At 37.7% G+C, this 62814-nt stretch overlaps 1 protein-coding gene across 1 annotated transcript; it reads right to left on the bottom strand.

The window, feature by feature from the left end:
- Positions 1-8936: 8936 nt before the first annotated feature.
- Positions 8937-59632, bottom strand: Tmem55a (transmembrane protein 55A). Its single transcript, XM_013012426.1, has 7 exons — positions 59430-59632; positions 36413-36561; positions 30007-30113; positions 26339-26462; positions 21136-21188; positions 11122-11212; positions 8937-9727 (listed from the first exon to the last, which is right to left on the bottom strand). The coding sequence occupies exons 1-7, from the start codon at positions 59533-59535 to the stop codon at positions 9584-9586; spliced, it is 774 nt and encodes a 257-aa protein (XP_012867880.1). The 5' UTR covers positions 59536-59632; the 3' UTR covers positions 8937-9583.
- Positions 59633-62814: the final 3182 nt, after the last annotated feature.

Genomic DNA, 62814 nt, shown 5'->3' with positions numbered 1-62814 from the left:
CCTCCTGCGCAGCTGCGCGCGGCGGGAGCTGGAGCGGCGGTGAGTAGCACCTAGGGCTCCAGGCAGCCTCTGTGAGGGAGGCCGGCCGCCTCTGTGAGGGAGGCCGGCGCCTGGCGCTGACGAGGGAAACCGTCCCACCCCGTCAGAGCGGCTAGCGCACCCCGCCGGGCCCCCGCTGTGCGTCCGGCCTTGGGGTTCACCCCGGTCCAAAGTAACTCATCTCCCGCCAAGTGCCGTTCCCCGGCGGCTCCACCGGACTCGGCGGCCTCCGCTCTCCACCTGCGTTTTCTTCTCTTGCTCCCCGGGGTCCCCTCCGAGGAGGGAGGCGGGCCGGCTAGGCCCCGCGTAGATCGGGGCACGGGAGGAGGCCTGGGAGGTCGAGTGCAGGCTGCGGTGCATGCATAGCTGGGAGAGGAAGAGGAGGAAAAGCCCGGAGAAGAGGAGCCCCCGAAGGAAAAGGTATCTGTGTAAGGTGGGGTAAATGGGACTGGAGTAAAAGGGTAGTGAGGAAAATGAAACGGGGGAACTGGAATCAGACTTGGGGCCGTGACCCAAGTGACACTGTCGAAGAATTTTACACAACTAGTGTGCAAACTTATCATCCCCAAAATCCAATGCTGGCAAGATCATTCTGACAGCTCTGCGGAGAGTGGGTGGTTCGAGAGAGCAGAAATGTAGCAAAACTCATGGAGAGGGCTTTCCTGTGGATCGTGCTAGGATGATGGAAGACAGTGGCTTGTATCTGAGCTCAGTGGGCAAGAAGGGATAAGGGATAGTAGATCTGGCAGATGTTAGTGACAAGTATTTAAATTCCATGACAGACAGGAGAATGTGCAGATAAGGCGACTCTTGAGTTTCTAACCAGAGCACATAACAGTGGAGACATATGTCAGTGGGGACATAAAATAGGGAATACAGGTGGCAGAACAGTTTTGGAGAAGGAACTCTTGAGTTATGAGTGGGACTTCCATATATGAGGTTATGAGATGTTTGGATTATCAAAAAAAGCCATTTTGTATATATACATATAAAACAGACCACATGTGTAACTTAGACTTGCTATATATATATATAATATATATATATATGTATACATACACACACATATATAGGTATATTATAGACAAATTGGAACATTAGGAAAAGGATGCTGATTAAGTAAAACACATCCCAGAAATGATTTAGGAAGAATACTAAAGGCAAATTTTCCCCAAATGAGACTGGAAACCAGGGTCAAGGCAAAGAAAAATTGACTGGAATGGGGTGTCTCAAGAAGGATCTCTGAAAAGGGATCATCTAGGCTAGAATACAAGTATAGAATAAGAAACTGTTTAGCTAGAGCGAATGGCAGGTATTGATAGCCTCAATAGGGAAAAATATTCTATGTTGTAGAAATTGATGACAGACAAGTATGGCTAGACTTTAAAGTGAAAAGATTCTGAAGATGAATTTGGAGAAATAAGAGAAGCAGGGTGTGTTGTAAATTCAAGAAGATGTGAATTTTATTTTTTATGGGTTGGGAAGCATCAAAAGGTCTTCAGAGGAGGGTAATAATATGGTAGGATTTACTATTTTTTATTTTAATTGTTAGCTGGATCTGAGGTTTGAACTCAGGACTATGTAATCACCATTTGAGAAATGCCTCCAGTCCATTTTGTTGTTAAATTGGAGTTTTTCAGACTTTTCATCCCAGGTTGACTTCGAATTAAAGGTCTCAGACTCCTGAGTCGAGTCACTAGTAGGTAAGTAACAGGCATGAGCCACTGATACTCAACCAGATTTACTACCTTCAAAAATGTGAGGTTTCACAAGCACTTCCATGTAGAATCAAATTCTTGCTATTTTGGTGTAGATATGGCTTCCATGAACACCAATACCAGCCACTGAGATGACACACTTGTAATCAGAGATGAAAGTGCAGGGTCAAAAAGATGTGTCATAATAAGAAGGTAGCATGTGCTATAAGACACCATAAGTCTGTGGGCAGTGTAGTCCAGGTGTCCCTTCAACTCTCAGATGTAGAAAATTGTAGGTCCAGTATACAATTCTCATCAATCTAATCACAATAGAAGCTCTCTTCAGGAATATATTTACTAAGACTCACATATAATTTCATATGCATCTTAAATTATTTTGTAACTGCTCTATTAAATCAAGATTATTTTAATAGAAATCTTACCTGTAACGTTTTCAGGGAGGGATGAGTGAAAATATTGTAAGGGGTGACACTGATCAAATGCATTGTGTTTATAAACTGCTTTATTTAGTGGCAACTCCTTTGTACAGCTACTTAAAGGTAATAAAAATATTAACATTTTCAGGTAAAATTAAAACCAGTAACTTGAGGAAAGAGACTATTTTTATATAGAATATACTCCTGAAGATTTTGACCACTGATGAAGAAAGAAGGAACCACAGAAACATTAAAACTTAAAAATCTAGAATTTGTAATGAAATTTTACAAGAACTTTGACAATCAATGATTTTCAGCAATTAAAAGAGTACTTAGGGTTACTGTCTAAGAAATCTTAAAGTGCTCCCAAATCAGAAACTCTTAACAGATTTCCTCAAATTACTAAACATTGACATACCTATTACATGTACGGAACTATAAAACTAATTTTCTAAACTTTTAATAATGAATAGCATCGTTGAAAGAAAAATGTATTACAAAATTGTTGCCAAGGAACACAATGAAAAACTATTCAGGTTTGGTAGCTCTTACCTACAATCCTAGTCAGAAGGTGGAGATCCAGGATGGTCAGGTTTGAGGCACCCTGTGCAAAACATTCCCCAAACTCCATCCTAACCAATAAAAACCTAAACACAGAAGTGTGCAATTATCATACCAACTATGAATAGGAGGCTAATGGTGCAAAGCCAGTCTGGGTAAAAACATTTTAAAATGAGTGGAAAGGGCTGGGTATACATGTGGCTCAAGTAGTAAAGTGCCTGCCTGGCAAGCACTAAGGCCCTGAGTTCAGACCCCTAAAGCTAAATAATAATAATAATAATAATGTGGGCACCAGTGACTCAGTCCTATAGGCGACTGTAATCCTACCTATTTGGGAGGCTTCGATCTGAAGACAGTGGTTCAAAGCCAATCCAGGCAGGAAAGCCCATTAAACTCGTATCTCCAATTAACCATCAAAAGATAATTGGAGCTGGGCACCAGTGGCTTACACCTGGAGTCTTGAGAAAAGAACAGCTCAGGGACAGTACCCAGACCCTGAGTTCAAGCCCCATGACTGACAAAAAAAAAAAGGTAACTGGAGCTGTGGCTCGAATGGTAAAGCACTAGCCATGGCAAAAATGCCCAGACACAATGCCTAGGCTGTGAGTTCAATGAGCTCAAGACCCAGCCAGTACTGGTGGAAAAGGGGGAACAAGAAGAAAAGGGAAAAAAAAGTATAAACTGGAAGCTGAAAACATTTCCCAAGGTTGTCATCCCACATCCTCTATGGCTTTGGAATATGGGGGATCTGCACTCCCAAAGGCTTGGAGAATGCATTAAGTAAAACAAAGAAATAGGAATCTCAGATAATTCACAACTAACATGTATATATTTTTCTCTTATTTACCTCTGCCCTCATAGTATTGAGTGCTAGGAACACACACACACACACACACACACACACACTCTCTCTCTCTCTCTCTCTCTCTCTCTCTTTAGTAGCTGGCTGGAAATATAACCTTGGTGCTACTGAAAGATGAGTAAGCAAGCAAAAGTAAAGCAACAGCGTTCTTTCAGAGTTTCCAAATGATCTCCTCACCACTCTCCTTCATTACTCTGCCTCTCATTTAATCAACAAACATTTACAAAACATTTTATCATTTTTTTGGTCGGTTGTAAGACTTGAACTCTGGGCATGGGCACCGTCCCTGAGCTCTTCAGCTCAAATCAAGTGCTCTACCACTTGAGCCACAGCGTAGTGGTTAAATTGGAGATAAGAGTCTCCAATTTAATTTCTGTCTGGGCTGGCTTTGAACCGCTATCCTCAGATCTCAGTCTCCTGAGTTGCTAAGATTACAGGTATGAGCCACAGGCACAGGGCTACAAAACATTTTATAAAGGATACATATACTCATATTTGCTCATAGTAGTAACTGTCCCCATCCCATTCTGAATTCAATAAAAGGGAAATTCCAGAAATAAGTAATTCATTAGATTGAAGTATGTATTTTAGAGTAGACTGATGAGTTCTCAAGACATGAATCATCCATTTGTCTAGCATATACATATTGTATATGCTACATATCTACTGATCACCTAGTAGCTGTCTCAGCTGTCAGACTGACTGTTATTTTGCTATGAGGTTGTGTTCCTGAAGCCCTTTATTTACTTAGCAGTGGCCCTAAAGCACAAGAACTATGATTCTGGCAATTTTATCATAGGATATTCTTATATGTTTCTATTTTATTATTAGTTGTTAGCAATATCTTAAGTGTGCCTAGTATATAAGTTAAGCTTTATCTGTATGGGAAATGACATATTTTTAATGCTATCTGCAATTTCAGGAATGCATTTGGGAGTCTTGGAACATACCTCATAGATAAGGAGATGCTATTGTATAACAATTTGTTAAAAGCTATGGTAAGCTAAGCACAGCAGCTGTTATCCTAGCTACTTTGGAAGCTGAGGTTAAGAGGATTGCAGTTCAAGTCCAGCTTGGTCAAAAAGTTCATGAGACTACATCTCAACTAACAAAAAGTTTGGCATGGTGATGCATGCCTGTCACCACAGCTATGGGAAACATAAATAGGAGGATCTGGCCCAGGCAAAAAGTGAGACCCAGAACTGGAGATGTGTTTCAAGTCATAGCCTTGAGAAAAAAAAGGGGGGAGGGGAATTACAAGCCAAGAGTTCAAGCCCCAGTTTCAGCAAATAGGACTGTAGGTGAAGTGTTAAATAAGTAAGTTAAAAAGAAAAGGTAAAAGTAAAAAAGTTAAGAATGAATAAATGAACAAATCAATCGAAGTGGTAGAAAGAAGCTATAATAAATATTAGACTTTGCTCAGAAAAGCAAGAGTTGAAAAGGTTTATCCTTGTTATGGTCTAGGAATCCAAACTCAAACATATTTTGACCAATACTCAGTTAACAAGAGGAGAACAAAAGTAAGCCTATGAATAAGCAAAACAGTGCAGTAGCTGTAGTGGAAATGTTTGCCTCCAATCAGTGTTTTAACAATTCTGTTCATGGGTCAGAGGAAAAGAGAAATCATGGGTTCAGACCTCAGAATTATCAAGCATAAAAAGTTTACTCACTTAGAAAAGAACATTTTTTTGCATATAGAAGGACAAAGCCAGAGACATGAATAGACCAGTTAATATAAGGCAGGTACTGGTGGTTCACTCCTGCATTCCTAACTACTCAAGAGGCTGAAATCTGAGAATCACAGTTTGAAGCCAGCCTGGGCAGGAAAGTCTGTGAGACTCTTGTCTCCAATTAGCTCTAAAAAAAGAGCCAGATGTAGAGCTGTGGCTCAAATGGTACGTGCTACCCTTGAGGAAAAGAAGCTTGGGGACAGTGCCCAGGCCCTGAATTTAAGCCCCAGGAATGGTACAAAATAAACAAAAACAGTTAATATCAATAGCACCGATAATTTAATCATGAGGAACACAAAATATAAGACCTTTATTAATAGTGGGTTAATTTTACGCTAAATAAGGATAAGGGATCTTTTATCTCATAAGGATATGGAAAGGACTTTAGGCTAGGTATGATAATAAATGGCCATCTGGGAAATAAATATGTGGAAAATAGATTAGGAAGCGATATGAAATAAGCAAGGGATGAAGCAAGGCAGGTTTTTACAGAAACATATACTCATAGATAAGTAGATGTTATTGTACAACAATTGTTAAAAAGCTATGGCAATGAGTATGAGAGTCATAAATAAGGAAGTGTGTATACAGAAAGAAGAACGTCCATATAGACTGTGAGGATAAGAAAGTAAAAATTATAATACCAGTTACTGACTCAGATGAATATAGAGATCAAAAGATACTGTGATTTCTCTGATGAAGCAAGGAACGGGTGTAGGAGGAAAGGGCCAACTCTAAAAGGCAGTTTGTGGGGGGAGAAGGGGGTTAAGCTGGTATGAACCCAGGGTACTTACTCTACCACTACCATTTGAGCTACACACCCAACTCTAGAAGTCAGTTTGAAATTTTTACAGAAGCAAAGAATGGTGAGTCTAGACCATAATATTAGATGGACCACTCATACTGACATTTAAGTCAGTGACACATGTTAAGGATAGTGAAGGTTGTTGATTTTTGAGGGTGTAAAAGGAAACTTACTAGTGGCAGATCATAGAGTGGTTAACTATCAGAAAGGAATACAACAGGTATGAAGGAAGAGACTAAGTAAAGCAGCATTATGTAAGCTAAGGGATTGTTCACAAGTCTCCTAAACTTTCCTAAAGACTTAATAATCACTAAAAAAAAAAGTAATGAATTTCTCCCAAGATAATGTAAATATCCAGTATCTTAAAGATATTCCTGATGTGGAAAATACCATACATGGTGAGGCTTTTGGGAAATTATACTGTAATACCAGGAATGTTTCATAGTCCTGCATCCAACCCTTAATATTTACAATTTGATCAAAGCACAGCATGTGATTTTTTTTCTGGTCACTAAGTTAGCTTAAATGACTGCTAAAAAACTGAAAGACCATGGAATCACCTTGAGGACAAGTTTTTCAAGTTATCTCTAATACACTCAAAATCCCAAAACAATATGAGCTCCTTTTCATATTTTGTAAGTTGTGTGACTTGAACTCAGGGCCTGGATGCTGTCCCTGAGCTTTTTTGCTCAAGGCTAACACTCTACCACTTGACCCATAGTAACACTTCTGGTTTTCTGGTGGTTAGTTGGAGACAAGAGTCTCATGTACTTTCCTGCTTGGCTAGCTTTGAACAACAATCCTCAGATCTTAGCCTCCTGAGTAGGATTATAAATAGGAGCCACCGGTGCCAGGCCTATTTTTCTTCTTTTACATAGCATTCCCCCTCAAGCAAAATGCATGTGAAGGAATATATAATATTTATTTCAATTGCAAGTGATCTTGTAAATGAATTTAAAAATTAAAAGCTTTTACAAATCATTTTATTAGCATTCTGTGCTATTTTACCATAATTTGAATTTAAAGCTCATTGTGTGTTGATTTTCTCATGTTTAACAGACAATACTCCTGTTCAGTCTTCCTAGATTTTGTTACCTAAACAGAAAATTTTAAATGCTCTAAAAATCAGTTCAGTTGGATACAACATGAAATTCATAAAATATTTTGGAACTAAAATATTCTGTTATTTTGAAATTAGGTAAGCTACAGACAATGAACAGTAGGGGGCACAAAAATCAAAAATTACTACAAACTGCTACAATTAAGGATCATATACTAGAAGATGATTATGATTATGCCTCTGTGTACATGTGTGTGTGTGTGTGCGCACACACTTGCTCCAGTACTGGGGCTTGAAATTATGTCTGGGTTCTGGACCTTAGCTTTTCCCATCCAAGACTAGTGTTATACCACTTTAACTAGAGTTACAACTTCTGGCTTTTGTTAAGTCTAACATACTTTTCTTATTGGGCTGGCTTTGAACAGGACTGCCAAGGTTATAGTCCAGAAGCAACAGGATGATACAGCATATAACAATGTAAAATTTCAATTCAAAAAGGAAAAATATGGATTGATAAATTCATTATATATTTTTTCAAGTTGTAAGTCATTAAGAAATAAATTAGCTTATTTTATATTGAACATTAAATGTGTTACAGATGGATGTAATCTGAATTTTAAGATATTCATGAAAATAGTAGAAAAATCAAATGAATATTATAGAAAAAAATGATGTGCTTTTTTTTTTTTGATGTCAGTTGTGGGGCTTAAACTCGGGGCCTGGGCTCTGTCCCTGAGCTCTTTTGCTCAAAGCTAATGCTCAATCACTTGAGCCACAGCACCACTTCCAGCTTTTTCTGAGTAGTTTATTGGAGATAATCTCACAGACTTATCTGCAAGGGATGACTTTGAACCACAACCCTCAGATCTCAGCCTCCTGAGTAGTAAGGAGAATTACAGGCATGAGCTAATGATGTACTCTTTTAAACATGAAAATGATAGCAATATCTCAAGACAATTTTGGAAATGAAACTTAGTTTCTTTTTAATAGATTAAGACAAAGTGACTTTTGGACAATAACCTTTATTAGTGTGTTTTCCAATTACATATAATCCTGAGCTACTGTATTTATACATTTACCATTTGGTCTGTGACATTTACATGGATTTTGCTCTAAACTCTCTGGTGAGTACATTTTCATATTAGTCAGGAACACAAATAATTTTAAATATTAGTTTTATCCCTGGAAACGACAGTTATTTTACTTAGACACTGCATGATGTAATTCTATATGAAAGACTTTAGAGCATTACTTTTTAAACAACGTTTTCAAAACTGCAAAAACGGGCAGTGCAAGAGCTGATTCCATAATCTTAGAGAATTCTTAGAAAACTATGCTGCTATTTGTCTTTGATCTATTTCCTTGACTAAATTTAGTAATCATCTGAACAGTCATACTTGAGAAAAATTGTTAAGAGTAATTCTAACCTTTAACATTTCAGCTAGTGCAAAATATCTAGGCTCCCATCACATCTAAGTGGTGCACAGTTATCCCAACAAGAAAAATACTCTAATTACAAAGGAGTAAACCCAAAGTAAATATATCTTTAATTAAGTGGTTAAGTATTATAAAACATGTTACGTGAAATACTTCCACCAGTCTATAAAGGAATACATATGACCTGTTAACATTAACTCAATAAATCCAGAGCAGATGTTTAACTGGTAAATAAAAAGACAAAAATAATGAAAGGCAAAAAAATCCTGTGAGCTTTGAAAAAAAATTTTATCCAACATCTCTGTGGGCAAATAAATATTTTTCATTCTTGTATTTTACATTACTACCAAAATATTTTATCTTTCTACAAACAAGACAAAATGAGCATACAGTATCTAGAAATGTTTCTCTGACAAGAATACCAAGTTTTTGAAAGTACACTCAATTTTTTTTTCCTGAATAAGGTCATTATAATCTTAGGTTTAAATTGCTGTAAGCAGTTCAGGCAAAAATAATGCATATTGCTTTGTTTTAAAAGCAAGCAATGTTAATACTGCTTAACTAAAACATAATTATAAATGCAAAACTATTGTAGAAACATTTATAAATACCTCTTGGGAATAGTCACAGATTGGCAAGTCATGGAATAATGATCGAGACCCATAGCAAAGGGGTAATATATGGTGTTTAGTGACAAATCTGAAAGTATCTTTAATAGATTAAAATAACATAAAAACACAGCTTTATTTTTGTGAATTTGAAAACCTAGCAGCAAAACAATTTGCATATAACATAGTGCAATGAGCATTTGTCCAGAAAAGACTCCCAAAGTCTTGAAACTAGTATACATAAACCAGGATGGAATCCATTAGGATAAATGATTTAAACATGTCCAGAGTAGCTTATCAAAGACTGTGAGACACTCTCACCTGCCATCACCGAATCAGAGGCCAGCCTATGCAAAACTGTGTTCTGGATAACTGACTCTTATGGCTCCCCAGTAACAAGCTCGGATAAGGCAGATCAAACCTAAGAGATATGCAATTGCCCAAGAAACATAGGTTGCATGGAATCGCCTTGCAAAGTCTTGTGTGCCAACCTAAAACAACAACAACAAAATATATATATAAATATAAGATTAGAAACTTAAAGAAAATATAGCTTAGAGAACCTTGTGTTGACTTGTATGTGTGTGATTTGTGTGAAGCATAACCTCAGACGGAACTTTCAACATTCCTATAACCTGATTTTATTCCTGCAGACATTACTGCTACTTATATTAACTATTGCTTTTTGTGCTACTGGGGTTTGAATTCAGGTCTCCAGCTTACTAGTCAAGTGTAACCTCTCCAGCTTATTATGTTTTTGTTCTGAGCTGGCCTAAATTGTATCTCTCTTACTTAAACTTCACTTATATCAGGCACCACCACCACCCAACTTTTTGTTGAGATGATGTCTGGTTCACTTTTTGCCTAACCACCATTTTCTCTATTTCTGCCTTCAAGTAGCAGGAATTACAGGCATAAGCTACCCTGACTGAACTTAAAATATAAATTTTATGAAATAAATATAACAAAATACACACACACACACACACACACACACACACACACACACACACACACACACACACACACACACACACACACACACACACAGAGCCAACCATGGTAGTGTACTCCTGCAATCCCAAACTTGGAAAATTGAGGCAGAAGGAACATGAGTTACAGGTCAATGCAGGATACACAAAATTTTGTCTCAAAAAATTAAAATCTTCTTAAGAAAGCCAGGCACCAAGGGCTCATGCCTATAATCAAAACTACTAGGAAGGCTGAGCGCACACACACAATCTAAAATAAGTTACCTTTGAATGGCGTTTAATTTATGTAACTCAATATCATGTGACCTAGTGAGACACTGTTAATAATATGGAATCAGATATACTGACTGGGGAACACAGTAAGAAGAGCAAAGTGGCAGCAAAAAGGTCAGTCCCTTCTTTGTCTGGCATAACCCCCAATGCCAAGTGGTTAGCTTCTGTCTTCCCTAAAAATAACCCATCCTCCTACTGGTAATGATTCTCTGTTTGATTTGGGATGTGGATAAAGAAAATGATTTTTCAGGCTTTGTCATTTTGTTGGTTCTGCTCTACAAATGGGCTTTTGTTAAATGAATGGCACATTCCCAAGTTTTTAATAACTTTGACAAAGGTCCAAGGTACATTTTTATCTAGGAGGGCAAATTCCATTTAAAACAGGTCAGCATACAATAAAGCCCATTATTTTGTCTAATAATAGTCTAATAAGGTATTTTTAAACCATTAATGAACAAAAAAAATCAGGTTTCTAACTGCCTGTAGTTTTTGTTTGTTTGTGTGTTTGTTTTTAAGGTGGTAGACCCCCATGCCAGGAAGGCAAAAATGACTCAGTCCTCAGGCTGACCGCAGTAGGTAATGTTGAGAGGGAAGAATTCTAATAGTAAAGTAGTACTCACAGTTAATCCGATACCAATGAAAATACAGATCATTCCGATGGTGATATAAGCACAGCAGCGTCTTCGAGGAAGTGCACTACCTACAGAAGAGCTGCAAATCATGCAAAAGAAAGACATCACTAAGAACGTGTGGCCAGTGTCAAGATCATTCTTAACTTGGTAAAATATCTCAAGGAACTTTTGTCAAATAAAATTACAAGACTGGATCACATACTAGGAAAAATTGATAAATGTGCTTCCTTGGAGATGTTCTAATTTTGCATAAGCACTAGCTTTAATCACTCAAATTTTGTTAAATCATTAAATCTACTGCAAATATACATCATAAATTTTCCTCAGTACTTGAATGACGTCAACATCTAGATGACCCAGAGGCCACTATTAATCACCATCTTACATGTTGCTATCTGAAGTTGTTAGGACATGTAGAATTCATTACCTTTATGTCATGCTTGGCTTAGACTACTTTTTAAAATTTTTCAATATATATTTTTTATTGTAAAGATACTGTACAGAGGGGTTATAGTTACATGAGTAAGGTAATGAGTCCATTTCCTATCGAGCATTGTTACCCCCTCCTTTGTTTTTCCCCTACCATCCCTTTCCTCCCCAGTACCTCCCGCCCCTTTCCACTCCTCCCTCTTCCTCCCCCTGCAAAGTTTAAAGTTCGTTTTCAACATAGTGTCTTGTACATCTTGTTGTTACAGTGGGTCATCCTGTATCCTTATTTCAGCATTTTGCTATTTCCCTTCCCCTCTCCAAATTAGAAAAATGTATATACAAGATGTAGGACACCAGAATCAAATACAGTGACAACAGGGGTTATACCATGAGGGAAGAACATACAAAGAAACAAAAAAAAATCACATAGTACATTATAAGTTCATTAACAAGAACAGCAAGAAAGATAAAATCTCTTGTGTCCCTATACATCCAGTTAGTGGTTTCATTCTTGACTCATGGCTAATTGTTTTTCATTACTATCTAGATATCTGTCTCTTGTAGCCTACCATATCCTAAACCAACCAAGTTTTTTAGAACCACATATTGAAGAAGTCTCAGGTTCTAAGTGAAGATTAGAGTACCTTTTCTGTGATCCAAGAGAATAATTTGAGTGCATTAATCTTAGTATGTGAATTTTGCTTAGCAAATGCATGTCCTTTTTTACACTTAATCACTACTTCTGAGAAATCTCTCAAGAGGAAAAAAGGAAGTACTGTTACTCCATGACCCAAGTGCCATCCCAACAAAAGGGTAAAACAACAACCTACAAGTGTCTTATTGCACAGATACCAAACTCTCATATTTAACTTACATATGATTCTATAAGCAAGATACAGGATTATTTTGCCTATGGTAAAACTTAATGTGACTGGTGGCTCATTCCTGCACTCAGAAGGTTGAGATCCAGAAGATGACAGGTCAAGGCAAATCCAGGCAGAAAAGTCCATCTCCAATATAATCAGCAATATCAGGGCTCGACAAATGGCTCAAATGTTAAGAATCCCAATCAAGCAAGCAAATTAAGCAAGCATGAGATCCCGAGTTTAAATCCCAGTACCATAAGAAAAAAGAAAGTAAGAAATGATTAATAGATGTGGTTTGGACTGTATGTTGCCATGGCTTGTTCCTTTTTATTTTTTCAATACCCTAGATGAGAATGTATATATTAGTATGTGAATATCTAGTTATCCATTTTCATAATTGCATTTCATTTATGAGTATAATTGTTTACTTATCTGTTAATAAGCCTTCAGATTTTTCTTAATATTTTATTGTAACAGTGTTGCTTTTAATAACACTTGCTAATATATGAAAGAATTTATCAAACATACATTTAGGAATAGAATTACTGGGTTGTACATATATGTATATATACACATATATACATATATATGTACATTTTAATAAAGATCACATCCATTTATGCATATGTACATATACATTCTCAATTCTGACACTTCCTTTCTCATTTTTAACTATTTTATGGATGAGAATAGTATTTCATAAGTTTTAATGTGTAGCCATGGTTTCTAGCAAGGGTGAACATACATCTTTTTAAATGCTAGCTAGCTATTTTTTCTTTTTCTATCAAATGCTCATTTACATCTATTGTCCTTGCCTTAGGCTATCTTTTGTTTAATCATACACTTGATTAATGTGGCTGGGTACTGGTGGCTCATTCCTATAATCCCATATATTTAGAAGGCTGAGGTCCAGAAGATGGAAGTTCAAGGCAAACCCAGGCAGAAAAGTCCATCTCCAATATAATCAGCAATATCAGGGCTGAAGACATGGCTCAAGTGATAGAATAATCAAGTGGTGATATTTATATAATCTAGATACTATTCCTCACAGCTCTGCACTCTGCATATATCTTATTAGAGTCTGTGGTTTAAAAATCATTTTAATATCTTTTTGTGAAGAGTTTTTATTAACAAAATCACCATAGAGAAAGGAAATTCTAATCTAGACATAATTACCTATTGCTTCCCTTAGGATTTTCAATTTTGACCTTATATGGAAAATTCATTCCTATCTCTGTTATAAAAATATATTTCTATTTTTAAAGTATCAACATTTGTCTTTTATATTTATGTCTTGCTCCATAAGAACATCGACCTTATAATTATCATTCTTATTTTATGTTTGGTGCACAAAAGCACAGAATTTATGTTTCTGATGAAGTGATAACAGTAATAGTTCCTTTTATACAGAGGGAAAAGTAGAGTGCTTGCTACAATAGAGAAGTCTGAACTATAATTTGTTTCCCTAGCATATAAAATACAAACATAAATTTTGCAGCCTAGAGTTGATAAACATCACAGTTCTGTGATATACCAGCATTGTCTGACTCAACACAGAAACAAGGTTCTGCCATACTTGCCTACTCCAGGAAATTAGAAGAGGAAAGAGAAAACAAAATCAAGCAATTCTCCATTAGAGACTGGAAAGAAGTTATACTTAATATTTTTTGTTCACATTCAATTGTCTATAACCTAAACACATGGCCACACCCCCTGCAAGGAATGCTAGGAAATGTCTATAGCTGGCTAGCTATATACTGCAAAATCTATTACAGCAACAAAGAAGAGCATCCTCAGAGCCAGGAACTGGTAGCTCACATCTGTAATTCTAGCTACTCCAGAGGCTGAGATCATAGGATCAAGTTTAAAGCCAAAAAAGTTTTCAAGACTCCATTTCCTATTAACCAACCAAATGTCAGACTGGAGGCTTGGCTCAAGTAGTAGAACATCAACTATGACCCAAATTAAAAATCAAACAAAAGATCACTAGATGTCAGCTTGACCTTGGATTTCCACTCTTAGCTCCTTTCCTCCCCATCCCTCTCTTTGTCCTTCTCCCTCTTCAATACTGGAGATGGAAGACACACCTCCTTGTTTGATAGACAAGTGCCCTACCACTTGAGCTATCACTAGAAATGATCTTAGATTCCTGATCTTAGATTCCTCTCTCCCTTCAATACTGGAGATAGAACCCAGAGCTACTTGTTTGATATGCCCTACAGTCTTTGTACTTTTGCCCTTTCTACTTGCCATTATCCTGCCTCCACCTCCTGCATAGGCATGCTACTCCTGCAAACTGCAAGCACACAATATTTGACTACATTAAAAGCAAATGGATGAATACAGTGGGATTTTAGGGAAAGGTTAAGACGTGAATAGGAGGAGGAGTGAATAATCTTAGCTGATAATAGTCATATTGTTGAGATATGAAAAGAATTTTATTCAAGAAGCAATCCTGTCAGGAAAGGTTTCTTCAGATAAACAGTAAAAGCAAGAGATATTTCAGCTAACTGGTGAAGTTAAATAATGTTTTACACTTAGGCAAGAATGAGGAAGAGACTAACCAGGAGCTGCAGGTCTTGCAGGATAATACTACTCTCCTAATAGAGATCTCTGAAGGCAAAAAAAAAAAAAGACTGAGTGACAGAAACAAGATACCATATAATACTCTATGGAGGTAGAAGACTGTTGAGTCTGTGACACAGGAGGTTATGTTGTTTAAATATGGAAGAAAAACATCTCTAGAAAAGCCCAGTAAAGACATAAGCCTGGCAGATTTTACCTACATTGCTAAGAAGTCTGAAGTTTAATTCTGGACTTTAGGCATTGGGTGTATAGTAGAACATACAGTACGTTTCTGCCCAAAGGGAAAAAGAAGTTTTTTCCTCAAAACAATATGCCAACAAGTAAAGGAAAAGCTGAATTGATAAGATGTTAGCATCTAGATATGGGGAAGAAAGAAATTATTTCTGTTATCACCTGAGTAAACAGATAACTTTGGCTGGTATATTCACTAACACATAGGAAACTTAGTTTGCAGAATAGGGTAGGAAATTATTCATGGTGTGTTTGGGATGCCAATGAGATGCTAGGTTAAAATGGTGATATGTGAGGTAACCAACAGAGACTGTATATAGACATTTTAAGTTCCAAAGAGAGATTGGAGGTGGTTTTGATAGATAGATGATAGTGGCATATGAGAAATTCAGACATTAGGTGGTTAACTCTCAAACTATGGACAGTAGAGGAACTGAGACCAACAAAGGCAATAACACACAGGATTATTCTGAGATGTGGGAAAAGCTCAGGAGAAAGCAGTACCTAAAAAGCAAGGAAAAAACAAATTTTAAGGAAAAACAAACAGGATGATCAACATAACCAATTGCTTAGAGGGAAAAAAAAGCAGGATAAAGACTAATCTTTGAATTTGCAATTGGGATGTAAACTTCTTCAGAGAAAATTCAGTGGCCTAGTGGGGGCTGATAGTTAATTGTGCTTTGTTCCAGAGAGAGTACAGAATCATGATCAAATGAAGGCATACAACTTGAAGACATCTGCTTCCTTATGAGAAGCAAAAGGGAAGTAGGCACAGAGACAGGAAGTGTGAACCTACAGGAATTCATAGCCCAATCATCGTTAGGGGATTGGGAATAAACACTCACTGAGCCTGGGAGAGTTAGGGGATTTGGGAGGCAGGTGTTTTAACAGAAATAAGTATCTAGAGATTGTTGTTTTGGAGAGTGATAAAAGGAGTTAAGTGAGCAGTTTTAGAAGGTATTTAGAGCAAAGCTGTAGCAAAAGTGTAAAGGTGTACCTTTTTAAATACCTAAACAATATCAAAATTTTCAGGTTTTGATTATTCTGGTAAAGGAAAAGAGAAGACCATGCCTACATTGATCCAAGATTGGTGATTTGAAAAGCAGACTGATAAGATGAAGACTCAATTAAGCTAACAAACCTAGAGTTCTCTTTATCTCAACCATGTGCAAGATGAATATTATCCTCTGCCAGATACATCTTTCTTTCGTTCTTTCTCTCTCTCGATTTCTCTCTTCCTTCTTTCTTTCTCTTTCTCTCATTCTTTCGTTCTTTCTTTTTTGCTAGACCTGGGCACTAACCTAGAATCTCTTGTGCCCAAGGCTAGTGCTCTACCACTTGAGCCACAGCGCCACTTCCAGCTTGTTTTCCCAGATGAAAGTCTCACAGGAATTTTTCTGCCCAAGCTGGCTTCAAACTCTGATCCTCCGATCTCTGCCTCCTGAGTACCTAGGATTATAGGCATGAGGCACCAGACACATTTCTTCTAGATCCTCCACAGACTCTTGGAAATAAGGTAATCAGAGATACCTCTCCCCCGCCCCTGCCCAATCACTGACCCTCTCCCTTCAATGCAATTTATTTTACAATGTCTAAACACATCTGTACCCCAAGTTGTCTACCGAGGCATAGGTAACTCCTTTTGCAGTGAACCTAATTCCTCCTCATCTTTCATAAGTTAGTTCAATATCACTCTCCTTAAAGCTTTTCTCATGCTGCTCACAGCACAGCATGCTACATATATCTCCTTGAAAGCATTCAAAATTTTGTGATAATCTATTGTCTCTCATTTACAAAAGTGGCAAGATTTTGCCTTTATTTCAAACACCAGTTTACTAAATAATTAGAGCACCAAGTGGCAAGATAATAGGATAATGTCTGACAGTAGAAATCTGCCATTGTTTAAAATGGTAGGAGATGATTATAAGGGGACACGTCAGTAGTGAAAAAGTTGTATCTGATGACAATTTGGATAAAATCTATTAGTCTTAGCTCCATTATAGTATTTGCATAGAAATACAATTCCAGCTCTATTTAAAAGTAGGACAGTGATCAGAAGTTGCCCAGTTTAAAAAAAAAACAACAACAACAAAATACCACCTTCTACTACAGTAGCTCCAGCTACTGTATAAGTAGAGAAATGACATTGGGAGGAAATGATTCTTTGCTTCTGCCAGGGAAGCTTTCCTGACACATTTGTGAGATCAATATATAACACAGTAGCTTCCTAACAATGACTTAGTAACACCTAAACTCAAAAGGAATTCTAGGATTCTTATGGTTTAAAGAAAGAAAATTCTGTCTTGGACTGTGACTCTAACAGATCATGTGGGATCTTACTTGAAAAGCAATCAAAAAGGAAATAAATCTGGATATCCACTACAGGTTTCATGTGATAACAGTTTCAGCCCTCAGACTAGTGATTCTCGGTCCTCCCATGGTTAGCATGTGACTCCAATCTACAAACATTTCTGTTAGAATGATGCTTACAATAATATCTAGTTCATGTGAATTTCTATGTAAATACCCTAAGTTATCACTACAAATTCTCCTCTATATTAATACACTGTCTTGTGATCAGGGAATGTCTAGACATTCAATACTTCTTTATTCTGGCCAAAAATATTGTCATTGTTCTAAAATAACTAGAAGTTTCTTGAGCAAAATTCTTAACCGCTGAACAGTTCCCCATCTGTAAAATGAGGATAATAATCCCTGCACTGCAAGATTCCTACGAAGTTTGTTTCTAGTGTATACGTGTGTATAAAGGAGCTATGCCTGGCATCCTATCTGCTAATCACAAGTCTCTCTTTTTTGTTTGCTATAATATTTATCCAAGTTGATGCCTTTAGTGAAGCTACTCTTTTTCTAAAAATAATATACAGAAATACATGTCATTTACATATGCATTCTTCAAACACATATTTTTCTGTGTACTTATTTGGGATCATCCACTTTGCTTCTCCATATGCAAATATCTACTGGATTCAGTAAAGAACTTGGAAGATTGATTTCACAAATTTAAAAAACCTTTTTTAAAGCTAAAATATGCTAACAAAAACGTTACTCTAACTGGACTATATTTAGTGAGACTCTGGTTTAGCAGAGATAAGTGGAGATATGCACACAACACATTCTCACTTTTTAGACACTTTAATTTCTTCTAGAAATCATTTTTGGGATTTTTCTGCTTTGGGATTTTTCAAAATAGATAAAAAATAATTATTTCATACTAAAGGTTACACAAACTAAAATATGATCCTTTATTTTCAATTCTAAAAAAAATTGTCAAAATATTCCAGTTGAGTTGACTTTGCTGATACTGTAATTCACACATGTTGGTGGAGAATAATTTTTAATTAAAGTTCGTTATGAAAATAGATGCTATGGGAAGAAGCAATCTTCACAGGCTTGAGTGTGCCATTTTTAGAAAGCCAGGTTGAGAAGCTGTCCCAAAGTTGGAATTTAATTATTTTATTGTAAAAGTGATATACACAGGGGTTAGAGTTGCATGATTGAGGTAATGTGTACATTTCCTTTTGAACAGTGTCATCCTCTCCCTCATTCTCTCCCAGTGTTTTTTCTTCCTGATTTCCCTCACTTCAAAGTTGTATAGTTCATTTCCAACATAGTGTCTAATGGGCATCACTGCTTAAGGGTTCACCCTTTGTTCCACCATTTCTGTGCTTATCCTTCCCCTCCCCAAATCAGATAAACTTATATGCAATTAACCACCTGGACATGATTAAACCACAATCTAAACATTCATGCAGTAAGAACAATGGAGGATATTCTTAGGAGAGGATTGCAAGGGCTCAATAGCTATGTGCATAAAATGAAATAAAATGATGCCTATCAAAATGAACTCCAAGAAATGGAAGTAAGTGTATTTTTTTAAATTATACTGTCCTTGGTTCTTTTTATTTTTTTTCTTCTTTCCTTTTTCCTTTGGTTAATTCTGCTGCTTTTGATTTCTGTACCCTTTGTCTTATATATAAGAAACTTAGATTTTAAGAGACTTAGCACACTCATTCCCTAATGGACCAACGCATGGATTACTCTGTATAAGTAAGGTTAACATCCAAAAGGCCCTGGATTCAACCCCAGCACTCTCCAAAAAGAAACCTGACTTTCTAATCTTCAATCTTGGTCTTCTTTTTTACCTTTCTAGAAAAGACAGAGAGGGTATATTTCTTTTATAATTTTAGGGGATTATCTGTAAGTATTTTGGTAGTTTTATTATCCAAACAATTTATATCAAAATTATCTAGGTAACCATTTTTTTCTTAGAAGATTTACACTCTTTTCAGAAAATTTACAATCTCATACAGTGAGGTTTCAAAAACCTACTGTATTTTCAAATGTGTTCTACACAATAAACAATATGGCTTGCACGTTCATTCCCTCTGAATATTCAAACTTTGGGTTGTGCGAGGCACAAACAGCCCCAGTGAGAGCTTTGGGCATCAAATGCCTAACAAGAGATTCCCTTGTAGACAAGATATTGCATAATAAGATAACAGTTCATCGCTGAAGGAGTCCAGTGGGAAAGGACCTTTGGCAGCTTATATCTATGTGGTCTCCACCAGTTTTTGCTCCATTTGCTTTTTCTCTCTTCTGATTTTGCTTTGTACTCTGTCTTAAAATTTAAAAAAAAAAATCCTGTCTCTGGGTACCACAATATAGGGATTACAATATGCCTCCTAGAAAAGGAATCTTAGCATGATCTTGAGAAAATCCAGTACAGACACAATAAAAAAAAAATGTTGTTATTTCCCATTTTCATATAGCTGTTATTTTTCTTAGACAAAAAATGGAGATAAATAGAAATAGAGATAAGTTGACTCATAGATATAAGATGGCTTACCTTACTAAATCATCTTGTATGGTTAAGACAAGACAAATAATTATATAAACTCCCATGGTAATAATCACACAGATAAAAAAACTAATAATAACTGTGGATGCTAAGAAATTTTAAGTTTTCTCCTGAATTGCAACCCATTTTACAAATACCAAGTTTTGACTATTTGAAAAAGATCATACCCCTCAAGACATTTAAAAATCCTCAACAAGTAATTGATGTTTATTTTTTTAGTGCCAGTACTTGGGCTTAAACTCTGGGTCTTAGGCTTTTACTCAATACTAGCACTCTACCACTTGAACCACATCTCCACTCATAGTTTTTCACTGATTAATTGAAGATAAGAGTCTTACAGCTTTGCTTGTCTGGGCTAGCTTCAAAATAATTGTAATACTAGCTACTCAGGAAGCTGAGATCTGAAGATTGAGCACAAACTTAGCCTAGATACAAAAAATATGCAAGACTCATCTCCAATTATCCAGCAAAAAAAAGTTGAACTGAAGGTGTGACTTAAGTGGTAGAGTACCAGCCATAAGTGAAAAAAATTGAGAGGTGAAGGCCCTGAGTTAAAGCCCTAATACTGGTTCAAAATAAAATAAAATTGACTTTCCTTTTGAGAATGATGAAATCAAGCCTAAATATTTTACTTTCAAAATGAAATATACTAGTTAGTTCAATTATATTTTAACCTCAAATAAACATACAAATGGTTCATTCATTTTTACAACTTTTCTTAAAGTGAAAATCTACTTAAGTAGGAATTCTTTTGTGTGTGTGTGTGTTTGTCCAGTCATGGGGCCTGAACTCTGGGCCTGGGCGCTGTCCCTCAGCTCTTCAGCTCAAGGCTAGCGCTCTACCACTTGAGCCACAGCACCACTTCTGGCTTTTTTTCTTTTTGCTTATGTGGTGCTGAGGAATCGAACCCAGGGCCTCAGGCATGCAAGGCAAGCGCTCTACCACTGAGCCACCTTCCCAGCCCCTTAAGTAGGAATTCTGAAGAACTTCTCAATCATATTGTCAACTTACATTTTTTTGCAGTGTGGGCATTTTGCCAGAGTGTTGAACCTCAGTTCCATCCACTGAAAAATAAATGAAGAGAGGGATTGAAAACTAAAGCAAAAAAAAAAAAACTCTCCAATCTGATAAAAATATTTCTTTAGTTTAAATGACATGGGAGTTGACAGTAGAAGCAATTGCTTCCTCAGGATTACAGGAGTTTTTCACTCCACCTTTCTCACCTTCCCTTGAAATACAGTTTGGGATCTCCCTCTGAAATAGTTCCCACGACTTTTCCAAGGCTCTGATGCAATCTAGATTTGCTTTGCCACAAAAATGGAATGCAATATCGTAATATTTACGTTCATCTTTTTCCTCTGCACGTTTTAGTTCACATCTAGGATATTTCATTTCCCTTCAAAGTTGTCTTCCCTTGAAATGAGGACCAGTCTTTTGAATACTTGAACATTCTGATTTACCTACCATAAAGCTATTGTCCTATTCTACTTGTGTGAGGAGCCACAAAGTACATAAACTAAACAAATTAGATAGAGGCAGAACTAAAATCAAGAAACCACTTCTTGTATGAACATGTTTACATTACCTACCATAAAGCTATTGTCCTATTCTACTTGTGTGAGGAGCCACAAAGTACATAAACTAAACAAATTAGATAGAGGCAGAACTAAAATCAAGAAACCACTTCTTGTATGAACATGTTTACAGGATCTTACCAAAACAGATGACTCTTATGGGACAATGTTCTCTTTAAAGGTTTCTTCCATGTAAATGTAGACAAATACAATGTGCTGCCTTCCTCACATGAATGTTATTAAAATATTTGACATGGCTTACAGATAGTAGCCTAAAATATATTAAAATATATTTTAAAAACATATTGCTGTTTAAAAATATATTGCTGTTTCTATTTCAATGCTTGATATGGGTCTGTTAAGTTGGTTAAACTCATCTTGGTTTAGTTTTGGCATGTCGATATTTGCTAGGAAATTGTCCATTTCTTCCAGATTCTCAAACTTATTAGCATAAAGATTTGTAATGTTCTGAATCTTGATTGTTTCTGTAGTGATGTTTCCATTCTCATCTCTAAGTTTGTTTATTTGGGGGTGTGGTGTACATATATATATATATATATATATATACACAATTGAATTCTACGACTCCATCAGAAAGAATGACATCGCCACAATTGTTAGGAAATGGAAAGACTTGAGAAAAAATTATATTAAGTGAAGTAAGCCAGGCCCAAAGAGACATAGGTCCCGTGGTTTCCCTTATTTGCAATAACTAGTATATTTCTGAGACAAGCAGAAAAGGTCAGATAAGATGATAAGTGAAATGAACCCCAAGATAAGGACACAAGTGGTTTTTTTCTTTCTTGCTCTTGTTTCTAACGTATTTATAAGGTACCATGTGATTTTTTTGTTGCTTTGTATGTTCCTCCCTCCACAGTATAACCCCTGTTTTCACTGTATTTAATGTTGGTATAATTTGGGGAGGGTAAGGGAAAAAACAAAATGTTTAAATAGAGATACAGGTTGACTCATTGTAACAAGGAGAGGTACAAGACACTATATTGGAAAAGGAACTTTACAATTTAGGCGTGGGGGTGGGGAAGGGATGGTAGGGGGAAAACAAAGGAAGAGGCAATAATGCTTGATAAGAAATGTACTCATTACCTTGCTCATGTAACGGTAACCCCTGTGTACAGTATTTTCACAATAAAAAAAACTTATTTAAAAAATGGGTTTATAAGTTAGGGCTGTGGCACCTAATTAACGTATTCCACACACTAGGTTCAATCTCCATTGTACTTTGTGCATGCTAGGCCAAGTGCTCTGCCTTTAGCTCCCAGAAGTGGAAGGTAACAGAAAAAAGTCATTACTGAGCTCACATACCACTGAGCTTCTCTCATTAATCTGAGATTCTCAACAATACCCACCAGGTATTTACTATGCTCTCTGAATCAACAAAAAGTGCTTTTCAGAAACATTTATATCACCTTTGAACTCTATACTTGAAAATATTCTTTCTGCCTAGAGAATTAAAGTTTTGAACCATAATTACTGTCAACAGAATACAGAGATGGTAATATCAGTCCATTTTTGCCCTGCATATTAAGAAAGGTCTAGTTTCAAAAGTTAGTTTCTAGTGTTCATATTTCCAATTTTCTTCAGTGCAGGGGCATGGAGAGGGATTTTCTAAATACATGAATTATATATTTTTAATTACAAACACCATGTCCCTCCCCACACAACCACACATTTGAACTCTGTTTGAATTAGTCTCTTGAATTCACTGTCAGATCATTTAAAAACTTAAATATAAATCTCTGTAACAGTTGTCTTTGATTTTCCTTTACTTCTCTCTTTTCTATGAATTCACAGTACACTCAGTTTTCTGTCTCTCAAGTTCTTTATACTAAATATCTGGGCTTGTGCCTCTTGAGATTTGCCCCTAAGCAGTCCATTCTGTACATATGACTTTAGTTTATATTCAACTACGAAGAAGCTCTCCTACAGCTTTCTTTACTCCTAAGAGAACAACACTTCCTTTATATAGGTATTTGTGTGTGTGTGTGTGTGTGTGCATGCGCAAACAACACTTCCTTTATATAGGTATTTGTGTGTGCGCACACACGCATGTGCATGCATCTATAGTTTTATCTATTTTTATATTGAAGTCGTTGTACAAAGGAGTTACCATTTAACAAGGCATATGATATATCTTGATCATCACATTCTTACATATCTTGATCATCACATTCTCCCTTATCTAGTCCTTCCCTCTCCTCTTAATTTTGTAGGCTACACATTGGATTCTTGTCTGTAATTTCCCCTTTGTCTTCTCTTCATTATCTACCATGCCCTATACCTTCCAATAACCCACTTCCTGGTATTTCATTTTGCTGAACTTTGATTTTGGCTTTCCAAGGAATTACACTATTTGAGATCTTGCATACTGCCTAATATATTTATGAGTTTGTAACCTATATCTAGCTAGCTTTCATATATACATATATACATATATATATATATATATATGGAATATGGATCGTTTGTCTCTGTGGGCTTGGCTTACTTCACTTAATTTAATGTTTTCCAAGTCTTTTTTCCATTTCATTACAAATGGTACAATATCATCCTTTCTAATGGATAAGTATCCAGAATATAGAGAGAACTTAAAAAATTAAATCCTCTAAAAACCACAACCATGTTTATTACAGCACTATTCACCATAGCCAATAGATGGAACTGGCCCGATGCCACTCAATGGATGAGTAAATCAGGAAAATGTGGTATATATACACAATGAAATTTTACTCATCCCTGTCTATGTGAAAAACATAGCAGATAATTTCTGTTTTGTCTTTCGCTACTATTAGATTAGAAAACTCTATAAAAATAGAGACTCTGCTTCTTGTTTACCACAGATTCCTTGTCACCTAGGAATAGCCCAGAACCTGATACCAATTCAATGTATCTTGTTAAACAAATCAGCCCACATAGTGTGGCTACAAAGATAATCCATGGTAAAGATTTGTTATACAACTGTAATAAGTCAGAATGCAAAGTCATTGTGGAAGGAGATCTGAGTAAGGAGAGGGAAAAAAAACCCTATTTTGAAGATTTTTCAATGGCATCTCTTTCTAAATACAATTTGTTTAAAAATTCTTTAATATATACTTATCTTAGATCAATATATTTTATTAGAGGATACTATATTTAGTTCTCATGTATACAAATACACTGTCAGAAACTTGACAGTTCTATAAGAGTATGGGAAAAACTGATGACCTATATTTTTAAATCCAAGAAAATGTCAAAAGCCATACAGAAATGTAGTACATCTATTGGCTCAGTTGTGAATGTAATTCACCTCATCATTAAAGAAGGAAAACAAAAACATGTAAACACTAATATTATAACCCTACTGAGAATATGGAATCAGGATTAGGAAAAGGAATGTAAGTGGGTTGTTCATTTGAATGATAAATCCTCAGCTTGTAACATAATTTAGTAGTTAATGTTCAAAACTACTTCATCAAAAAGAAGTGAGGTAAGTGAACTTGAACTTGTAAGTGAACTTGTAAGTAAGGAGAGCACCTAGAAGAATTCAGAGTATTTGGGGGATGATATTTGGGGATCAGGTAGATGAAGATACTGTAGTTTTTTTGACAGTAACAATTGTCCATATAAATTACTTTAATAAAAGTAAAACAAAAAGGCTGGGAATGTGACTTAGTGGTAGAGTGCTTGCCTTCCATGCATGAAGCCCTGGGTTCAATTCTTTAGTACCACATCAATAGAAAAAGCCAGAAGTGCCGCTGTTTCTCAAGTGGTAGAGTGCTAACCTTGAGCAAAAGAAGCTCAGGGACAGTGCTCAGGCCCTGAGTTCAAAACCCAGGACTGGCAAAAAAGAAAAAAGAGATGGACAAGAAGCAAATACCACGTACTTTCTTAAGCTCATTCAGTCCTTCATGACAGCAATCACATCAAATTGCTTTTATTCATACCAAATCCCTTAGACTTTCTCATTAGTTGATGGTTTGTATATCATGTGAAAGAGTTAATTTCCATTTCTCTAAGTATAAAGCAGAAAAATTTTGATAAATTAATTGTAAGAAATGTTCTGGAATTCCAAAACCATGAAACAGGCCTTAGCATGTGTATTTTGTTACTAAGAAGGTGAGAAGAGTAACATTTATTTAGGGGCTGAGAAGGTGGCTCAGTGGTAGAGTGCTTGCCTAGCGTGCATGAGCCTCTGGGTTCGATTCCTCAGCACCACATAAGCAAAAAGAAAAAGCCGGAAGTGGCACTGTGGCTCAAGTGGTAGTATGCTAGCCTTGAGGTGAAGAGCTGAGGGACAGTGCCCAGGCCCAGAGTTCAGGCCCCAAGACCGGACCAAAACAAAAAAGATTTATTTAGTCACCAATCAAGATATCATAGCTAAACTCTTATCTTACCTAGGTGGTTCCTTTTCTCAATTGGACCAATTAGAGGCTTTATGACTTGTCAAATTCACAGAAGATACTGTATGCCCTAGCTTTAGGTCATAACTGTATCTTTGGTTAATTGCCTTCCTAAGTAGACAAGGGTCTATTTTAACTTGTGATTTGATGTACATTTGACAAAATATTAAGACAATTAGCAACTATCAAATCTCTAGATTTGATAGTTATAAGTTGTTCTATGACAAATATCCAGTTACTTACCAGGAACGTGTTTCCACAATGCCCACATACAACTCTTGTACCTTCTGGTTGGATTGGCAATGCAGGTTGAGCTGGTTGTTCTTCAGAAATAAGCATTACTGGGCCAAGGTTAATTATGCGTCTACTGTGAAAAGAAAAAGAAAATGGACTGAGGGCAAAACCTGCAATACATGACCAAAAACATGAAGTGTGTCTATGAAACTGTTAACGCTTGATTTTTAAATTAAATTATTCTCAAGCCTTGGATCCCAAATCACAGAAAATATCAATTGTCTGACTCTCAAAAACGAAAAATAAACCAGGCAGGGATCATCAAAGAGAAAGAACTATAGACCCATTTCTTTGATAACTATCAACGCAAAACTTCTCAACAAAATCTTAGCCAGTCGACTTCAACAACTCATCAAAAGAATCATACATCACGATCAAACAGGATTCATTTCAGGGATGCAAAGCTGGTTCAATATATGCAAAACAATATATTTCATCACATCAACAAGAACAAGGATAAGAACTACATGGATATCTCAATAGATGCAGAAAAAGCATTTGACAAGATATAACACCCCTTTATGATGAAGGCTCTGGAAAAACTAGGAATCCATGGAACATTCCTCAGTATAATAAAGGCTAAATATGACAAACCTACAGCCAGCATTATACTTAATGGCAAAAAGTTAAAGCCATTTCCTCTAAATTCAGGAACGAGAAGTGTGTCCACCCTCCCCACTCTTCTTCAACCTAATATTAGAATGTCTAGCTACAGCAATAAGACAAGATGCAGACATAAAGGGGATCCAAATAGGGAAGGATAAAGTAAAACTCTCCCTCTTTGCAGATGACATGATCTTGTATTTAAAGAACCCCATGGACTCCAGTCCCAAGATAATTGAGCTGATCAGAAACTTTGGCAAAGTAGCAAGGTACAAAATTAACCCTCAGAAATCAATGGCTTTCCTATATGCCAATAATGAGAAGAGCGCGGCTGAAATTAGGAAACCAACCTCTTTTGTAATAGCCCCAGAAAAAATAAAATACTTAGGAGTTAACAAAATGGGTGAAGGACCTGTATGACAAAAACTTTAAAAACCTGAAAAAGGAAATTAAAGGAGAACTAGTAGAACAGCACTGGAGGAATATCGATTCCAAACTTGAAACTCTACAACAAACCATAGTAAACAAAATGGCTTGGTACTGGCACAAGAACAGACCTGAGGACCAATGGAATAGACTGAAGACCAAGAAATTAACCCACAGACCTATAGCCACCTAATTTTTGATAAGGGAGCTAAAGAAATAGAATGGTGCTGGCAAAATTGGTTAAACACTTGTAGAAAACTAAAGCTAGATCCATATATATCACCCTGCACCATAATCAACTCCAAATGGATCAAAGACCTCGAAATAAAAGCAGACTGCATGAAAACATTACAGGAAGGAATAGGAGAAACTCTAGGGCTTCTTGGCAGAAGACCCAGAAGCACAACAAATCAAAGAAAGGTTGGACAAGTGGGATTGCATGAAACTGCAGAGCTTCTGCAATGCAAAGGACATAGCTAGCAAGATCAACAGAAAGCCCACGGAATGGGAGAAGATCTTCACTAGCCATACAATGGACAATGGTCTCATATATAAAATATACTTAGAACTCAGAAAACTGAATCTCCCAGCGAAAAGTCCTCAAAGAAACAACTGCCCGATTAACAAATGGGCTAAGGACTTCTCTAAAGAGGAAATAAGTATGGCCAATAGACACATAAAGAAATGCTCAACCTCTCTAGCCATAAAAGAAATGCAAATCAAAACAACATTGAGATTCCACCTCACCCCAGCTAGAATGGCTATAATCAAGAAATCTAGTAACAACAGATGCTGGAGGGGATGTGGCCAGAAGGGAACCCTACTGCATTGTTCGTGGGAGTGTAAACTTGTTCAACCACTCTGGAAAACAGTATGGAGGTTCCTCAAAAGACTCCACATAGAGCTCCCTTATGACCCAACAATCCCACTTTTGGGCATTTACCCAAATGATCACAAACAAGACCACACTAAAGCTACCAGCCCATCTATGTTTATTGCAGCATTATTTACCATAGCTAAGATATGGAACCAACCCAGATGCCCCTCAGTAGATGAATGGATCAAGAAAATGTGGTACATATATACAATGGAATTCTATACCTCCATCAGAAAAAATGACATTGCCTCTTTTGTTAGGAAATGTAAAGACTTGGAAAAAATCATATTAAGTGAAGTAAGCCAGGCTCAAAGAAACATAGGTCCCATGGTTTCCCTTGTTTGCAGTGACTCGTACATGTCTAGGACAAACAGAACAGGTCAAAGGCTATGTACATACAACCAAATGAGATAATGTTAAGCAAAATGTACCCCAAGACAGGGACATAAGAGGTTTTTTGTTTTTTTTCTTTTTCCCTTTCTTGCTAGTGTGATTCTTTGTTTCTATTGTATGTTCTTCCCCCATGGTATAACCCCTGTTTTCACTGGATTTGATGCTGGTGCTATGCACCTTGTATATATATTTTTGTAATTTGGGGAGGGGAAGGGAATTGCAGAACGCTTAAATGAGGATTCAGGCTGACCCATTGTGATGACAAGATGTACAGGACACTATATTGAAAACAAATCTTACAATGCTGGGGTGGGAGGGACGAGAGGAGTTGGGAAGGCGGGGAGGGAAGTGATGGTAGGGGGAAAATAAAGAAGGAGGTAACAGCGCTCACTATGAAATGTACTCATTAATCATGTAATTGTAACCCCTCTGTACAACATTTTTACAATAAAAAATTTAATAATAAAAAGCAAAAAACAGTCTTTATACACTTGGGATAGAGTTAAACATGATAATATGGAATGAGTCCTAATCAATGATGTTGGGAAACACTTATCTGCCATATGCATGTTTTTACAAGTTCAAATCAATTTTCATTCATTTTTTTCTCTAAAAAGACTACTTAAGTTTAGAAGACTGAATAAGCAAAAAAAAATAATAAAATAATAATAAAAATAAAAGTATGTGTACCAAAGGTACCAAAATGGTGAAAACAAATTTCTCTGAGAAGTCCAGAATTTTTTAATGCTTCTTTAAACAAATGGAAATATGGAAAAAATGGGAGCCCAGTTTGCCTTTTTATTTTTAAGTCTATCACCAATATGTCTTGAATGGTTCATGTACTGGTCAAAAGCCCAGATAAAAGGTAACAAAAACCACAGTTCAGGGCTTTTACTTATATCTAAGTGTATCCATAATGGTATTTTCCATAATAGCAAACAATTATTACATACATTACATTCAGCAGAGACTACTGTAGAACACAAGGAAATACATAATGAGAACTAAAACATTTCTGGATTAAAATCAAGATTTGAAAGGTAAAATAACTTGTGATTTTAAAATAGGTTCAATGAGTCACTAGTTTACCATCATTCATTAAATACTTTCAAAGATAAAGCATCCATTTCTCATTTGAAAATATTATATCCTACAAATGACCACACATATCTAAGCATGTCATTGCTTTAGTAACAACAATCACAATTTAGGTGCTATAATCAACTTTGAGAACAAAGTTTGAGTAAAACTAAGCCTGGAACATAATGACACTTTTTGAATAGAGGAATGAATGGATGAATGAATCTTTATCTCTTACCAGTTAGGTCTTGGACATCCTATTCGCCGCGATGTGTCCTTACAAATGAGGAGACAATTACAAGGGCATCTAACATATTTCTTCCCTGTTGGGGGATTTTTGATTGGCTAGATAAGGGAAGAAAACGCAAAGACAGAAAATTAATCAAAGCTATATTGTCACAGTTTGTGTTTATGAAGGGAAGAACTTCTTTGGACTACCAAAGTATAATATGAGAAACAGTGCATTGCAAGTGGTTCCAAGTACTACAATTGTTCACAAGCACTTTGTAATGGGGGGGGGGCAGCGACAGATTTAATTATGAAAGGTGTATTTCAAATTTAGTTTGTACTGGGCTTTTTGATATGGAAGGAATATTTAGTGCACACTAAGTGGTGGGGGTTTTTTTGTCTTTTTAAAGTTCATAAGACAAGGTGATCAACTCTCTTTCTAGTCAGATGCAAACATTCACAAAGGACTTTTATACCTGTCCAGGAAGAGCAAACTTGATAAACACAGTGGAGAAAAAAAAAGTTACTGAATAGAATATAAGCAACTAGTTATATGATATACTTGAACTTACAAATTTGTAATTGCACTAGCATTTCTTTATAAGACAACTTTATAGTATACTTTTAACCTGAGAATAAATCTCAGAGAAAATACTCTTTGTAACTCTAGGCTTAAGTTTATTAAACTAAATAATCACACTAATAAGAACAGAGCCTCACTTCTGTGAGATTCCCAGCAAAACATATGACTGGAAGCTAAACAAGAGGAAAACAGATGTACATAGCTTTTGACCTCCTCTGCTGGTCCTAGACATATACTAGTTATTGCAAATAAGGGAAACCATGGGACCTATGTTTCTTTGGGCCTGGCTTACTTCACTTAATATAATTTTTTCCAAGTCTTTATATTTCCTAACAAATGGGACAGTGCCATTCTTTCTGATGGAGGCATAGAATTCAATACATATATATGTATATATATACACATATATACAGATATACATATACGTGTGTATATATGTATATATACACGCACAATATTTTCTTGATCCATTCATCTACTGAGGGGCATCTGGGTTGGTTCCATATCTTAGCTATGTAAATAATGCTGTGATAAACATAGTTGTGCTGGTAGCTTTAATATATTCTTGTTTGTGATCATTTGGGTAAATGCCCAAAAGTGGATTGCTGGGTCATAGGGGAGTTCTATGTGGAGTCTTCTGATGAACCCCAAGATAGGGACACAAGTGGTTTTATCTTTCTTGCTATTGTTTTTAATGTATTAATAATGTACTATGTGATTTTTTTCTTTTGTATGTTCTTCCCCCATGGAACAACCCCTGTTTTCACTGTATTTGATTCTAGTGTCCTGCATCATGTATATACATTTTTCTAATTTGGGTAGGGGAAGGGAAATAACAAAATGCTGAAATAAGCATACAGGTTGACCCATTCTAACAATTAGATGTACAAGACACTATGTTGAAAACGAACTTTACAACTTTGGGGAGGGGGGGAGGAATTGGGGAGGTGGAGAGGGAAGGGAAAAAACAAAGGAGGAGGTAAGAATGCTCAATAGGAAATGTACTTATTACCTTACTCATGTAACTATAACCTCTCTGTACAGCACCTTTGCAATAAAAAGTATATAATATACTTATATATATATATATATATATATATATATATATATGTAAAGGGGACAACAAAGACAGTATCTTGCTAGCTCTCTTCACAAAAAAAAAAAAGGGGGAATACAAAATGAAGAGCAAGTTTCACATCAAGAAGAACATTAAAAAAAAAAAAAACAAGACAATCAAAGGTAGCCTGTAAGGCTGATTTGACTCGCTTCCAGTACAGAATTTATTTTGTTGTAAAGGACACTCATTGAACTACTAGGGAAATCTGAAATTAGGTCAAAAGATCAGATAGTGACACAGTAGTAATGCTAATTTCCTAAACACAATAATTACATTGTGATATGTAAGTGAACGTTCCTGTTTTTAGGAAGCTTGCTCTAAAGGGATTATTACTTAGAGAGTCTTCAGAAGAGTCATGGGCATAGATGCATTCTTCATCCTAGCCTTTGACAGTCCTTAAGTTTGCAGTAGCTCAACTTGAAATTTTTTGGGTTTTTTTTTAATGAAAGTATGAAGAAAGTGATATACATTCTCATACTGAGAATTTTGAACACTGATCTTTTTTCAAGGCTACTAATATACAGTTCAAAACTCTAGAAGCTACTCAATTCACGTGTTCTCAAGGGGTAAACCCTTCAGGAGTGCTATATGCTACGTTGCTCACCTATAGTAGGTTACATATATTAAGTACTTTTCAACTTGCAGTAGTTTCTATTTATGATGTGGTTACTAATATACAACTCCAGAGAAACCTGAGGGGTATCTATACATAACATTTTTGTGACATTTTGTGTATGTGTAATACTCTTAAAAAATTTAAATGCTAAGCAAATAAGTGAAATAACTAAAAATTATCAACAAGCCACCTATAATTTAGTAAATAAAATATATAACTCAAACATATAACTAAATTATATAACTAAATCTCAATATCTACATTTCACAAACATCCAAAAGGTATACCTATGTAAAGTACCAAGAAAAATAGAATTTGAGAAAAAAGCACTTTTTTCCCAAAGTATAGTGTGTACATGTATAGAAATACCCTCATTTTATAAATACATTTTAAGAGAGGAAAAAAAAAAAAAGAACATTTTACTCCTGTATCTCAACAGTAATTCTATAGGATTCCTAATATGGCAGTCCTTTAGAGGAGGAAACTACAGTTTTAAAAAAGTGAAGTCCCGTTTTTTTCTTTCATGCATTCGTTTCTAATGCATTTATAAGATTATTTCTTTGTTGCTTTGTATGTCCCTCCCCCACAGTATAACCCCTGCTTTCACTATATTTGATGTCGGTATAATTTGTGGAGGAGATGGGGAAAAACAAGTCGTTTAAGGATACAGGTGGACCTGTTGCAACAATGAGAAGTACAAGAACATTGGTGGGGGGGGAGGGGGGAGGACTAGGGGGGGGGGGGGAGGCTGGGTAGGGATGTGAAGGGTAAACAAAGGAGGAGGCTGCAATGCTTGATAAGAAATGTATGCATTATCCTGCCCATGTAATTGTAATAAATAAATTCAATTCAATTAAATTAAAAATAAATAATAAATAAAATAAAATAAAATTTAAAAAAGAAAAAGAAAAAAAAAAGTGAAGTCCTCACAGATAGATACACAGCTAGTAAATGAGGTCTGGCTGCCTACTCTGATCTCAGGCTTCTAATCAGTTAAGTCATTGCCCTAGAAAATATTTCTCTTTTAATCTTTAAGTATTACTTTCTGTATTTTCAAGTCCTAAAATGTTGTTCTCTCTCTCTCTCTCTCGTGTGTGTGTGCACGCACAGACATTTATTTCCCAATTCAACCTACTAAAATAGAAGAACTAACCTTGGTTGCTTTGTTTTGTATTAATCTACACAGGTGTATCAGGTTCCTATCAGAGCGCCTACCCAGGACAGAAACACTGACAGCTTGTTTTAGGTGACATGACTATGAATGACAGTAAAATTCAGTAAAAGTCTACAGAAGACAGAATTGTGTGCTCTGGTGTCCAGTATGTTTGTTATTTTCAACCTAGATTTTTCCCTCAAAGAAGTATCTAGTTATCTAACATTTTCTCACTTACAAACTGAAGATCAAATTACATTTTAGACATCAGTCAGTTACATGTTAAGAAACTTCTCACTCTGTTTTCACTTCTTCCTCTCTTTTAATGTTACTGATCCCAAAGAAGGCTATCTGATTAGATGCCCTTCACTTTTTCTGGATGGAGTCGTCACAATTATTTGCATATTATTCACATACCACCTGGGCGGTTAACTGGGCAAAATTCAACAAAACTCCCCTGACACTGAGAAGTAGTTTTTTTCTAGCAAGCCCCACTGATTCCTGCACTAATTTATCACTTCTAAGTGGAAAGACTGACTCCTAAATCTATAGGAACTTTGAGGTTCTTATACAAATGTCATAGTTTGCTCTGTTTACAACATAAAAGTTTGTAATTCTTTCCCCCACCCCCATTCATTAAAGAACAAGAGACAAGCTTAGTGGTATATGCCTGTCAATCCCAGTAGGGAGTAGGTTGGAAGTAAAATCATGAAGTTGAGGCCAGCCTGGGTAGGGAGCAAAAAGCTGGTTAAAATGTTTAAAAGGTAAAAAAAATAAATTATATGATTATTAAACGATATTAACATTATTGTTGAGTTGAAGGAAATTTTTGAAGCCCTGTGTTTTCTAATTGCTGCTCAAGACTGGACACTATTAGCTTACAAATGCTGCCAAGACTACCACTAAATACACTAGTCAGTGACCAATTTATAAAGAAATCAACTGGTAAGTATCATTGATTCACATGATAAATTTCTTTTCTAGGGAATGCTCTACATTTAAGAACCCCCCTATTTACAATAAAATATATTGTTTTATAACTTAAGTCTTTATTTTATGATTGTTTTATAAAACCTGTGAAGCCTAGTATCCATAATTTGTGGTTCTCAGATACACAATTACTAGATGATTTATACACTTCTGAAGAAAAAATGCAAATGCCAAAAATTAATATTTAATTGCAGTTTATCAGATTGAAATTATAAAAAATAAATCTTTACTATGAAAGGAACATATCTAAGCCAGTAAAAAATTACCAATTTTTATTATGTGAAGCTCTAAAATTTTTGCTTAAAATTTAGTTTGTTGTCTTGGAGTTTATTTTTAAGACTATTCTCTATAGTTTTGTTATTTTTTAACATTTCACTGAATTAATTCTTAATAAATGAAATAAAATGCCAAGCTATTTGTAAGGTTTCACTTTAACATAGTGATAACTGTAGGTGTCAGAACCATTTGGTAGGGGGACTTTTGAGATTATGTGAAAATGGTTTTGATACCCCACAGATATAAAATTAATGTAAATATTTTTCTACATAAGGATAGAGTCCACATTTGTACTAAAACCTAGTATATTTCTAATTTAGTAAAAATCAGAGTGGATTAAGTTGTGACAACAACTGACAACAAGTATAAATAGCTGCTACTGCCAATCTCATTTTAGAAAAACTCCCTATTTGTTCACAGTGTGATTTTACAGTCTAAAAACCCTAAAGATTTCTATAAGACTTTTAGGTACACACACACACGTGTGTGTGTGTGTGTGTGTGTGTGTGTATACATATACATAGATGTATATGTATATATGTATGTGTGTGTGTGTGTGTGTGTATATATATATATATATATATATATATCCTAAAGTCCAAACCATAAACTGGTAAATTAGTTGAAAAGATAGTTCTCAATAGAAATACAAATACCAAATAAAAACATTAAAAATGTTCAACATCCTTAGCCATAAAGGAAATGAAAATGATGTTGATATTCATTTCACCTTAGTCAGAATGACAATCATCAAGAAAATATCAGCAAAGGCTGGAAAGATTGGGAGGAAAAGGAGACCCTTCTACACTGCTCATGAGAATGAAAATAAACACAGCCATTATGGAACTCAATATGGAAATTTATCAAAAAACTAAAACTAATGCTACCATATGATATAGCTACACTTCTCTTTGGGGTACATATCTGAAGTAATCAAAGTAATACCTGTACACCAATATTTATTGCTACACTATTCACAATAGCAAAGTTATAGATTCAGCCTTGGTGCCCAGCAACAAATGAATAGATAAAGGAAATGTAGTATGTAGGAAAAGGATTTTTATGGTCAAGAGAGATTGGCTGCAACTATGAAAGTAGAACTATGAAATCTGTTGAAATTGTTTTGGGAAGAAAGAAAGGGGAGAGAGAGTGATAGAGCAAATGAGATTGATTGGAATATATTTGTAAACAGAAATGTATAATACATCCCTGTATAATGCTAATAAAAGAAATTTTAGAGTGAAAAGTTAAAGAAAATGTGCAGTGCCTACACAGTAGAGTATTTTCAAACTTAATAAAGAACAAAGTCATGTTACATGCAGGAAAATGTATAGAAAGAACTTCAGATCATCACTTTAAATGAAATGAGACAGACTTAGAAAGATAAATGCTGAAGGTTTTCTCATATACAGGAGAGAGGTACAAGATGACAGAGGGGAATAAGAGGCAGTGATGTAAATATGTACAGAAGTACAGAAGTATGCACAATTAAGGAGATTTGTTTAAAATTATGGAGCATCTTTGTATGATGAAAGAAAAGCAGAAGCAAAAAAATAGACCCAAAAAAACCCATCCTAGTTGTGGACAGCCCATATCTACTCTTCAGTAACACCAGTGAAGAACTTCCTTTAGGAATAAGGTCAGATAATTTATTATTTTGTTAGTGGAAATCACCACTTACCGTAGCTTCATTGCAAACCGTGCACTTAACCACATGCTGGTGCAGCTTGCCGTCCAAATTGATTAGTGATTGGCACACACGGCAGTTGATTACTGGAATACCACTGGCATCCGGACTGGCGATGGCTGTATATGGAGGTGGGAGTTCCGCTGAAAGATACAACCCATCATAGTCCCTGAGCTTGAAAGTATTAGAAGAAAGTAGAATCTATGGAAAATTACTACCATATTTATGTGTTTAGAGCTACCCAACTTACTCTAGTTTCTGAGCATATACACATATGGAACATGCTGCTAAGCAAAATAGTCCTTAACTCTGATGAGATACAAATCATGTTGGTTTAGGTCTTCAATGACACAGTTTCCTTTTGCTAATCTATTGTGAAAATATCCCCTTGTATCAATCCATCGACCTGTAATGAGAGTGGTGGCTCAGGCACAAACTAAAAATCTCTTGCTGGTAATTTGACAATCTTTAGTCAGAAATGGAAATGGTCTACAAAGTGAAGTTTTAAAATTACATATATGCATAAATTGGGTAGTTTCATGCTTTCTCTCAATAGTGGTCTAGTAAAATCATTCTAGCTAAGACAAGAATAAAATAAAGTTTTGGACATAGTCAAGGAAAGATGAAATGAGCATAGGAAAACTTGGCCTATTACTAGAGAGGAACAAAGACAGAAACCATGTTAATATCAACATAAAAATAAATTTTATTTTCAAATATCCACAAGCCATTAAAAATCTACTTAGTGACTTGTCAAATATTAATGGCTGAAATTTGTGATGTTTGGCTTTACATTCTGCATGAATCACCACAACCATCACCATAAAAAAAAAGTAAAAAGGAGAGTAGTAAATGCTGGTAATTGATGGATATAATGACAAGAGTGGCCATATTCTTCACCCTTCTCTCATAAATATCTGAAAATTCCCATACCTCAAAGACATACATACACACATTTTGTGAGCTTTTTTTCCTTTTTTTCTTTTTTTGAAAGGTCTAATTTTGACTGAGTGGGCAAAAGTCAAGGCCTACTTTCAGAATCAAATTTGATCTATTAAGAGAAATACATGTCTATTAAAAAAATCAGAGAGTAAGAATCCTGTGACACTACTACTCCTCTAGAATGGGACTTCTGAAGGGGACTGCCTGGTCCTTTCCCACAGCTTTCTCAATGACAGGCACAGAAAGCCCTCGGATGAGAGGTAATACGCTAGGATATTTAGAAAGCCACACCCTACTCAGCATTGAAGCACAAGTAAAGAGCACAAGTATCTCAAGGAGCTTCTTTCTGTAGCACTACGAAACAACTAATCATGCAGAGAGCTAGTTTAGAAAGAAGTTTTCTATCCATTATGTCCAATTCTGAATTCTGTGAGTTTTACAGTGTCAGACCATATTTAAAATCCACAAGTTGAAGGGGGGACCAAGATGGCGATGGGGCAGTAGGGAAACGCCACAGCTCTCCCCAACCAAAAAGAGAGTTCTAGTTCAACGCTTAATCTCCTCAAGAGACCGACAACAACAAAAAGACGAACACCCAGAGAAAAACAGGAGGTGGAAAATAACAAAAAAAAGAGAAAAAATTTCAGAACAGAGAAGAGTGAAGACTCTTCCCCCAACCTTTACTGGCCACGCGGCAGCGCACCAAGCCGCGGCCAGCCAGCCCAGCGGGGGCTGCAGGAGCCCCAGAGAGACAGGGGGCTGCCTGCAGATCACCCGCGCAGAAGCCGCCTGAGGTACAGATTTGCAGACCGGCTGACCACCACAAACAGAGAAACCTACCAGCTGGGAGTCTCCACAAAGATCCCACTCCCACCCCTCACTCCATCCGAGCAGAGAGGCTCCATCCCGCCAAAGCTGCCCAGCACCGGCCACGCGCCAAGCTGCCACCAGCCAGCCCGAAGGGTCCCAGAGACACAGGGGGCTATCTGGAGATAACCCGGCAGAAGCTGCCTGAGGTATCAGTGTCAGACCCGCCGATTGCGATAAACGGAGAAACCCCCAAGCCCGGAACTCGGACCCACGATGGGAGCCCCAGAGCTACATGGGACGTCCACAGAACACTAGAGCGTAAGACCTGCAAAGAACTAGTGCTGATCTGGAGAGTGCAAACAGAGACAAACCCCAGTGCTCTGAACCAGTATGGAGGCCCAGCCCCCACCCCTCGCCCGCGGCGTGGACGCTGTGGACCCAACAGCATGGACAGAGGCAGAGACAGAAGAGAATCACACAGAGCCACCACCACCCAGCCCAGCCCACAACCACCCCAACTGAACTCGGATTGCAACAGCAACTGATGACACAGAAACAACTAGCTCCGGGGTGAGTACCCCACAGGGGACAGTGTATCCCTCAAAGGAGACCAGAGCTGGAGGGAATCCCCAGACCCTGACCTAGACTCCCTCCCCAACACCCGGACCACAGGACCTACTAAAACTGGGAACTGTTCCAGAGCTCCACCAGCTCATGGAGCACACTCCGCTGGCCAGGCTAGAGCAAGAGCGCCCCTGGAAGGGAGCTTAAATGCCCAAGCCAGGAACAGCGCCCCTGGGTTAAGACAACCAACAGTAGAAGAAATTTGAATTGTGTACCCCAGGCTACATAACCTAGGTGGTATACACAGCAGCACAGGCCCTACCGGCGTGCCCCAGGCAGGGGGCCGGGACCAGGCCTGGGGATCCAGGGCCTGAACAACACAACCAACTCCTCCCAACTGAAGTCAAAAGCTGAGCCTTATGCCTCAGCAGAGGGGAGAAAAACAGGGAACTGCACCCCCTGGGAAGCACGCCAGTGACAACAAAAGACCTGGGGGCTCAGGACAAGAGAAGCCCAAATCCCACCAAAACCCTACCCATATACTGTAGGCTGGGAATTGGACAACACAGGCCGCCAGCACCTGATAGTAGGCAGGAGCTCAGGCTGGTAAGGTGGCTCAGCAATAGAGTGCTAGTCTTGGGTGCATGAGGCCCTGGATCTGATTCCTCAGCACCACATAAGCAGAAAGGGCCAGAAGTGGTGCTGTGGCTCAAATGGTAGGGTGCCAGCCTTGAGCTGAAGAGCTGAGGGACAGCACCCAAACCCAGAGTTCAAGCCCACAACCAGCCAAAAAACAAAAACAAAAAAAAAAATCAGGAGTCCATAGCAGACTCCAGCATCTGGGAGAGTGCATCCAGAACATGGGATCTTGCCAAGAGCACCCATGGGACCAAACAGGAGCAGTCTAGGCTGCTCATCCCTTCCAAAGGCGGGAATTGCCAGTGATCTACAGCAGCGAGCCGAGAATCTTATGTAGGTCAGACCAGCAGCTGGAGGTAGGCCCCAAACAGAACCCAGATCAGGCACAGACTCTCTCTACCAATACAGAAACAGCAACCAAGCAAAGACAGACACACCAAAACAAAATTCAGATTAGTCTCCCATAATCCTGAACCCCCATGCGAAAATCACAGAGAAAAATTACAAGGTTTATCAACACCCAGGATAGCAAGCTATCCCCAATAGCTAGCAGCCACGCAAGGGAGAGCTCCAGTGGGAGCAAAGCAGGAATGGAAGACAAAAGTTGCATCCAAGGGATGCTGGAAGCAATGACTCAAGAAATAAAGCGACAAATACACTAGAAATTGAAAGAGCACAAGGATGAACTATCAAAAGAGATACAGGATATCAAACAGGAGATACATGCAAAAATAGAGGCAGCACACACCTCAGTAAGAAGTGAGATAAATGCCAAAATAGAGGCAGTACATACCTCATTAAGAAGTGAGATCAGTACTTTGAGAACCAATGTCAAATCCATACAGGAGTCCATTTCCTCCATTCAAACCACAATGGAAACCACAGTTAACAGAGTGAACGAAATGGAATGTAGAGTGTCAGATACAGAAGACAGAATACACCAACTGGACCAAAAAATGACAGATATGGAAAAATTAAAATCCACAACTTTCCAAGTAGAATCCTTGGGAAATATCACATGGGTTATTTTTCAGACTGTGAAGGATTAGCAACAAATGTTAGTTACTCAAATGATTCAGGGCTGGGAATATGGCTTAGTGGTAGAGTGCTTGGCTAGCATGCATGAAGCCCTGGGTTTGATTCCTCAGTACCACATAAACAGAAGAAACTGTTGCTCAAGTGGTAGAGTGCTAGTCTTGAGCAAAAGAAAGCTCAGGGACAGTACCCAGACCCTGAGTTCAAGCCCCAGGACTGGCAAAAACCAAAACCGAACAAATCAAATGATTCATAAGCCAAATTTCTGCTTCAGCCAGGGCTCTGAAAGAGACCCTTTTGAAATGACAATATGCTTACATTTCTGCAACTCTTATTCCAGAGCACTTACAAACACTGAATGTCTTGTGATAAAAATAGCTTTAACTCTTGGAAAGAATATAAGGTTCATCTACAATGACCTGGAATATATTAATCAAGAGGACAAAGCAGGTTAAAGAACAATGAATCAAGAATACACTTAAATCCTTGTAATCTTCAGATTGCCTTATTAAATCTTAATAAAGATAATATTCTGGGGGATCAAGAAAATGTGGTATATATATACAATGGAATGCTATGCTTCCATCAGAAAGAATGACATTGCCCCATTTGTTTGGAAATGGAAAGACTTGGAAAAAATTATATTAAGTGAAGTAAGCCAGGCCCAAAGAAACATAGGTCCCATGGTTTCCCTTATTTGCAATATCTAGTCAAGCAGAAAAGGTCAGATAAGGTGATGTTAGGGAAATGAACCCTAAGATATGTATTCAAATGTTTTTTTCTTTCATGCAATTGTTTCTAACACATAAGATTATTTCTTTGTTGCTTTGTATGTCCCTCCCCCACAGTATAACCCCTGCTTTCACTGTCGGTATAATTTGTGGAGGGGAAGGGGAAAAACAAATCGTTTAATAGGGATACAGGTGGACCCATTTCAACAATGAGATGTACAAGTCATTATGTCGAAAACAAACTTTACAACTTTGGTGGGGGGGAGAGCGGGGAGGATTGAGTGGGGGGGCAGGGGGAGGGGAAGGGGAAACAAAGGAGGAGGCTACAATGCTTGATAAGAAATGTACTCATTATCTTGCCCATGTAATTGTAACCCCTCTGTAAAGAATTTTCACAATAAAAAAATTAAAGCAAAAAAAAAGAATATTCTCGGGGAATATTATCTAGAAATTCAAGAATGCTTGCCTTATTTTTGTAATAACTGCCAGTGAAGAATTATTAATAAAAGTTGATTCTCTCTCTTGCCTTTCCTTTGAATTAGAGAGTAACATGAAACAGTTATCCCCTAATCCAAGATCTTTGATTTAAACACAATGATAGAAAAGAACCTTAAAGGCCAGGTGCTGGTGGCTCATGCTTGTAACCCTAGCTGTCAGGAAATCCGAGGCTCTGAGGATCACGGTTCAAAGCCAGCTTGGGCAGGTAAATCTATGAAAGTCTTATTTCTGATTAACCACTAGAAAACTGGAGTGGATTTGTAGCTCAAAGTGGTAAAATGCTCGCCTTGAGCTAAAAGAGCTCAGGGACAGTGCCCAGGTCCTGAGTTCAAACCTCACACCCAACAAAAAAAAAAGAGAAAGAAAATTTCATTTAAAAATGCAGAGGATGGGCTAAGAATGTGGTTTAGTGGCAGTGTGCTTGCCTAGCATGCTTGGAGCCCTCGGTTTGATTTCTCAGCACCACATAACCAGAAAAGGCCAGAAGTAGCGCTGTGGCTCAAGTGGTAGAGTGCTAGTCTTGAGCAAAAGGAATTTCAGAGACAGTGTCCAGCCCCAGAGTTCAAGCTCCAAGACTGGCAAAAAAAATTTTTTAAAAATGCAGAAGGTAAGGAGTGTGGTGGTCACATCATTCAACTATATGAAGAACTCTGAATCATCTAATGAACAAAAGTTTTCTTTAAAAGGCCTCCTAATAACCACCAATAGGTGAGCTTATGGGATTGCATGAAACTGCAGAGCTTCTGCATGGCAACGGATATAGCAAGATTAATAAAAAGCCCACAGATTGGGAGTAGATCTTCACTAGCTATACAATAGACAACGGCCTCATACCTAAAATATACAATCAAACCCCCCAAAAACAAATCCTCAAAGAAACAACCACCCCATTAATAAGTGGGCTAGAGACTTAAAGAGAGACTTCTCTGAAGAGGAAATAATGACTAATAGACATATGAAGAAATTTTCAACATCCCTGACCATAAAAGAAATGTAAATCAAAACTACATTAAGATTCCACCTCACCTCAGGATGGCCATTATCAAGAAAACTGGCTGGCGGGGAAGTGGCCAAAAAAGAATGCTATTACACTGTTGATGGAAATGTAAACTGTGGTTCAACCACTCTGGAGTGGTTGAACAGTATGGAGGTTCTTCTAAGGGCTAAACATAGAGCTCCCCTATGAACCAGCAATCCCACTCCTGGGCATTTACCCAAATGACTACAAACAAGGCCATACTAAAGCTACCAGCACAATGATGTTCATTGCAGAACTATTTACCATAGCTAAGATATGGAACCAACCCATCACTAGATGAATGGATCAAGAAAATGCACAATGGAATTCTATGTGTCCCATTCATAAGGAAATGGAAAGACTTGGAAAAAAAATCATACTAAGTAAGCCAGACCCAAAGAAACATAGGCTCCATGGTTCCCCTCATTTGTAATAATTAGTATATGTCTAAAATAGTTCTATCAGAGGACCACAATAGCTTAATAGCTATATATATATGACCATATAAAATGATGCTAATCTAAATGAACTCCAAGATATGGAAACAAAAAGATTTTTTAGTGTACTGTTTGCAGATTTCTTTTTTCATATTTTTCCTTTGGTTTACACCATTGTCACTTTGTTATGTCCACTCTCTTTGTCTTATAGATTAAGTAGTTAGTTTGGGGATGGGAAGATGAATCATAGAAATGGTGAGACAAAAAGGGGGTGGGAAGCAGGAGAAAACCAGAGAGAGGAACGGTTTGACAAGTATTCTATTCATTTCCTTACTTATGTATCTGTGACCCCTCTGTACATCACCTTTACAAAAAAAAAAAAAAATCAGTTGAAGTGCCATAGAAGCCTATAAACTCCATGAATTTTTCCTCTAAGAGTTGCACTACACAGTTATCAATTGTGGAACAAGTAAAGCTTCCAATGATAGAAACGTGTTCAAATCTACTCTTACTAGAGTTTTGGAATGGAAGGGGGCAGACTAGTAGGGATTAGTAGGGATTATGAGCTCCAAGAGGCTAATGGCCTATCTGGCTTGGTCTTAAAGCATTCACTGCCTGATCTCTGACAGGTGATTACTAAATACTTATTGAATGGCTGAATTAGTGAATCATTGAAATGTATCAGATACAGAAGTACCTGAAAGAACAAAAACAGTAAGCACATAACTGCCAATTTTCTTTTAGAGGAGGGGGGTGATGGGGTGAAGAGTGAATCTACCTAGAAAAATGATTTCTCCACTAGAAGAATACTCTCTCCCAATCTTGCACTAAGAGAGATGAGGTAGTCCAAGGGCAGTAACCTCTGCGATCAATCCAAGGTTTGAATCAATCCCAGAGATCAATAGAATGACAGACGCTGTAGCCTAATTGCTCCACCAGACAATGCTTCTAGGCCCTTCATTTCACATTAGTCCAGACCTAAGATAATTTAGACATGTTTCTTGTACTTCTGTTCCCTGTCTCTCAGATTTACCCCAAACAAATCTTTACCTATAGCTCAGATTATATGTAAGGAACTTTAAAATTTTAGAGATTTGTTCCAGTCAGTAAACCAACAATAATTAAAAATTAAAACATTCAATAGCCAGGCACCAGTGGCTCACGCCTGTAATCCTTATCTACTCAGGAGGCTGAGATCTGAGGATCATGGTTCAAAGCCAACCCGTGCAGGAAAGTCTGTGAGTCTCTAATCTCTAATAAACCACTAAACTGGAAGTGGCACTGTGGCTCAAGCAGTAGAGCACTCACATTGAGCTGAAAAGTGCAGGGACAACGCCCAAGCCCAGAGTTCGAGGACCATGACCAACAAAAACAAAAACAAAATATTCAACAGCCTGGCGGTGGCTCACGCCTGTAATCCTATCTACTCAGGAGACTGAGATCTGAGGATTGCAGTTCAAAGCCAGCCCAGGCAGGAAAAGTCCGTGAGACTCCTACTTCCAATAAACCACCAGAAAACCAGAAGAGGCCCTGTAGCTCAGTGGTAGAGTGCTAGCCTTGAGCTGAAGAGCTGAGGAACAGCACCCAGCCCAGAGTTCAGGCCCCACGACTGGACCTTCCCCCCCAAAAAAAAAATAGCCATTTTTTGTATGGAATTCAGGAAAACTTTTTCCTCAATGTGGGTAACATTTGCTAGGCTAGTAGTATTTAACTCTACAAAACCCACACTAACTCTCCAAAATTGCACATTAGATATCAAAGCATCTTATAGATATCTTATAGTCTAATTACTTTTTAGAAATGAAAGCTAGCACCCAGAAGTTCTAACTTTTGAAGGCTTATATAGAAACTCAGTATAACCAAACTCAACAGGGCCAAACTCTGCCTTTGCAAAGTAACAGAACTCTCAATAAGTAATGAGTTAGTATTGGGGAAAGATATCAAGACTAATAAATTCTCAGGAGTGGTAAATTCACACTTAGAACCCTAGCTACTACAGAGGCAGAGGTGAAAAGAAATGAGCTTGAGGTCAGTCTGGGTAAAGTCAGTAAGACCGTATCTCAAAATACAAAAAAAATCAAAAGCAAAAAATCCCTCCCTCCAAAGAACACACATGAGGGTGTGGATTAAGTGGTAGAATGCGTGTCTAGCAAGTATAGGGCAATAGGTTCAATCCAAAAACAAATTAAGTGATTCTGTAGAAACAGCCAAAAATCTGACCCTGAGAAGTCCTGGATAGAGATGTGGCTCAAGAGATAGAGTGCCAGTCTTGAGCAAGAAAACCAAGAAGGAGCTCAAGGCCCCAAAAATAGTTCTACAAAATTAAATCTGGACTAAAGAGGATTGAGAAGACAAAAGTGTCATAGAAAATAACTGAACAAAGTACAAAAAAATCATTTCATGGTAATAGAAACTTGATAAAAAATCTTGAGATACATAAGAGACAGAACGAAAGCAAATGGATCAAAAGGCAAACAATGGTGTTTTGCACCACTTAGAAGAAGCCATTATTACTCTGTAAATCCACAAAATTAGTTTGCATTTTCCCATCACAAAACCTCAACAGTAATTTATCTGTCAGATAGCCCCTCTATCTTGCTAATTCATCCTGGTATATTAATCCATACTTCTTCCCAGATACATCCTCCAGATTGTAAAGACTGAAATCAGTCTTCCTGGGTTGCTCTGGCCCTAATCATCTGTTACTCCTTTATGTCTCTCCAATGGCAATAATTGCCAGTTTAATTCAATTACTTCACTTGCACACTCTTTATATTCAGTCCTACAGGCCCTGACACAGCCCCAAAAGCCTTTGTCAAAACTGAAAAATTGTATCAGATTAAATTGAAAGATATTTTAGGATTCTATTATAGGAGGAGGAAAGCCTGGCTTCTTTCTCCTCTGATTTCTATTGCAGGGATTCACTTTGCTTTAGCATCTTTGAGAGAATGTAGGCTAAGCACAAAGCAAGTTTGGCTACCATGGGTGGGTTGCTTCTAATGCCAAACCTCCCCAGCCTAGCTCAAGGCAGAGAAAAGAAAGGCCATTTTTCAACTTTCAAATTCCTTCTCTAAAAGCAAAGAAATGCTACTTCAACTCAGGTTCTCCCAGAACCAAGACACTCAGCAGGTTCTATCTGGCCAAAAGTCAGACTAGAATATAAATGTGCTAGCGATTTTAGGTGCTGACCCACACTTCCTAATCCCCCATCTCTATTCAACATGCAATGTTGGAGCTGGAACACTGCAAACCTTGCTTTAGCCTTGCCAGCTAGCCGTGAGTTCTCTATTAAGAGAAAGGTGATAGAGGAAGCCTGCAAGGCTGGAGAATTTAAAATGCACTTGCTTCTTCTACTTGCTTCTTATGAGCTTCCAATCTATTTGCTGATTCTCTGAACATCACTCCAGGAATACTACTACTTCATGCTTGCAGTATCATTTCTTTTCCATAGCAACACCAGATCCAGTTAGCAGTTTTCATTTGTCAGAACCAATTTCACTGTATGCCACACTAAGAGAAAGCCCAGTGCCAGCTAGCTAGTGCTCCTTCCTCAAGTGTACAAGATCTTCCTCTAGAGTTCAGGTTGTGTTTCATCACTGCAGGACCCTTTCTCTGCTTGGCCAAGTTTTAATGACTCAAATATTTTCCCTTTATTCTTCAGCCTAGCAGTAGTAGCTGCTTTCTGCTACATCTTGAATATGGTAGTCATATTAGTTGCCTAGATAACTTGATATGCTAACTTAGTTAACAATTCTTTATATTAAGTTCTACTGTGGGGTTTTTTGGTGTGTGTGTGTGTGTGTGTGTGTGTGTGTGTGTGGTGTTGTTCTGCCCAGGTTCTGCCTGATACAGAAACTCATAAGAATGATCAAAGCAAATAAAAGGATGGAATGGAGGAGAGGATGCCTGAACTCACATGTTGAGCTCCTCACTGGAGGGCAATAAGATGGTAAGAATCAATGCATCAGATGGTTCTGATGAATCAGATTATTCTTTGTACTTAAGTATGATGTTTGTAGTGTCTCACTTGCTCATCATGGAAGGAATAATCACTTCATGGACCATGAGTGATAGATTCCTATGAATGCACTGGACCCTTAAAGAGAATATGAGGCTCGGGTCTTCCATTTCTCAGCTCAAGTCATACAGAGCCAGAGAACTAGCATAGCGTGATATTACCATGAATTTATAAGTAACAAAGGGATGATGGTAGAGTGCTAGCTAGCCTTGAGGGAAAAATAAAGGGATGATACTACAAGAAATAAAAAAAATTAATTGTGTAGATTGTAAAATTATGATATAACTCCCTGAAAAATCAGGACATGGATTGCAGAGAACCTGTAATGAACCAACTATGTGTACTCACAGAGGTGAGATTCTGGAGCCACTCTGAGACTCTTTTCCAGGTAGAAATGAGTTTTCCCTCGGCAGGGGCCTGCCTTCTCTTGCTGGAAAACTCTGCCTCCACCTGAGACAGTTGCACTATAAAGTAGTGGCAATTTTCCTTGAGATCCACTACCAAACCTTCTTGCTGACCCAATTCCAACATGTTCCAGAAGAATAAGTATGAAATCTAACTGACAAAGAACCAGTTCACACATAAAGAGACTTGCAAGATTTTGAGAAACTTAGTAAGATGTGTAAGTAGGTCTAAGGCTGATAAACCAAAGAAGATAATGATGAATGGAGTATCATTTTATGGATTCATTGCTTGTGTTAAAGCTAGAAAGGGCTCTAACAAGTTGACTTTTCAATCAATAAACTTTGTTCCTCGCATTTATTGAAGTTATGATGATGGAATGTCCCTAGCACGATTCTGAAGCAGCAATGTAAGACATAAGGGGTTGAAGTGGATTTATCATATAAAGCCTCCACCCCCCTTTCCTCACTATATCCCCTTAGAAGGCCCTGAGTGTATCCTCCCTTCTCTAAGGCATTCATGAACACCTAAGTTAGAAGAACATAAGCATGCTACTGTGATGGCTTGAGACTCCCTAAGATGTTGTGCCTGATTTCAATGGGGAATTTTACATTCTGTAGTAACTCTATTAGCATTCAGGCACCAAACACAAAGTGGGTGTATTTATTATTTGGGGAAGTAGTGGATTCAAATATTTTTACCTTGGAAGACCTTTTTTTAAGTGGCTAATTGAAATTAATCTAGGATTCCAATGAATGGGGGTAATCTGCAAAAACGTTATTTGGTAGAGATGGCAGAAAACCTCTAGGTATTATAACCAAAACCCTCACTTGAGTGTAACCACAATAGAGTCACAGTCTTTTGACAAGTTCTCAATGTAAGCAGATCCATAGAATGAGAGCCTCATTTTTGAACAGGTGACCAGAACCCTTGAAGGATTCAGCAATATTGTCTTACCATGTCTGTCTTACTCAGATCCTCTGCAAGTTCTGAAACTATGAAGTAGACTGGGGAAAAGAAAGTACTTGGATATTTAATAGTACTAATTTCAAATGGACTCAAAATGGCTGTCAGGTGATAGATGGGAAGTCTTAGATTGGATCTATTCATTGTGGTTTCAAGCGATCTGTGGATCCCCAGGTCTTGCAAATAGAGTTCTGAAAAATAATTGCCAGTGAGACTTCAAACTTTGTTCTTTGGCCTAAGAGGAAGGACCAAGTGGAACTTATACTAAAAACAATACCATATCCCTTGTGAAATGGCAAACATTAGTGCCAGTGTGAAAAAATTGAAAAGGGCTGGAGATGTAGCTTTTTGGTACAGTACTTGCAAGTATTTATGGTTTGTAAATTATATATTTTACCATATATTTTGTGTTTTGTTTCTTTTCAGGAAAATGACAGAAAATTTTTCTGGCCATTGACACATGAAATCACACTACTTATTTACATAACTCTATTCTTAGTTTGTGTGTTTTTACTTTACAGTATCTATTCTTAGCTTACAGTACTACTACTATAATGAATGAAAGTGTTTCAATTTGAGTTATAGCATACACTGTAATGTCAGCACTTGGGAAGTAGGTAAGAGAATCATGGGTTTAAGGTCAGCCTGTGCTACAGATGGGTAAATTCAAAGTAAGCCCAGGCTATATAGTAAGATCCTTATTTAAAAAAAATAAGTAAACCCAAAGCACATGTTTCAAGAAAATGCAGAGATGATCATTATTTCTATTCTGGCAGCACTAAAGTTGGAATCCAGGGCCTCTTACAATTATACTGCAGAGCCACATCTCAATTACTCTTTTAGGTTTTAGGATAGAGTCTTAGTCTAACCTAGAAGTGTGCCTGAATTGCCATCAGCCTATACTTTTAGTTCTAGATGTTCCTTAAATCACTAGCTTGTACCATCATATCCAGCTTCATTCTTAGAGATGGAGTCTTGCAAACTTTTCTGCTCAGGATGACTTGGTATTATTATCCTCCCAATCTCAACTCCTCATGTATTTAAGGATGACAGGTGTACACCAGTGTACCCCACTATGAGCTGAGAAGCAGTCTCAAATTTTCTGCTCACATTATCCTTGAACTACAGTCCTCCAGTTCTCAGCTTCCCAAGTTGCTGAGATTACAGATGTGAGCCACTAGTACCACCTGAGTGATGTTCACTTTTACTGTAGAAAAATTATTGCTTCTATGGCAAAAAAAATTAGCCTAGAATTTAAAAATCCAAGAATAGTCTTGAGGAAATAAAAAGTTAATCTCAATCTTGAAATAACAGAAATAGCTAGTAAATGATACTAATATGCAATAAGTATGTGGTTGGTAAAATATGTTTTTAAATGGAAATATCAATCTGCCTATTAAGATCTCGGCAGACTGGAGGAACACACCAAATCAAACATAACAAAATGTAATAAATAGGTACAACTCCAAAGACCTGGACAAAAATGTGAGGAAAATGGTATAAAATGGGCATTTTTGACATACTCCTATTTGTGGCATTAAAGATAAATTGTATAATGATCAATAGCATAAGGTGGCTGAAATGCTACTACTATATTGCTCCTACTATATTGACTTTTTATTAGTAATACATGAACATGGCTCAACATTCCATGTAAGGTTAAAAAAAGGCATGCTCAAATTTCTTAATGATTTTAAGAACCCAAAAATTTTGAATGCCATAATAGTGCTCAAAAACATAAATTTAGTTACACAATGCTTAAAAAATATTGCCTAAAATCCAGGAGCCATAAATTTCACCTCTTTTTCATGTTTTCTCAAGAAAATAAAACAAAAGTAAATCAAAACAAAACATCTCCGTTTACAATAGCAACTAAACGGAAGAAAAAAATCTAAGAAAGCAGTAAGGCAACATCAAACTCTCTAGCACTCCTCCCCCACCAAAAAAGCACAGAAGGCCTCTCCAAGGAACAGAAAACTAGGAAGACTGTATCCTCTTTTAGGGGCTATTAAGAGGATGCCATTCTTGGTTTATCGTTCTAAAACTGAAATATAAAACAGCTGAGCTGAAAGCCTATCCAGAATTCTCTGTTTTCCCCCAAAATAGAAGGATTAGGGTTCCCATTTGGATCACTTCCCAAACAGTTGCTTATTGCCTCCAAGATACTTATGAACACTCATGTTGCTCACTCTCCTCTCCAACATCTGTGCCCATCTGGCTAACATCTGTACTCTTATGGTAAATCTTACAAATTTTCTTTTAACAGAATGTCCTATCCTAAAAGTTTGACGTGGCTGAAAAGAGTCTCATTGTCCTAGGAATTAAATGAGAGGTAGAGAACCAAAGGGAAATGTTACCACGCAAATAATTGTGAGATATTGATTCTCTATTTCCAGTGTATCCTCAGGCTACCAATCTGCATACCCAACTGCTTATTGATAACTCCATTTGAACAATGCCTAAAGGTTTGCCAGACTCAACAAGCCTAAAACAGAGCACTGATTTCCACTGCCCTGTGCTTCCTACTCACAGGTCAACTAGTCTTCCTCTTTGTCTATCTCATATATATATAAAAAGAACAACCCATGGTGGGAAATTTATGCTTTTTTCCTTTCTACTTACTCAAGCCATCAACATGATGCTTTATGTTTAAAATACATCTCTACCTTTATTCAGACCCATATTATTTGTCTATTCCATCCTCAATAGCTTACTGATTGGTGTCATATCTTATCAGTCCTTTCTTGTTTCCCTGACTCCCCACCACTATCTATTCTCCATATACTAATCACAAAGGTGAGCTTTTCTCTCTGTGTCTCTGTCTCTGTCTCTGTCTCTCTCTCTCTGTCTGTCTGTCTGTCTGTCTGTCTGTCTCTCTCTCTCTCTCTCTCTCTCTCTCTCTTTCTCTCTCTCTCTCTGTACACGCACATGCGCCAATCCTGAGGCCTGAATTCAAGGCCTGGGTGATGTCCCTAAGCATTTTTGCACAATGCTGTCAGCACAGCTCCACTTCTGGCTTTTTGGTAGTTAATTGGAGATAAGCACCTAACAGACTTTCCTGCTGGTTTTGAACCACAATCCTCAGCTAGAATTGTAGGCATGGGCTACTGGTGCTTGGCCACAAATATGTTCTTAAAGAGTAAAGCATTTCAGGTCTCTCCTTTACTCAGAATCCCCCAATGCTCCTTATTATGTTCAAAATCCCATAATGGCCTAACAAGCTTCCTACTCTACATCTCTCATTTCTTCTACCACGTTTCTTCTAATACCCATTCCCTAACCTGACCACTGACCCACTGCTTTGAAAACAGCAAGTGTTTGACTTGCAGTTCCCATTTTCTAGGACACTCTTACTTTCCCTATATCTTTGAAGGGTTGATTCTGACTCATTTTTTAGGTTTTTCATTAATTATTATCTCTGAAATTTCTTTCTAGAATATTCTATCTGAAACACTCCCTATCTGGACAGTTCTGTCTGTCCTTAGAGCCCGCTATATTTTCCTCACTCAGAAATCACAAGGCTTGGGGCTGGGGAAGGTGGCTCAGCCGTAGATTGCTTGCCTTGCATGCATGAGGCTCTGGGTTCAATTCCTCAGCACCACATAAGCAGAAAAAGCCAGAAGTGGCGCCGTGGCTCCAGTGGTAGAGCGCTAGCCTTGAGCTGAAGAGCTTAGGTACAGTGCCCAGGCCCTGAGTTCAGGCCCATGACGGCAAAAAAAAAAGAAAAAGAAAGAAAGAAATCACAAGGCTTACTATATGTAAGTCTCACTGGATACCTGGCATAGTATAATAGGTACTCATGTAGTTGAAATGAATGAAACAGTTCTTAATTTCATTAATGTTTTAAAGATACTAGATAGAGCCAGAAGGAAATGTGAACACTATCAAACAGAATAAAGGAATACTGGAACCTGATGCCTATAGAACAATGGGAAAGAATTCTAACTGGAAATGAGCTTGTCGTCATACTGGAAAGTTGGATGTAGATAAACTTCAGCAATGCTTGGTCTTTATTCTTCATGAGGATCAAGCCCCAATGAAACAACTTTTGATTTAAGAAAAAGTTTGAAAAAAAAAAACCTTAAATGGAGCAATAGCATTTAGGTTAACACAAAACCAAGCTTCTTATATTCAGCAAGACTGCTTGGTCAGAACCACAGCAGATGTGCCTTACTGGAGCCTTGAAGGAACTTTAGGAAACTGCTCTCAAATATGTTCTTTCTTTCTCAATGAAGGAACTTGGCTTCTAATTGTCTCTGAATCTTTGGCAAATAAAGTAAGAATTCTAGGGATGAGGAATGTCCAGCCATGTGCAGTAAAAGACCTGGAAAATCTTTGGTACATAATGAAATAGATATGTCCTTCTCCTAGGCGGCCTGTGGCCATCTGCCTGTATGAGATACTTTTGTATGATCTATAAATGACATATATATAAACATATGGAAATACTTCCTTCCCAAATCCCCACTGTGGATTGCATATGTGTTGGTATGGGTCCCTATGTCTGCATCATTCCTTACTAATCCAGAGCCAATATTAAATTCTTCAAGAATGCAAGGAGATTCAGAAACGTAGGACTGCAAAAGCATATTAAGGATTGTAATTTTAATATCGATTATAAGAGAATATCATAAGACAACTAAGAGTTCACTTCCACTTTAAACTGAGGCAGAATCTCAATTATGAAGACATTAAGAGAGTCACTAAAAGCTGAGTGCCAGTGGGTCCAGCCTCAAATCTCTAGCTACCAAGATTTGAGGAGCACAGCAAGCCCATGGAGACAAATCTACAAGCTTCTATCTCCAATCAGCTAGCAAAAAAGTTGGACTACAGGCATGGTTCAAGTGGTATAACATTAGCCTGGAGTGAAAAATCCAACCAAGAGTGCAAGACCCTGAGTGCAAGCTCAAATATGGCCACTACAAAAAACAGAAAGACAGAAAAAGAAATAAGACCAAGAACATATCTCTATGTGAAGTAGCATTTATAAGAAAACTCAAGCATATATATTAGCTTATGTCTCCAATTGAGTCCATTTTGTTTTTTAGTCCTGTAAAACCACTCCTAAAATAATTTTAGATTGATCTATCTATCAATCAGGAAAAGATAATGGCAATGCTCCTAAAACACATTTTTATGCTTCAGAGAAATAAAAAGTGTGTTTCAAAATAGTCATTTTTACTGATGCTAAAAAGCTTCAAAATAATTTTATGATTATAATAGATATATTAGATGAAAATGAGTAATTCTTCAATAAATATACACAAGTATAAACAATTACTACCAAGAACACTAATGTTCCAAAGCCTTTTTTTGTGGTCATTATTTTTTTGTTTTTCCTTGCAGCCTTAGGTATGTTTGACAAGTTTTTTTGGTGTTTTTTGTTGTTGTTTGTTTGTTTGGGTCAGTTTTGGGGCTCAAGCTCAGGGCTGGGCACTACTCAGAGCCTTTTTGTACTCAAGGCTAGCACTCTACCACTTGAGCCACAATGCCACTTATGGCTTTTTCTGAGTAGCTTGTTAGAGATATTAATCTCACAGACTTTTCTGCTAGGTCTGGCTTTGTTCCCAATCCTCCAATCTCAGCCACCTGAATAGCTAGGGTTACAAGTATGAGCCACCAGCACCTGGCTACATGTTAAGCTTTACTGAAGAATTTTTTTCTCTTTGATGACAGCCCTGTTTCTTGATTATGATCCTACCATGCTGACAGGTAGAACTCATCTTCTCTAGTCATTATCCATGAGTTTTTCAAAGATTTATCTAGGCTGTCTAATTACTATGTTTCCCACGTGATCTCATATATAGAACATTCCAAGCTTTATCCCTCTGTGATACACAAAGAAAATGACAATAGTTTTAACGCCTCTCAGATCTGGAAGCTACCAGCCTGAAGGCTTAAATCACTATCTTAGCACACATGTTCCATTCCTACATATCCTGCAGCAGGGCCTCAACATCTATGTATTGCGCTATTACTAATATGCAAATAATGCATCAGGCTTCACTTCATAGTTTAACACTGTAGATCAAATGGTCACTTTTTTGGATACTTGAAAATACATGAAATATCTCACATCTAAAACTAAGTTTATGATCTGTATTCCCTGAAATGCACTCACCTCCTGATGTGTAACCACATTAGAGTTGTAAAAGCAGAATTCTGGAAGATATCCTTGTTACTTGCCTCTCACTTCTACATACCATTCACCCTCAACAAACTGTTCAATCTACCTCCTCCACAATATCCCTCAACATTCCATCTCTATTATCACCTGAGACCATGTTACCATCGTATTTCACCAAAGCCAGAATCATTACAACACCCACAAAGTCATTTATCCTCCTTGACTCTAGCCTTTTTACTCATTCTCTACTCTTTAGACTGATCTAAGAATAAAAATTTAATCCAGGTATCACTCTGTTTAAAGCAAAATTCCTTAACACTACCCACAATGCCCTGGATCAATGAATTCATATTTTTTGGTGGGTTCATTTGTTACAGCAGAACAAATCACCTAAAATATCAGTGGCTTAAAAATAACAATGTAATATTAGTACTGAGGATTTCATGAGTTGTTCAGCCTCACCCGACAAGCTGTCACCCAGTCTCTCGCATAGTTGCAGTAATAATTTGGCTAGAACTGAGATCATCTGCAGGCTCAGTCAAGCTGGATATCCAATATGGCATCTTCATTCACATATATGAGGATAGGTCGTATACCTTTCTCTTCATGTATTCTTTTTCACGGCTAATGTCCAGTTATTCCAAGTATGGCAGGCTTAGGATACTCCACTTCTTACAAGTTACTTTTTTCAGAGTGTACTTTACAAGAAACCCCCCCCCCAAAAAAACTATAAAACTTCTGATTTTGCCTCAAAAGTTATTCAGTATATTACCTATCTTGATCTAGATGTTAAAAATCAAGTGACAAGTTTAGTCCAGTTTCAAAGGAAGAAACTCTAAAGCAGCTTGAATGTCTGAAAACAGTTCTTTGGAAAAAGAGAGTGTGTAGTGGGGAGTATCAACCACACCTACCTATCTCTTCAATCCTTTTGTATATCACATCCTCTACAGCTTCTTCCTTCTTAGCTACCATAGATTTCCTTCAGAACCTTGCTCTTGCCATACTTGTTCTTGTTTGCTCATATTCACACCACTTTCTTTACTTTGAATGTCATACAGTAGCCTTACCTCCTGTTCAACTTTCAGCTCTCTGTCAAGCCTTATGAAAGCCTTCCCTGTCTCCCCTTGCCAGGTTAAGTTATGTAATATATAAGCTTCAAGGATTAGACATGTTCTCCAAAAGATCCTCATCCCCACTGCATTTTTCATTTCTCTGGGTGATTATGCAACTTGTATCTCAAGATCCTGCAGCATGCTGAAAGGAGAACCTTGTCAATTTCTGGTTAGCCAATATATGTTTGCAGATGAAAGAAATTAAGAAAATTAATCTCTGTATAACAAAATATCTTCTCCTTTATAAATTACAGTGAAGCATATAGTTCACTGTATACTAGACATTTAGACAACCCCATATATAAAGCATTTTTTCATCCAGCCAGTCTGAAAAAATGTAAAGACTATACTCCTTTGCTATATCTTGCCTACAACATTAGTAGATATCTAAAGAAAACAATTACTGTATACCAATTATGGAAGTTTTGTGGTATTTTTTCCAATCACTTTACAAATATGCCTAAAACTAACTTTTATTTTAATTTCTATGCCTAAAAGAAAAAGAAAAAGTGGTAAGTGAACCAAATCAAAGAGTGAATCAAGAAAGAAGTGACTTCCTCCATTACACAGGAAACCATTACTGATAGTGGAGACTACTAGAAGCATCTACTTAGATGCTTCTACACAGACCATACCTAATTCTTCTTTGACTAAAACTCCATACCTAATGCTACCTGCTCCCACTACCTTAAAATACATTGCCTAGAAATCAACATATCACAATTGTCATCCCAAAATGGAAAAAATCATCCTGAAGGTTAACACAAAGAACAAAAGATTATATTGAGCCCATTGCCAGTGGCTCACAGCTGTAATCCCTAGCTACTGAGGAGGCTGAGATCTAAGAATTGCGGTTTGAAGCCAACCTGGGCAGAAAAGCCAGAAGAGACTCTTATCTCCAATAAGCTGCTCAGAAAAAGCTGGAAGCAGCACTATGGTTCAGGTGGTAGAGCACTAGTCTTGAGCCCAAAGAGGCTCAGGGACAGTGCCCAGGCCCTGAATTTCAAGTTCCAGGACCAGCAAAAAAAAAAAAAAAGGATTGCATTGGAGAAGATACATTCACTAGTAAATGGCTCTTCCTCTATTTTTGTTAAAGAAAAGTTTGAGTAATTATAAATAGTATCATAAGATTTATTATCCAAAAGTTCATTCTATTTTTGGTATTTGAATTCCAACTACGAACCCGAATTGTTTGCACCAATTACATCTAGTCTAGTGACAGAAATTTTCTGGGAATCTGTTCCAGTCTTCATGTGTTTACTTATCCCTTCTCCTCACTACAACCTAACCTCTACTGAGGCATCAGCTTGGACAGTCTCCACATTCATTCATCCAGTAATTTATTGGGGTCTACATTGTCATCCCAATAAATTACTGGATGAGTGAATATGATAGGCTTCAAGAATTCTATCTAGTCTTAATATTTATGAATATGCTTATTTTTAATCAAGAATACATTCTGTCAACATGAATAAAATTACTATTTTTTCATTTATCTTTATGAGCTTTTTGTACATTCACTCTATTTTGGAGGGTTTCTAAATGTTTTCTCAAAACTAGTAACAGTGGCTAACACCTGCAATCCTCACTACTCAGAGGGATAAAAAGGGAGATTGTGTGGCCTAAGGCCATCCCAGGCAAAAACTTTGTGAGACACCATCTTAAGCAATAAAAAACTGGGTGAGGTTGGGTGCCTGTCATCCTAGCTCTCTGTCCAGGCTGACACAGGCAAAAAGCAAGAAAAATTAATTTTGAAAAAGAAGGCTGGGGGCTCTAAGTTTAAACTCTGTTTTGTAATATGATAATAAGTTTTCTAGAATAAAATTACTTTTTTCTCAGTGCCTGATCAGGAACCCATATATTTATGTAGTTTGAGGAGTCTGCTCAGTTCAAAGAAATCTATGGAAAATAATAAAGAAGTCTACACACAAGTACATGAGTATGAATGTCATTTTTGACAATAAGTGAGCCTCCAGTTCAGTAAATTACAAAAACTCTAAAAATTAATGCATCCATTCATAGGACATAAAAATAGATTCTAAATCTAACCTGAATCCAAATTCAGTCTCTTAATAAATTGTACTATTTTACATTAAAAGATGGAATTAATACGCTGGGAGTCAGTGGCTCACGCCTGTAATCCTAGCTACTCAGGAGGCTAAGATCTAAGGATCATGGTTCAAAGTCAGTCCAGGCAGGAAAGTTGTAAGACTCATCTCCAATTAGCCACCTGAAAACAGGAAGTGGCACTGTGGCTAAAATGGTAAGAGTGCTCGCCTTGAGCTGAAGAGCTCAGGGACTTCCCAGGCCCAAAGTTCAAGCCCCACACCCCCCCAAAAAAAAAGATTGAATAAAGTTGAAACATTAATTATAGAGTTAATGAGTAATAATTTTAATACCAAATAGTCCTAGTAAAAGAAATCCCTTGCCTGGTATCCTGTACAATGAATACTGACCAACAAAATATGACTTGTGAGTTTTCTGTGGGTGAGTTTCTCTTCCATTTTGTACCTTACTTCTCAAGTCATTGATCACACTGAATTATTCAGAGCTAAACATTTTTCCTTTGTCTTACTTCTTATTAAGTGTTGGATTAAGATCTAGATTATCGACTTTTACACTATAATGTATTCAATGGAAATTTTAACTCTTAGGCAAGTTTCACCAGCTCTTCAGAGGCTCCATTTTCACAGATTGGAGCTTTAAAAAAAAATTGTGTTACAAGACACACAACTGGCTTGCATTTATCAACAGCATTAACTTTTGCCTTTTGGAGTTGTTTGGTTCTCTTTTAAGTTCACTCACATTCAGTAGTGAGAGAGAGAGAGGGATAAAGAGGCACTTAAGCACCATTTGCAAAGTGATTTTTCAAGCCTTGATTTCCAATCTAACTCTTGACTCCACCTATGTCTACTACAGCAACCATCCAGAAGGCTTAGAACAAAGACAGATCTTTGCATAGGTCTTTCTCTAGACCCCCAATCAATCAAATCTTTTAATATTTTATACAATGAAGAAAAATAAATCGAAACATATTCAGTATTAATTTGGATTACTTTTGGCAGTTAATTTCAATCTCACCCAGATATACATACACATATACATGTATGTGTATCATGTATGTATGTATCCCATCCTCCCTCCTGTCAGAACTAAGGTTCTTCCTCCTCGTTCGCAACTAAGGCCAACACTCACTCTTCACAAGTAGGAGTAATACCGAGGGACAGGAATTTCAGACCTATTAGAAATATGAACTATATTCCTTTTGTCAAGGCAGTTCCCTGGTAGAACAGTGTTGGTGGTCAACGTCTGAGCTATCTATTTTTCAAGCTGAAGTCTTGTCAAGGGCAGATGCAAGGTGAGCACTTCTCTTGGTCCCCGGGCAACCCAGAAGGATTTGTGAATGACTGTGAAAGGTCTGCACCACCTCCCAGCTAGACGCAGGCGCTGCCTTGAAAACAGCAAGGTGAGGCTTGGGAAATGCCTATCACATTCGGTATCCCCTAGATAAGAAGTACGTACACACACAACACACACATAGACACACACACACACACATACACACAGCAGCAGCAGCAGAGCCCTGCGGGGAAGCGGCCGGGGAAGCCCCGGTCAGCATCCTTCCCCAGCCCAAGTGCGAAGCCGGCCTCCGCCTCCGCGCCGGGGCTCGCTCCGCGCCGGGGCTCGCCCTCGGTCTCTCCGCCGGCCTTACCTCGGGGGCTGCTTTCTTGCAAGTACGGAGGGGCGGTGGGAGTGACATTTCCCGAATGGGATGCTGACAGCAGAGGCGAGCGTTCGTCCACCCCATCCGCAGCCATGGCTGACTGCAGCAGCGGCGGGGCCGGCGGGGGCTGAGCCGGAGGCTGCGGCTGGGACGGAGGGGGTGGCCAGCGCCGCCGCGGCCGCCGCCGCCGCGCCCGATCACAAGGCTGGAGGCGGAGGGAGGAGAGGGTGCGGGACCGAGGGGCGGGGGAGGGGAGGCATGCCGGGGGAGGAGAGGGCCGCGAGGAAGAAAGAGATGAGTCGGGGGAGGGGGCGGGGGGGAGGGAAGACGTGGAGCAGCCGGAGCCCAGCCAGTGGAGAAAAGAAGAACAAATTAGGGCTGCGGGGAAAAGCTGGGAGGGGGAGGGGCCAAGCCGCGCGGGGAGGGGTCCCGGGGAGGGGGAGGGGGTGTCTGTTCGCCAAGGCAAAGGTGGAGACCAGAGCAGCCTTGAAAGGGATTCGGAGAAAAGGCCGATCTTGATTACAGGAAAACTAGAGCAAACACCAATAACCAAGTTTAGCTCCCCCAGGGAGGCAAGGCGACTGACTTTGCTGTCCAACTTTGTAGCAATTGTACAAAGAAGGCTTATTTCTAGGGTCATCAATTCCTTCTGGAGGGGTTCTTTGTTAGGAAATAATTGCTCCTCTTGTGTTGTTTAAGAGGAAGTAGATTTTGCAGACATAGCAAGCCCCATTTCCCTTATTGTTGTTTTTTTTTTAACATCACACTTTAGGATTTTTAACAGTACCTATGCTTGTGTGCTGGCTTTCACAAGTTGCATTTTACAAAATATGTTGCTCTGTGAGATACGTTTTTTGTCCCTGCCACATAAAAGGTTAAAATATAATGGGAGTCAAGTATAAATAATATTCTGGCAATCATGTTTTAAAATAATCTACTTGTAAACAAGTTAGAAACCAGACAAGCTAAGCTTAGTTTTGTGTTACTGTTTAGGGTTTCTTTTTTCTTTTCTTTCTTCCTTTCTTTTTTGATGGTTTGCCATAGTTCTAAAGTTGTTGACTGAAAACAAAAGTAAATCAGAGTTTGTTTTTGTAATATGCCAGAATAAAAAATGAAATAAGCAAAGATTGGGAGGATGTGGTCCAAAGCCAGTCCAGACAAAAAAAAAAAAAAAAAAGAAGAAAGAAAGTTAGACCTGATCTCAACAAAATTCCTTATAATCTCAGCTATTTGGGCAGCATAGGTAAGAGGATCACAGAGCAAGATTAGCCAAGACAAAAGGCAGGAAACCCTATCTGAAAAGTAAGAGAGGACAACAAAAAGGGGTAGGAGACCTGACTCAGATGTTGGTATTTGCCTAGGAAGTGTGACACTGACACTGCATTCAAAGCCAAGTACTGCCAGAGAGAGAAAGAGAGCATTAAGAAAATAGGCATTGTCTAGAAATATTATTGCTCTCTTAGTGGCCCTCCACAGATCTCTAGAGCCTGGTCTCAGTCCCTAGCTTGAGAGAGGTAGCAAAGTCAAGCTAAGCAAAAAATGAGCCTGGTAATCTCAGCTATAGATTTCAGTGGTTATAAGGAGAAGCAAATGTCAGACATTTGAAACCATGTCTCATGTTACTTTAAAAAGGGTCCTTGTTTTGTTCTCTGCAGACATGCGCTTTCTTCCAGAAAATCCATTTAGGTATCAGCTAGAAATCCTAGGGGAAACATCAAAGAATGGTGGTTTCTCTTGTGCAGTATCTCTTGTTATCAGTAACATGGATAAAATGAAAAATAAGTATCCTCATATGAGATAAATAAAGGCATGTGTAAGTTTAGGAAACTGAAGCATCACAACGTAGCACTCTCTGCAAAAATGCCTATAACTTACCAGGTGAATAACAGTATTTTTATAGTAGTAGACAGGAGGCTATTGACTTTTAAAAGATTTTAGGAATCAGGCTAAAAGGTGGCTCAGTGGTAGAGCACTTGCCTTGCATGCATGAGGCCCTGGGTTTGATTCCTCAGCACCATATAAGCAGAAAAAGCAAGAAGTGGCACTGTGGCTCAAGTGGTAGAGCGTTAGCCTTGAGCTGAAGAGCTGAGGGACAGCACCCAGGCCTAGAGTTCAAGTCCCACAATCAACAACAACAACAAAAAAAAGATTATAGGAATCAAAGAATCATGGTACAGGTTGGATGAATATTACCCAATAGCCATATGTAAAGGCTTGGTCCTCATTGTGGTAACCATTTTGGGAGGTGCTGGGGGCCTTGGTAGAAGATCCCTAGATTATTGAAGGCATGCCCTCAAGAAGGAGTGCGGGCCCCAGTCTCTGTTTCTTTCTCTGGGTCTTGATGTGGTGGTCTGTGACAGCTTATATCAAAACTAACAAGCAAAAAATAGGGTTGGAGGTATGGCTCAAGTGTACAGCATCAGTCTAGCAAGTGATGCAAGTCCTTGAATTCAAATCATGGCTCTAAAAACAAAAGCCTATTGATAAATACAGGAAAGTAGATAGATGATTGATAGATGAGTACACATAATTTGCCTCAGTTTCATGTTCTTTTTGGTTCAGATGTGTTTTGTATTTATAAATAAAATATCTACTAGTAAACACTACAATAGAGTTGAGGCAAATAAGAAAAACCATTTCTTGTAATGGAGGTAAACTCAATTGCAGGAAGACATTGGAAAGATTGTTAGTATATAATGCAAATATGATCATTTGCCCAGTGAAGTGGTAAACATCTATAATCCAAGAATTTAGAATTTAAGGCAGGATGATTTTAAGTTCAAGACCAGCTGAGCTATATAGCTAGAAGCTTTCTCAATAAACAAATAAGAAAGAAACAGAGAAATAGGGAAAATATGAACATTTGTTTATTAACCATGAAAACAAACATTTTGGTTAAAAAATTTTAATAACTTCTACATGATAATATTGTGATAACTACATCTTAATTTATCATGCTATTTCAAGGACCTAACCTGCTTATCTGTTAACATAATTAACAGTTATAGTTAGTGCCTTGAAAGCAATATCAGGTATATTTCACTATCCTCAAAGAAGTTTGTCTGAGAAGTTTGTGTGTGTTTGTGTCTTAGGGTAAAGAATTGTAGAAGTAATTTTATGTATGGAAGTAGTTGCCCTTTTCAGCAGCAGATTTTTCTCCTATTAACAAAATGTGGTTTTGATGTGTGATTCTTCCTACTTCATCTCTTCACCAGTGTTTTCAAACTAGTTAACTCAACTAGATTAACATCTCAATTGGTTATATTTTATCATTTTCATATGCTCATTAGAAATACTGATAATTGGGCTGGGAAGGTGGCTCAGTGGTAGAGCGCTTGCCTTGCATGCATGAGGCCCTGGGTTCGATTCCTCA

The sequence above is a fragment of the Dipodomys ordii genome, unplaced genomic scaffold, assembly GCF_000151885.1.
Source record: "Dipodomys ordii isolate 6190 unplaced genomic scaffold, Dord_2.0 Scaffold17, whole genome shotgun sequence".
Taxonomy (NCBI): domain Eukaryota; kingdom Metazoa; phylum Chordata; class Mammalia; order Rodentia; family Heteromyidae; genus Dipodomys; species Dipodomys ordii.
The sequence above is the reverse complement of the archived record's forward strand: the minus strand, read 5'-3'. Positions and strand labels throughout refer to the sequence as shown.

Bases quoted from the DNA above. Each gene is read 5' to 3' on its own strand.
- Tmem55a (XM_013012426.1), bottom strand. From the start codon at position 59,535: ATGGCTGCGGATGGGGTGGACGAACGCTCGCCTCTGCTGTCAGCATCC. The intron at 26,463-30,006 runs GTAAGAGATAAA...TTCTTTTCACAG, and splicing joins GGATGTCCAAGACCTAACTG to TAGACGCATAATTAACCTTG. The intron at 21,189-26,338 runs GTAAGTAACTGG...TTTATTTTTCAG, and splicing joins ATTGTGGAAACACGTTCCTG to TGGATGGAACTGAGGTTCAA.